General features: G+C 46.5%; 1 protein-coding gene across 4 annotated transcripts; it reads right to left on the reverse strand.

Moving 5' to 3' along the window:
* Nucleotides 1–8,973: 8,973 nt before the first annotated feature.
* Nucleotides 8,974–60,747, reverse strand: Znf592 (zinc finger protein 592). Of its 4 annotated transcripts, none has more exons than XM_059272362.1 (11): nucleotides 60,649–60,721; nucleotides 44,234–44,357; nucleotides 41,695–41,785; nucleotides 26,531–28,778; nucleotides 21,222–21,400; nucleotides 13,737–13,913; nucleotides 13,296–13,455; nucleotides 12,924–13,211; nucleotides 12,597–12,709; nucleotides 11,679–11,814; nucleotides 8,974–9,689 (listed from the first exon to the last, which is right to left on the reverse strand). In XM_059272362.1, exons 4-11 carry the CDS (start codon nucleotides 28,757–28,759, stop codon nucleotides 9,159–9,161), a joined length of 3,813 nt encoding a protein of 1,270 aa, XP_059128345.1. In that variant the 5' UTR covers nucleotides 28,760–28,778; nucleotides 41,695–41,785; nucleotides 44,234–44,357; nucleotides 60,649–60,721; the 3' UTR covers nucleotides 8,974–9,158. The 4 variants fall into 4 exon arrangements, with proteins under 4 accessions (XP_059128345.1, XP_059128344.1, XP_059128347.1 ...); XM_059272361.1 differs by lacking the exon at nucleotides 60,649–60,721 and adding an exon at nucleotides 58,516–58,728; XM_059272364.1 differs by lacking the exon at nucleotides 44,234–44,357 and having other exon boundaries at nucleotides 60,649–60,747.
* Between the last annotated feature and the right edge of the window lie 9,985 nt (nucleotides 60,748–70,732).

Genomic DNA, 70,732 nt, shown 5'->3' on the forward strand with positions numbered 1-70,732 from the left:
CAGAATACATGGCCACAGTGATAAGGGAGGAAACTGAGCAGGGTCCAATCAGGGTGGGCAAGACGGGACCTCAGCACTAGCTAGAACATCCATCCTGGAGGCACCCAGCCCCTGCATATACAACTCCAGGCTGTGAAAAACACCCCTCCTATGTGCATCCCACCTCGTTTTTCCCTGATTCTAAATTAAACTCCATTCTAAGACAGCTCCACTCTGAGACCACAGAAACCTAACTTCTCTTGTGATATAAAACCCACGTAAAGATGCAGACACACAACCTGTGGGATATCTTTTCATTGTCCTTGTTTTGTTCTTGAGACAGGGTCTCACTATGTGGTGGCTTTGGATGACATGGAACTTGCAATGTAGACCAGGCTGGCCTTAAACTCAGAGATCTGCTGCCTACCTCTGCTTCCAGAATGCTGGGGTTAAAAGGTGTGCACCACCACACCTGACTTTCTTTTTAAATGCGTGTGGGGCATGCATGTACACTTGGCCTTGTGGGACATGTAGAGACCAGAGGTCGATGTCTTTCCATGATTACTTTTTGAGGTAAGGTCTCTTAGCGAACTGGAAGCTCACTGTGCTAGACTGGCTGGCCAGTGAGTCCTCAGGACCCTCTTGTTACCATTCCCCTCATTCCAGCATTGAGATCACAGGCACGTGCTGCAACACTAGCTTTTCTGTTTTCCTTTGTTTTTTGTTTGTTTCTGAGACAGGGCCTCTCTACACAGCTCTGGCTGTCCTGGAACTCCCTCTGTAGACCAGACTGGCCTTGAACCCAGAGATCCACCTGCCTCTGCTTCCTGAGTGCTGGGACTAAGGCGTGCACCACCACCGCCATCCCCCACCCCTCCACCCCCCACCCCCACCACCCCCGGCATCACTCAGCTTTTTTATGAACTCAGGTCCTCAGGCGTGCATGAGCACTTTAACCAGCCAGCCATCTCTCCGGCCTGGTGTCTCCTTACTTGATGACACATCCACTCCCTCCAACAGTTCCGTGCTCGAAATGGCTCAGAGAGCTTCCAGTCACAAGCTCTTCCTCTCTCGACACGCCCACCTGGCTACTGTGCCACGAAGCACCAGTTTATGTGAGCCTCTCAGAGCAATGTAGAGCAAAGCCATCAGTAACCTCCCTCTAGCCTGGGGACTTCCTAGACCTTATTTTGTGGTTTGGGCACCCATGTAGACTCATACCGAGGTGACCTTTTCCACAAGCTATGGCACACGACTGTGTCACAGGTTAGGAGTTCCTAGCTTCCCCTCCAAGCTCTGCAGACTGGTGGCCTGTCTCAATATTAGCACTTCAACTTAATCTGTGAGTTTCCATACTCCTGTATTTACCCCTCTTCATCCTCCCTATTCTAAAGTCAAGTCCCAGCTCTGAGTTCAACAGATCTCTGCTGGTCTTTGTACCCATGAGATCCTATTATCTCATACTGTAGGCTCTCCTTCCTTCTGGCCCGTGTGTGTGTGTGTGTGTGTGTGTGTGTGTGTGTGTGTGTGTGTGTGGCCACCCCAGGTAAGCCAGACAAGTACTCCAGCGCTGAGCTACATCCCTGCCCTCTTTCTTACTTTTTGTTTTTGTTTTTTTTTTTTGTTTTTTGTTTTTTGTTGTTTTTTTTTGTTTTTTTGAGACAGGGTCTCACTAAGCTGCAAAGGCTACATTTGAACTCATTCTTTTTTTTTTTTTGGTTTTTCGAGACAGGGTTTCTCTGTGTAGCTTTGTGTCTTTCCTGGAACTCGCTTGGTAGCTCAGGCTGGCCTCGAACTCACAGAGATCCACCTGCCTCTGCCTCCCGAGTGCTGGGATTAAAGGCGTGCGCCACCACTGCCCGGCTGAACTCATTCTTGACCTGGGAGGCCTTGAAGTTTCAATCCTCCTGCCTCAGCCTCTAAGCATCTGGGATTGCAGGCCTGTGCCACTGGGCCATGTCACAGTACTCTTGAATGCTTGTCTGATCTCCCTCCAAAAGCTTAGGTAGCACACAGCTCAGGCAGCTGAGCCTCTGGGATGAGCTAGCCAGTCTGGCATGTCCCTATCCTGGGACTGGAGATGTGGCCACAGCTGTGCTGGACTAAGTGGGAACCAGTTAAAGGATTACAGGCAACAAGAAGGCTCTCTGATTCTAGTTTGATTGCAAGGGGAATTTGGGTCCCCAAAGTAGAGCTACCTAGCTAGGTATTCTCTCCATCCTACATACTCTGAATACACGCCAGACTGCTACACGTCCAGGCACTTTCCTGAGGAAAGGGTAACTGGGGTCACAGGTTAGTTAGTTAGTTAGACCGACCCAGAAAAAGCCAACTCATCTCACCGGAGTCTAGAAAGCTTCCCAACGTTGGCCTCTCCTTCTAGGGCAAACCGGCCCTTTCTTCCCTCCCTCACTCCCATACTGAGACTTGAACCCTGGCCTTGAGAATGCCGGGCAAGTGCTCTACACTGAGTTCTACCCCAGCCTGTTTCTCATTTTGAGACAGGGCCTTCTCACTCTTCTCTGTCACCCAGTGTGGCCTAGAGCTTGGTGATCCTTCCCTCCATGCCCCAAGTGGCCAGGACTTCAGGCTTGTGGTAGCGGGGCTTCCTGTGGCTTACGCTCCCTTTCCTACACATCTGCATCTTCTCATTCTTTTGAATTTTTGAATGCCTCTCCCTAACAACTGTTCTCATTCCTGCCCATGCAAGGAATGCCACCAACAAATTGGGCCACCACCGGCCCCACCCACCTCCCACCACCGGCCCCACCAACGGTAGGGGGTTGAACCCAGAACCTTGGGCACACTAGGCAAATGTTCTACCACCGAGCCACACACCCGGCACTACCACAACTTCTAGCCCAGGCAGGGCTTGAACTTGCAGTCTTCCTCCTCATTACAGGCCAGGGTCATCGGGCCTGGCCCTTCCACTACTTTCCTTCACGGCCATCACCTCCTCAGTTTTTGAGTCTTTTGTATATAGCTATAGCTGGCCTGGAACTCACTCTGTAGACCAGGCTGGCCTCGAACTTGCAGAGGTCCTCCTACCTCTGCCTCCCGAGTGCTGGGATTACAGATGTGGACACCATACCTGACTCTTTTTTCTTTTTTTCTTTTTTTTTTATGAGTCAAAGGTCATTGTAGCCCAGGCTGGCCTCTTTTTGTTTGTTTTTGTTTTTGTTTTTTTCGAGACAGGGTTTCTCTGTGTAGCTTTGTGCCTTTCCTAGAACTCGCTTTGTAGACCAGGCTAGCCTCGAACTCACAGAGATCTGCCTGCCTCTGCCTCCCGAGTGCTGGAATTAAAGGTGTGCGCCACCACGGCCAGGCTCAGGCTGGCCTCTTGAACTCCTGATTTTTCCTTCCCTTGCCTCCCTAGTGTTGTGATTAAGGAGTGTGCCACCTCCCTAGCTTTGGCTCCATTTTAAAATCATATCCAAAAGCCTCTTCAGAGCTAGCCTCAGAAGGAAATGTGAAACCCCCACAGGCAGAGCTTCTTAGACAGTATCAAGCCTCTAATCCCAGCACTAGGGAGGCAGAGGCAGGTGGATCTCTGTCAGGCCTAGGTCAGCCTGGTCTACAGAGTGAGTTCCAGGACAGCCAGGGCTAGATAGAGAGACCCTGTCTCCAAAACCAAACCAACAAGCACATTAACCATGCCCATTTTCAGAGAACAGAGGTAAAGGTCCATGCTTTGACTTTAGTAGATCAGGACCATGGCCATCTATGTGATACCATGTCTACCCTTGAAGTTAGTGATACTACAGTGAAGTCTGGTCACTTAGTCACTCAATATGATGGGGCTCCTCTCAGCTGGAATTGGCATAAATGGTTTTATCATATTTTGTGATCCATTTTCCATATGATCAATAGCATATTGATTTGCAGTATTCTTGCACTAAACACAGTTTAAATTTGAAAATTAAAAAAACAAAACAAAACAAAAACCCACTGGGTGTGGTGGCTTACACCTGTCATTTTGGTACTTGGGAACCTGAGGCAGACCAATCTTCATGAATTTGAGGCCAGCATGTACTACACAGTGAATTTCAGGCTAGTCTGTGCTAGAGATGAAACTGTCTCTATACACACACACACACACACACACACACACACACACACACATTTTTTAAATTTTTTATTTTTTTGAGACAGAGTCCCATGTATTCAGGCTGGCCTTGAACTCACTATGCAGCCCAGGCTGGCCTTGAACTCCCAATCCTCCTGTATCCATCTACCAAGACTGCAGGTGTATACCATCACTCCCAGCGTAATAAAAACATATTTGAAGGCAACTACACTATACAATGAACTAGTTCAAGAACTCATCTGGATGCAGGTCCCTAAAGTGCCTAGATGACAAGATTTGAAGATGCTTGAAAATTATCAATGGACAGAAAGTCCAGTTTGGAAAGAGTTAACAAAAGGCAAACCTAATATAAAATAACTCAGTATGTAAAAGCAAAAACCTGATACAAATTGCAATACAAATAAATGTACTGGGAATGTAGCTCAGTGGTAGAGTGTGTGTGTGTGTGTGTGTGTGTGTGTGTGTGTGTGTATGCATGTATGTGTGTATATGTGTGTGTATATGTGTGTGTTTGTGTGTGTGTGTGTATACAAAAGTAAAATGACAACTATTTGCAGAAAAGGATCTTTTCCATTTTGTGTAGATTTTAGCCAAAAAGTAAATGAATAGGTAAAACACTGTGATAGTCTTCTCTACTTGGGCATAAACATATGTGCAATGAGAAGATAGGTCAAGCCAAGTTCAAGATACCCAAGGACATAAAACAATCTCATTATCTGGCAGATGAGAGAACCCAGGACCAAATGACTGTAAACAGAGACCAGGAACGAGCATTTCTGATTTCTAGTTACTGGCTTTCTCTATTCTCTTACACTGCTCTTGAGATCACCCAAGAAAAATTAGAAAGTCTTTGTGGTGGTGCATGCCTGTAATCTTATTATTCAGGAAGCCGAGGCAGCCAACCTGGCTACAAAGCAAGACTCTGTCTCCATAAAACAAAACAAAAAGGCCTGGGAGGTGGTTCAGTGGCAGAGCACTTGTCTAGTATGCCCAACACCCTAGGACATAACTGCTATGATCATAATTATACCATAAATTCAATCATGAATATGCCAAAGGACTGGAAGGTGATACAAAACTGATAACTGCACTTGCTAAGAGGATGGGATTATAAATGTGTTTTGGGGCTGGAGAGATGGCTCAGCAATTAGGAGCACTGGTTGCTCTTTCAGAGGTCCTGAGTTCAGTTCTCAGCAACCACGTGGTGGCTCACAACCATCTATAATGAGATCTGACGCCCTCTTCTGGTACAAAAGTGTACATGCAGATAGAGCACTCATAAAATAAATAAATCTTTAAAAATAAACAAATACGTGTTTTACATTTTCTCTATTAGTGGACCATCATTTTCCAATTAAAAAAAGCATTTTAAACAGGGACCTGGAAAAAAAGTCATGTATTTGAGAGTCATGGCCCAAGGCATCCTGTGCACCTTCCTAAGCTGCTGTGCGTATTGATGAGGTGGGTGGCTGTCTAGACCTCCTGGAGAAGACAAAGAACATATTCTAGAATCTAGAGGGTCCACTCTTGTTTAGGTCAGCACGAGAGCTCCATGGCTATGTTACTAGTTACTAGTTAAGTTAGATCTATTCATTCACGCACACATCCATTCACTCACCCACACATCTTTTAAAGTACCACTGGAGGCAAGAAACTGTTTGAAGCTTTTAAAAAACTATACTGACCCAGTGTCTAAGTTTTGAACAACCTCTATAACATTATGTAAGTGAAATAAAAAAGCAAGCTTCAGAACATGGTGTACAGAATGCTACTGTTTGTATTAAAAATAGATATATAAATATACATATTTATAAACTCATAAATGCATAGAATTGCTCTGGAAAGATACACAAGATAAAGATAACAATGAGGAACTCTGGTGAGGGCACTGGAGGCGCACCTCCATCAGGAAGTTAACTTTTTATTGTATACTTATTCATTTGTATTGTTGAATGTTTTGTTTGATGTCAAATGTATATGTATCTATTTTTTCCAAACAAAAAAAATTTTAAAAAAAATTACCTGGTGCTGAATGTACAATGTTGAACAGGACAGAAGTTCCTCAGTCTGGGGCAAGGCAAAATGTGGAATTCTGGGGGGGTAGGGGCAGGGGCCACAACACAATCATTAAATTTTTAAAACCCAGACTGTTTACATACGAGGCAAATTCTTTACAACAATTAGTCCATGGTAATTCGGCGTATCATTTTACAAAGACAAAGCAGTTAAAGTGTAAGTACTAGTCACTTGTCAAGCCTCAGTGTATTCATTCGATGGTGGTTTCTAGAGTAGAGAATCTTATCTAACTTGATGAGGAGAGCACCCACTTCAGCAGTGAAATGCCTGTTACAGCAAGCGTTCTCAGAAGACAGACAATAGTGCATTGAAAATGGTCATGCGCAATCGGGAGATGCTGGCTCCAGGGAACGTGTGTTCCCCGGAGAGTTAGGTAACCTCTTCTATGGTGCTCCAGAAACGATGGGTCTTCAGATAGCAAAGTAAACCCCAGTGAGAATGAACGATGCAGGGACACCGCATGTGAAACGCAGGTCCCTCCTTGGGGAGACAAGGCACTGGTGGACTCCGTGAAGGATCTGACACTGTGGGGCACCCTGCCTTTTTAGAAAGTAGGGTGAGCTTTGGACGGCTCCATGCCACCGACAGGCTGGCAGCAGCCAGAGCAGCCCTGTCACTAAGGGAGCATAGTGGTTGACAAGCCTGACTCAGCACCATCATCACAGGTGGCCCAACATATCTGTCATTCGACCTCTCTAAAGCTGTTGTCCTCTCTGTAAAACAGAAGGATAACCAGGGTCCTTGTGAGGATTGAATGAACATCTCTGTTAAGAGTTAACAAGATGCTGGCCATGAGCGGGACTGGAAATGCTATCTTCATCTTCACTGAATAATGAATAGGCATGCAGGCTAACTCTTAACCGATACCCCGCATCCAAATGTGAGCAGCAGATGAGATATGCTCGTCTCCAGGTCCAGAGTGCAGAATCCCCATGCTATACTGGAAACGAGAAAGTGCTTGCACACTCACGGCCTCATGAGAGCTTGGAAGGAGCTGGATTCCTAGCTCCACTCTGACAGGGTGGAGCCTGTGAGGAGGGAGGGCTGTTAGGAGCTGGTCACGGGCAGGAAGAACTCAGGCCATGGCTCAGGCTTCCCAAAGCAATTTCTATTCTCCCACTCCAAGAGCTGGGGTTGGCATGCGGACAGGTGCTCCACCCTTAGTCTCTCCCCCTGGGTTCCAGCTCCCGCGGTTCCTGAGTAGGAAGAAATGCAGACCTACAGCTCAGAGCCCTCTATTCACCTCCTTAAGAACCTGTTCTCATGAATGATCTGGGGTACGGACACTCCCTGAAATGGGGATTAGCATAAGGTGAAAGATTGATAGGATCTGAAGAGAAACCAGATTTATGTAATGGAATTGGGAAAGGGACGGTGGCTGGCTTCCCCTCACTGCCAGCTGGAGAAGCAGGGAGGTAGAGGCCTCCCAGGAAGAATGCTCATTCAAATGGTATGGACAGGGAGCCTCTGGATCTCAGGCAAGCACTAACTCTCCCCACCATTAGCCATTCACTACAAATCTGGCATTAGATAGAGCAAGAAAAAAATGTCTTCAATTGTGAAAAGGCCATGCATATTCATCCAACTTGATTCTTACTAGCTATTCATACCTCCTTTGAAAGATCCAGTCTAAGAACTCAGCCAGCGGCCCTTCTCTAGGTTGCACAGGAAGGATCCTGCTGGTCTAGCTGCAGGCCATCTGAGTCAGGGAACACTTCCCACAACCTGTCCCTTGTGCTTGGGCAGGCCCCGCCTCTCATCTAACCCTAACCCTACCACTTGTCTGGGTTTGCTGTGGCAATGGCAACTGTCTCCAAGTGCGTTCGGAAGTCACGGAATCCCTCCTTTCCACCCTCCCCAGGAATCTCTTGGGTTGAAAGCCCTTCCACGGAAAGATGCCCGGAGAATATCAATAGGCTTTAAGGCCAATGCTAGTAGGCCAGAGTCCTGGGAGGTGGCTCTTAACCAGTACTGACACCCTCCCTCTGCTCCTTTAGAAGTCTCAGAGAACCAAGATAGGACGCCTGGTTTCCCAACCACAAGCTCCAGAGCCTAGAGCTCCATGGGCAGCAGAAACACTGTCTTCCTTCAGATGGGACAGTCAGGGAACTCTGGGAAGAGCCTCAGGTGGAGCAGGGAAGTGCTAGCTCACATGAAGATGAATACCAAGAGCCTACCTGCATGGTAAGAAGATTGTTTTTTATTGAAATATAGTCTGAGCAACAAGAATGTAGCCGAGAGGAGGAGGAGGGCTGGCCTGTCCGAGGCAGCAGCCTCTCTAATGGCACAGGGTTAAGAATACAAATATCCCACCTGTCAGGGACTTCAGGACAGCAGCAGGAGGACCCACCCACAACCCCCAAAGAGGGCCTGGCTCTCGGCACCTGCCTGCCTTGGCCATACTTCACGCTTCCCTCGGTTCCAAACAGGAGGGTACTGCCATTGCTCCCACCCACAGAGACATGACCAGCCAGTGTGACAGGTGAGGTCCTCAGGATGTTTCTGGGGAAAAGAATCAGAGAAGACAGGAAGGAAAGGGTGATCAAGGAACCTCACCAAGCCAGGCTGGGCAGAGTTCCAGAGGAACGGCCAGCCCCCTTCATTCTCCTCCTTCTTGGGCTCTGAAGGCAGGAAGGAGAGCTGGTGCCTACAGGAAAACAGAGCTCTGAGGAGTCCCCGCTGATCACAGCAGGTAGGGAGCCCAGAGCTGCACTGAGGAGCCGCAGGCTGAGTGGACAGCACTGGGGTTGGACTAGCCTGGGGCTGGAAAGACACGGATGAGAATTGGGGTACCAAGAAGCAGCATAAAGCCATAAATAACAGGAGCAAACTCAGAGCTGTGAGGGATTCTGGATGATGCCCATTTTCTGGGGCTGGGGTCACCCAGACTCTCCAGCTCAGGACAGACACTGCTCCAGAGCACAGCGGCCACACACACTGGGGCAGAGCTTTCTAGTTCACAGTCTGCACAGCGGTGGAGGGTGCCAGGCCTGACTGATGGCTACAAAGCCTCTGGTCACACCTGAGGAGATAGTGCATGGCTGTTCTGGTCCTGAGAGGCCTGTGGTTGATTTTGGGGGCCTTGGGTACTGTCTTCCTCCAGGGATAGGCCTAGTGACCTCCTTGGCTTTAGGTCAGCCACCGAAGGCTCACTGGCACATTCTTCCAGTCCATTCTCTCTAGTTTCCATGGCCACCTCCTCTCCAGAGCATGCCTCTGGGTCCGCGGCTTCCACCTTCACTTCCACAGTCTCCTCCTCCTCCTCCTCTTCCTCCTCCTGGTCTCTCACTTTGTGGACTATGAAGAGGTGGCGGTTGAGGGAACTGGCAGACGTGTAGCACAACCCACAGAGGAGACACTGGGCTGTGGAGCTGTCCACCTGGTGCTGAGGTATGTGGTTCTGGAACTCCGGCTCTGAGTCCGTGGCAAAGCTGCACTTCGCACACTGAAACAGGGGCTTGTGCCTTTTGGTAGAGGCAGCAGTCACGCCATTGCTAGCGCCTGGAGCATCTGCCATTCTGCTGACTGGTCTTTTCAGATGGTTCACCTGAGAGAAAAGACATGAGCAGAGATGAGGCCAAGCCCTCAGACGTACTTCCTGCTCATCGGGGAGAGCACACGTGTACCATGGAACTCATTCGGAGGCCAGAAGACAACTTGTGGGAGTAGTTTTTCATATTCACAGCATACAGGAGGACATCCCACATCAGTGGGTTCTAGGGATAGCTCAAGATTTTTGGTTTTTTAATTTTAATTAGATTCATTCATTTTCTTTCCCATGTGAGTGTCTTGCCTGCATGTACGTATGTGCACCACATGCCTGAGAAGGTCAGAAAAAGGGATTCAGGCTCCCCAGAACTGCAATGTTGGGTAATTGTGAACCACCACATGGGTGCTCGGAATTGAACTTGGGTCCACTGCCGGAGTAACTAAAAAGCATTCTCAGCCGGGCGGTGGTGGCGCACGCCTTTAATCCCAGCACTCGGGAGGCAGAGCCAGGCGGATCTCTGTGAGTTCGAGGCCAGCCTGGGCTACCAAGTGAGTTCCAGGAAAGGCGCAAAGCTACACAGAGAAACCCTGTCTCGAAAAATCAAAAAAAAAAAAAAAAAAAAAAAAAGCATTCTCAGCTGCGGCACCATCTCTCCAACCCAAGTTCTTTATTTTTAGTGTTATGTATAGATGTGGCCTAACAGGAAGGTACAGGGTCCTGCTACCCCACTCCTCAGGCCCGCTCTTCAAAGAATGTATTACTGGCTATGCTTACTATTTGTCAACTGGACACAAGCCAGGTCATCTGGGAAGAGGAACCTCAGTTAGAAATGCCCCCTTCAAATTGGCCTACGGTAGGGCATTTTCTTGATTAATGATTGACGTGGACGGTCCCAGCCCACAGTGGTGGTGTCACCCCTGTGCAGGTGGTTCTGGAGTGTAAAGAAAGCAGGCTTAGCAAGCCATAGAGAGCAGGCCAGTAAGCAGTGTTCCTCTATGGTCTCTGCTTCTGTTCCTGCCTCCAGGATAGACAATAAACTATAGGCTGCAATAAAGTCCTTCCTCTCCAAATTGTTTTTGGTCATGGTCTTCATCATAGCAATAGAGAGCAAACTAAGAATCCTGGGTTTTACAGCTCCTCTAAGAAACATCTCATGAATGTTTAAAAAAAAAAAAAAAGCTGTAAAACGATCGCATGCTATGCTCACTTCTTTAACTCTGCAATTTGGTACCTAGTAACATCTCCTAGAGCTTGTCTCCATGTGAGCAAACAGACAAGCTTCATCTTCCTAGTGGCAGCACACTAACCCCTTGTGGGCTGACCGTTTCCTCCAGCAGATACCCAAGTTCCACCCCGTCACTGCGGCAGACATCACTGAGCACACTGCTGTACGCCTAAGGCCCAACACTCTCTACCCAAAGGTCCTAGAAGCAGAGCTGCTGTGTCCAAGGGCATGTGCATGTTCTCATGTGTTGGTGTTGACCAAAAAGAAAGAAATGGCTACTCGATCTTCTTTGTGTGCTAGCATCACTCCCTGAAGGGACAGTTTCAAGACAGCCCATGAGCTCCGGGTAGCTCTCCAACTTACCGAGTCCTCTTCAGAGCCCCTGGCTCTGTGCATGATGTGGGAAGACCTGCAGTGGAGGCCCATCAGGCTCTCTAGAAGCTCTCCAGAAATGGGAAAGGAGCACGCAACAGGGTGAGGGAAGACAGCAAGGGGCTGGCGGAGGGGTTCTGGACCTGACTCCCCCCAGCTAGAGCAGCAGGGAAGGAAGGACCCTTCCCTGACAAGGCAGGCCGCCTGTCCGTCTCACAGCACTTGCAGGAAGCCGAAGTAAGCTTGGCAGGCTTTCCCACGGATCTTTGTTGCTGTCTCCTACTTAGGTTCAGTGCCCTAATGGGACACATGGAAATAGTGACTACATTCAGGTGTCACTCTGCTTGCTCCAGGACCACAACTACTAATAGGCCCCTGAAGGCCCTCTGATGCCTTTCCAGTCCCAGGCCTCACGAGGAGCCCGTTCAAGGCAGTGATCCCACACTTACCTGAGGAGAATGTCCACCTGGATGTCTGGCTTTGGACGTCTGGCTCAAATCAGGGTTTCTGATACCATGCATAAGGCTGATGTGGCTCTCCAGGAGGGAGGGCTGAGGAAAGCTGGGGCTATCCTCAGTGCAGTACCTGCAAGAGCACAGTTGAGGAGGTGGGTGAAACCCCAGGTTTCCCCTGTGTTCCTCACAAATATGCGAAGGGAAGCTATGTGAGCAGGTAGACCTGTTAATCAAACCAGTGAGATGGCTAAGGGAGCAGACACCAGCACTCAGAAGGCTGATACACTTGACACTAAGCCTTCATCCCAATGCCATCCAGAGGGCCTAGTGCTAGGCCAGGGGTCAGTCAGAAAGGCCAGAACACATCTGTCACATCACCATCTCTACTCTCAAATATTAGGCCCCACTGAGAAAATTCAAGGCTAAAGAGTGAGAAAGGAAAGGGTCAAGAACTGCCAGGCCCTGGAAGCTGGTTCCTGACTATTATGGGATGTTTTGATCACGGGGACATTGCGAGACTAATAAAGTTAACCTTGAATCAGGGGGCAGAGTCAACTGACTAGTTGATGGGAATTAGTCATAGAGATTTTGGAGGACCCAGGATATGATAGATAGGCACAGGAAGGGATAAGGAAGGACTTAAAAAGATTTGTGGGCCTTTTTGATCTGGGAATTGTGGAGACAGGGTCCACTGGTTGTTCCTCTGCTGCTTTCTTTTTTACCCTAATATCTGATTCCTGAGTTTTTATTAATAATAGAACAATTTAGATAACCGCTCCACCTGACTTGCCAGATTCCTAATTTAGCTGGTGTTTTCCTGCTGGCACCCCATCTCACAGACAGAAGAGCCCCAGTGGCGCCCCAGGCAGAGCCTTCTGAATTTCAGGACTTCCTCTCCCCTTCCAGACTCACCCACAAGTGTAGACCTTCTTGACTGTGTCATGGTTGTTGCGTATGTGTTTGCGCAGGCTGCTGGGGGTATGGAAGGACTGTTCACACTGCCGGCAGGGGTACCGCTTCAGTGTCTGCGGGAAGAGGAAACAAGTCCCAAAGCATCAGAATCCGAAGTTCTGGGTCCTCTTTCTAAGTTGCAGTGATATGGCCAGAAAGGAGGATAGCCCCAAGACCTTAAGACCTATAGTACAAACCCTGCCCAAAGTACCAGGAACCTGCAGAGGCTAGCCACAGAGGAGCATCCTTGCCTCACAGTGCCGCACTGTGACACGTGGCTGCACTCACCCGACCGTGGCTCTTTTTCATGTGGGACACGTAGCTCTCTCGATCAGGAACCCATTCCTGGCACTCCTGGCAGGTCCAGCCAGTGCTCCTCATCCGGGGCCTGGCTTCAGCCCTGCGCTGGGCTTCCGGCCGGCCCCAACGGCCTGACGTCAGGGAGCTGCCTCTAGCAGCTACACTTGTGGCTGGGGGCTCAGTGGGAGCCCGAGAAGCAGGGCGGCTAGAGGATGTGTCCGCTGAAGACTGGAGGCTGGACAGCTCATCCACGTTCCGGGGAACCCCGTGGGTACTCTGGGGATGGAAAGATGCACAGAGTCACACCCCTGGCCCACGGCACATCACTTCTTCCGAAGCTTCTCTCCTAGGGCACCTCACCTTGACGTGCTGCATTAATTCTGGCTTCTGCAGAAACAGGAGCGGGCACTCAGGGCACTTGAAGACACCCGCCTGTGTCTTGCTGACATTCTGGTAAAAATGCTGTTGAATGTGCCTCTTCTTATTGAAGACCATTTCACAGGAGCACTTATAAATTAGCCTGACAAAACAAGCCCCGGAGGTGTGAGGTAACCAGGGCTCTTCTGGCAGGATCAAACAGCCCCTCGCCCTTGTCTCTGCTCTCTCTGAACCAGGGTGAAGTTTGGGGACACACTAGCCTGAGCCAGTGCGCATCTTTTCCTGCCTTGGGATGTCCTCAGGAGACTCCACATAATCTCTCCATAGAGCCTTAGTCCCCTAGCCCATCCTTACACCTCCCGTACAGCATCCAGACCACCCTCTCTGCCCCACAGGACCTGCAGGTCCTGCAGCTGCACTCACTGGGAGGGTCTGTGGGGCTGGGTGGGGTGCTGGGCGGTGCTGTGGTCCATTGTACTACTGGCAGTCTTGAAGGCCATGGGGCAGAATGCACACTTGTGAAAAACCTGGCAGTGTCGCTCCTGGATGTGGCTTTTCAGCAAGGCCAAAGTCAGGTGGATGACACCACAGTGGATGCACCTGGACAGCAAAGGTGGAAGAGGGTTAGACCCAGGGTAATGCGCCAAGAGGATGGAAGGCAAGAAAAAGGCCACCTCAGGGCCCGTCTCCCTCATGCCAGCCCACAGGCTGCAGCCTCTGCACATACATCCTAATACTGTACTTGCTGCTTGCTATCTGCACAAATGCAACAACTCCTTGTGCCCAAGGTCATGTCGGGCAGAGAAGGAAGGACAATCCTAAGTCCTCTCCAAACTGGCCATCCTGCAAAGTGGAGACTTCCTGAGAGAAGCTGATAGGAGTGGAGAAGAAGGAGAACAGTTCAGTACTGACTCAAGTTCAGTTCCAGGCCAGCACGATGGTTAGGCATGCACAGGTTCTTACTGCCAGACTTGACGGCCCGAGTTCAATCCTCAGAATCCAAGAGGCAGGAGGAAACTACCAACTCCCATAAGTTGTCCACAGACCTACACACACACACACACACACACACACACACACACACACACACACAGTAAAATCAACTTCCAGCATACACAAGTACTTCCAACTCATAACCACACTTTAAAAATGAAAGACAATTTTATAATTATATGCTGTGAAACATGTGAAGTTTTAAAATAAGTGTATAATATTTAACTTTGTCCATTATCAGCAATAAGAAAACAATAAATAGTATAACTGTGCTTTTTTATAACATCCTTGGCCACATTCCAAAATCATCTGAAAAAGGATAGATTAAGTTTTAAAAACATCTAAGATTAAGTTTTAAAAACATCTGTGGGAAGGAGGGCAGAAAGAATATGAGGCAGCCAGAGCTGGCTCAGCAGCCTGAAGCACGGGCCGCTCTTCCAGAGGACTGGGTTTGATTCCTAGTACCACATGGTGGCTCACAACCATCTGTGACTCTAGTTCCAGGGGATCTGACACCCTCTCCGGGTCTCTGTATATACCAGGTATGCATATGGTTCATAGACATACATGCAGGCAAACACTCATAATAAATAAAGTTAATTTAAAAATAGTAAACCAAATTTAAAAAGAGAATCTAAGAGACAAAAGATAGGAAAAGGGGCTGTGGAATGCCATCTTCTGAACAAGACACAGCCACTGCCATCAGGAACTCATAGCATCAGGCATTGGTAGCTGGGTCTGCATAAGAATGGGCTCCTCAGGCCAGCAATGGTGGCGCACACCTTTTATCCTAGCACATGGGAGGCAGAGGCAATAGGATCTCTGAGTTTGAGGCCAGCCCGGTCTACAGAGTGAGTTCTAGGTCAGCTATTGAAAAATTCAGGGAGGGGGTTTGGTGATTCCACCACGATCAATGGACAGCTCTACTTCAATGCTCACAAAGATGACCCTGGTTAAACTAAATAGGTCATAGAATGAAACTAAGTCATGTGACTCTGGAAAAGAGACTGGTAGGGATGGAGTTTTAGAGGCTGATAGAAAAAAGGAGGAATTAATCAAAATACATTATATACACATATGAAATTGTCAAAAGAAAATAAAATTAATCAAAACTAACTTCCTAAAACATATAAATTATACATATATTTTACAGAAAATGCATACAAATTATATAACACACACACACACACAATGTACAAGCTTTTTAGCATTGTCCTAAAACAGAAAAACAGAAAGAATACAAAATACAAATATTGTAAAACTCTGTAGTAGCATTCAGTAAAATGGAACAGTTATCCTTTTAGAAATTAGTGAATAGCATTAACACTGCGAGAATGGGGAGAAATATCTGCAATTCATACATCTAACAAGGGACTGAGTAACAAATGTTGGCAAAGACAAAAGGATAAAAACTTCATACCCTGCTGGTAGGAATTTTAAAATGGTACAGCAGCTGTGGAATACAGTCTGCCAGTACCTCAAAAAGCTCACCACAAAATTTGGATTTGGTATTCCTAGTTACTCCTATGCGTTCAATCAAAAGAAAGAAGCAAGAGGTGTGAGGCTCACTCCTGCAATCCTGGCACACAGGAAGCCAAGGCAGGCAGATTGCCATGAATCTGAAGCCAGCGTGGGTCACATTGTGAGCTACAGTCCAATTTGAGCTACATAGGGAAACCCTGTTTCAAAATTAACAGAAACTGCTGGCATAGTGGTGCACGCCTTTAGTCCCAATACTTGGGAGGCAGAGGCAGGCAGATCTCTGTGAGTTCTAGGCCGGCCTGGTCTACAGAGTAAGTTCCAGGACAGCCAGAGCTACATAGAGAGACCCTGCCTTGAAAACAAACAAACAAATCAATAACTAACAAAAGGGTTTGAGAAATGGCTCAGCGGTCAAGAGCACTTGCTGCTTTTCCAGAGATCTCAAGTCCAATCAGTTCCTAGCACTCACATCAGTACCCAAGGCAGCTCCCAACCACTGTAACTCTAGCCCCAAGGAATTTGATGTTCTCTTCTGGAATCTGCACATAGCTGGCATACATAGATAGACACATATACAGAAACATATGTAAAAATAAATCTTTTTGTAAAAAGATTATAGTTGAGGAACTTAAGTATCTCCCCCATACACACACACTTTTTTCCCCTCAAGACAGGGTTTCTCTGTGTACCCTGGCTGTCCTGTAACTCACTGTGTAGACCAGGCTGGCTGTGAGTTCTGGCTCAAACTCACAGAGACCCACCTGCCTCTGCCTCCCGAGGGCTGGGATTAAAAGTGTGTGCCACTACCACCCTGTAGTGGGTAGCCATTTCAGCATTGATCTGGAAGTTCCAACCCCCATTGAGGCTTCAGTAACTGTCACGCCTACAAGGCAGAGCCGAGAGAGGACCCTGAAGACCCAAGATCCAGATGCACTGCCTCTCTTGGTTCCTGGACCCTGGACGCTGGAGGTAGACTGAGCAGAGTTCTCCAGAGAACACCGCCGGACTGCAACCTACCTATCCCTTCACTTGTAAGTTGCCCCACAAAATAAACCTCCCTTTTAACTATGTGGAGTGGCCTTAATAATTTCACCAATACCACCTGGCCTTAAATAACCCTTTATTGGCATGTGTCTTCTGAGTTCAACCCTAGTCCCTTCAACATTTTAATGTCACTCTTCTCAGAACAATGTTTTATATGGCATTCATTATAAAAAGTCTTGATAACTTAATTGCTTTTAACACATTCTCTTTTTTTTTTATTATTTTTTAAAGATTTGCCTGTTTATTATGTATGCCTGCACACCAGAAGAGGGCACCAGATCTCATTACAGATAGTTGTAAGTCACCATGTGGTTGCTGGGAATTGAACTCAGGACTTCCAGAAGAGCAGCCAGTGCTCTAAACCGCTGAGCCATCTCTCCAGCCCTATCTTTTTATTCTTAAAGAAGTAAAATAAATATTTAATTAAAATGAAAAGTTTACCAGGTGTGATGGTGCATGCCTGGATCTTAGTGCTAAGAACCTAGAGGCAGGAGGAATGCGCAGTTTGAAGCAGTGACCAATCTGTGTAACTGGGAATTTCTAGAACTAAAGAGTCAAAAGACAGAGACGGAGAAGCATCTCTGTGGCAGAGCACTTGCCTAGCACTTGAAGCCCTGGGTCCAATCCCTAGAATTTAGGAGAGAAAGATTAGAATATAAGTCTCTTGGTGCTGGGTATGGTTGCACATGCCTTTAGTCCCAGCACTTAGGAGTCAGAGGCAGATGGAGGCAGATCTCTATGAATTCAAGGTCAGCTTGGTCTACATAGTTCCAGCCAGGGCCATACAATGAGACCCTGTCTCAAAACCACAACAACAAAACAAGAGGAAAGAAAAAGACACACCCTCTAAATATTTTGGTGTTGAATGAATTGCTATTAGATTAGATTTGCTCTTAGAATTAGCTGTATAAACTTAAGTCAGTTTAAAAGGTATTGGGAGCTTTTATTTTGTTTTGCTTTAGAAAAAGGATTTTATAAGCCAGGTGTTAGTAGAGCACGCCTTTAATCTCAGCTTTTGGGAGGCAGAGGCAGGCGGATCTCTGTGAGTTCGAGGCCAGCCTGGTCTACAGAGTAAGTTCCAGGATGAAAAAACTAAATAGATAGATAGATAGATAGATAGATAGATAGATAGATAGATAGATAGACAGACAGACAGATATAGACAGAGATAGGTAAAGGGATTTTATTTTTAATTCTGGGTGTGGGTCTGTGTATGGGTTTATGCATGTGAGTTCAATGTCTATAGAGGCCAAAAGAGGCAGTCAGATCTCCTGGAGCTCAAGTTATAGGTGGCTGTGAGCTGTTCAGTATGGATGCTGGGAACTAAGCCCAGATCCTCTGCAAGAGCAGCATATGCTCTTACCTGCTCAGCCATCTCTCACAGAGGGCCAAGACTCAGTCCCCAGTACCCACATAGTAGGAGCAAACTGATACCTGCAAGTTGTTCACTGATCTCCACAAGCACACTGGCATGTACTCTCACAAACAAAGAATGAATATTATTTTTTATCTAAAATTCTAATGAGCCAGACCACACACTTGATGCAAACCTTTCTGCAGCTCTTCACTATCCTGGCTAAAGTCCACAAGTTTGACAATGAACATAAGATGCTGCCTGGCTTGGCCCTGCCACCTCCCCAGCTCATTTCTTACCATTCCCTCAGGTCATATTCACAAACCTTTCCACACAACCACTCATTACCCTGGTAATCCCTTTTGTGTTTGCTAGTCTCCCTCTCTACCTTGCCATAAACCCTCTCCCTCACCCTTCTGCTTGAAAGCCTCCTAATGTTCCTGTGGTGTTTGAATGAGAATGGCTCATGTTTGAATGCTTGGTCTCCAGTTAGTAGAACTGTTTGGGAAGGATTAGGAGGTGTGGCCTTGTTGGAGTGGGTGTGGCCTTGTTAGATAGGGGTGGGCTTTGAGGTTTTAAAAGCCCATGCCAGGTCCAGTCTCTTTTTTGGCTGGCAATTTGCAGATCAGCTGTGAGCTCTCACTACTGCCTGCCTGCCACCACACTCCTACCATGATGGCTCACCCCTGAAACTGTAAGCCAGCCTCCATCAAATGTGTCTTCTGTAGGTTACCTTGTCCTACTGTTTCTTTATCACAGCAGTACAACAGTAACCTGGACACTCCCATTTCAGAGACTCTCCTGATTGTTCCACTCTGAGTTATAATTGTGTGTGTGTGTGTGTGTGTGTGTGATAGAGATATATATATATATATATATATATATATATATATATATATAGAGAGAGAGAGAGAGAGAGAGAGAGAGAGAGAGAGAGAGAGAGAATTTTGAAACAGTCTCATAATGTAGCCCAGGCTAACCTTGAATCCCCCTTTTAAGACCCTTTTAAGGTTTTTTTTTTTTTTTTTTTTTTTGCTTATGTGCATGGATGTGCATCTATGTGTATGCCTCATGTATGCATGCCCACAGAAGCCAAAAGGTGGCACTGAATCCCTGTAGCTGAAGTTATAGGCAGTTGTGATGTGAATACAGGGAACAGAATTCAGCAGTAAGTGCTCTTAACCACTGAGCCATCTCTGAGATCTGAGATTATAAGCATGTGCCTCCAATGCTCCAGTAAATACATATACTTTTAAAAACCAAACTGACAATCTGAGCATGACAGTGCCACTTATAGCCCCAGCATTTGGGAGGCTAAGGCAAGGTGGCTGTGAATCTGAAGCTAGCCTGAGTAACATACAGAGGTCTAGGCCAACATGGACTACATACAGAGACCTTGTCTCCAAAAAAGGAGAAAATGCCACGTGCGGTTGCACATGTACATAGTATACATGTTACGTGTGTGTGTGTGTGTGTGTGTGTGTGTGTGTGTGTATGCATGTGAGTATAAGTATGTGCACACATACTCAGGAAGCAAAGGAAAGAGGGATACAATTGTAGGTCAGCCAGACCTACAGAATAAGAAAGGCAAAAGGAAATAAAGAAAAAAACAAAAACAAGGAGGGAGTTGGACAAATTGACAAAGAACTAAACATACTCTTCCCCTTCAAGGCTATTTTTTCTAATATTTAATTTGATTTTTGTGTTTTGAGGGTTTTTTTAACTTAATTTTTATATATGTAGGTGGTATGTGTATACATACTCACCTGTGTGGGCAGACACATATATACAGTTGTGTGTAGTAGGTGGTATGCGTATACATTCTCACCTGTGTGGGCAGACACATATATACAGTTGTGTGTAGTAGTTGGTATGCGTATACATTCTCACCGGTGTGGGCAGACACATATATACAGTTGTGTGTAGTGACCTGAGGTTGATATTGGTATCTTCCTCTACCATTCTTCACTTTATTGAGGCAGGGTCTTTCCCTGAATCCAGAATATGCCAATTCCGCTGCTCTAGCTAGGATGCTTGCCCTGGGGACCCACTGCCTCTACCTCCCAAATTCCAGAATTACAAGGATGTGCCACCCCACTTGGTTTAATATTTAACTTTTAAAAAACTCATTTTCTCTCCTCCTTCCTTTACTCTATAAAATAAAATGTCTATCCACCCACCACCCAACATTGCTTTTGTTTGTTTTTAGAAGCAGGGTCTCAGATAGCCCAGGCTAGCCTTGAACTCCTGATCTTCCTGTCTCCACCTCATAAGTACTGGGATAACAGGCATGTGCTATCATGCCCAGTCTTTTTATATTGTGTTAGGGATCAAATCCAGGCCTTCCTATTTGGCATTGTGATGTGTGTCATGTGTGCTGTGTGCATCGTATGAAAGTGTTCATGTAGCACTGTGTGGGCATGAGAAAGCATGACTGGGGAGGTTGGAGAACACTCAGGTGTCAGTCCCTGTCTCCTACCTTGAGACAGGGTCTCTGTTGCTCACTCTTGTGTATACCACGCTATCTCGTTGCAAGTTTCCAGACTTTCTCCCATCTCTACCCATTTCACCATAAAAGCATTGATTGGAACTGCAAACACATGCTACTATGCCCTGTTTTACAGAGGTTCTAGGAATTTGAACTCAGGTTGTCACACTCGGGTGGCAAATGCTTTATCCAGTAAGCCATCTTCTCATTCTCCTATTGGGCTCTTAAAAAAAAACAACAATAACTGTATTTACTTATTTTAATTTACTGTGTGTGTGTGTGTGTGTGTGTGTGTGTGTGTGTGTGTGTGTGATGGCATAGGTGTAGCGGTCAGAGGGCAACCCACAGGAGGTGTTTCTCTCCTTCTGTCACGTTGGTAAAGTGTATCAAACGTGGGTCATTAGACTCACAGTAACACTGAACCATCTCACCAGCACCGCCCCCCAAACACATACACACACACACTGGGTTCTCAAAACCAAACTTCAGCCTGGAAAAAGGATTTGCCGTCGGGCAATGCCAGGGCAGTGAGCTGGGGAGCACCCACCTGTAGCCCACTTTTCGGGCATAGTGCAGGCAATTCTCTTTCACATGAGTCTGGAAGTAGGCAGAGCGACAGAGGACACCACACTCTGGGCAGCAGTAGGGGGACTTGTGTGCGTGAATCCGCTGGTGTGCACAGAAACTGCACTGGTTTGGCAGCAGCATCTGGCACACCTGGCACGTCTAGGAAAACAACAGAAAGCAAATGTCACGGGTGGGGTGGAGTGGGAAGCGGGCTGTCACCCACACGGGTGGGGATGGAGTGGGAGACGTGCTGTCACCCACACGGGTGGGGTGGAGTGGGAAGCGGGCTGTCACCCACACGGGTGGGGTGGAGTGGGAAGTGGACTGTCACCCACACGGGTGGGGTGGAGTGGGAAGCGGGCTGTCACCCACACGGGTGGGGTGGAGTGGGAGACGTGCTGTCACCCACACGGGTGGGGTGGAGTGGGAGACGTGCTGTCACCCACACGGGTGGGGTGGAGTGGGAAGCGGACTGTCACCCACACGGGTGGGGTGGAGTGGGAAGCGGGCTGTCACCCACACGGGTGGGGTGGAGTGGGAAGCGGGCTGTCACCCACACGGGTGGGGTGGAGTGGGAAGCGGACTGTCACCCACACGGGTGGGGTGGAGTGGGAAGTGGACTGTCACCCACACGGGTGGGGTGGAGTGGGAAGCGGGCTGTCACCCACACGGGTGGGGTGGGGTGGGAAGCGGGCTGTCACCCACACGGGTGGGGTGGAGTGGGAAGTGGACTGTCACCCACACGGGTGGGGTGGAGTGGGAAGTGGACTGTCACACACACGGGTGGGGTGGAGTGGGAGACGTGCTGTCACCCACACGGGTGGGGTGGAGTGGGAAGCGGGCTGTCACCCACGGACAATCACCCACGGACACCAGCCAGGCAGTTAATGCCCAGAACCCCAGAACTTGGGAGGCTGAGGTGGAAGGACTGCTACAAATTCCAGCACAGCTGAGGTTACATGCTGAGTGATACCGTTCCAACAGAACCAAAATCAAAACAATAACAAGGAAAGAAAGAAAACAGACCAGTGTAACATGGGCTTCGTGTGTGGCCAGGGATACAGCTCAGAGGGAGAAAGCTGGCCTTGCATGCCTGAGGTCCTACACTATCAATACAAACAAACAAACAAGGCAAACATGGCGGCACACATCTGTGACCTTAGCACTTGGCTGGAGAGTCATAAGTTCGAGGCCAGCCTGGGTTACTTAGGGTAACCCAGATGTTTGTTAAAAAGCTAGAAATGGTGGGACATATCTGTATTCCTAGCGCTTGGGAGGTAGAAACAGGAAGATCAGGAATTCAGGGCCAGCCTTGGCTATAGAGTGAATTAGGGGCTAGCCTGAGAGAGCTACATGAGACATTGCTTCAAAATAGATAGATAAATAACAAAAATAAAAAGCCTACTGTGAGACTTTTTAATGTAATTAGGAAAGCTTGACTGTAGGTTTGTGCTGAGTAATATTTAAAAACATTATTAATTTTACTAGGTGTGACAACAGCATAGTTAAACAAAAACTTAAGAATAAGAAGATACACTCAACCAGGCACAGTGGCGCACGCCTTTAATTCCAGCACTCAGGAGGCAGAGGCAGGTGGATCTCTAAGTTCAAGGCCAGCCTGGTCTATTTTAGAGTTCCAGGACAGCCAGAGCTATGCAGAGAGGCTCTGTCTCAAAAACACAAGGAGGATGAGAAGAAAATAACAATGATGATATAGGCCCTCTCTGCTGACATTCTGTCCTAATTAAAAGGCTGGAACACAAGGGAAAGGATGAAACGCGCTCCACCCATCCCCCAGCCCTTAGTCAATACAGAGGGAGGCGGCGTTGCTTCAGGTGCAGACTTCCAGGAGGAGGACAGAGATCCAAGCATGCTGTTCCTGCTTTGGTAAGGAGCTGCACCCCACCTCATCTGAATAGCCTTTGCCCTGGCTATGTGGCCTGATACTGGTACTGTCATGGGAACCCAAGCCCAGGGGCCATCAAGGTGAACTCCTGATCTCAAATCTTCCTACATGGAAGCCACATTTAGCAATAGGAGATACAATGAAGGATTCAAGCTAGGCTAGCTAAGAGAAGCCTAACAGCCTTCCAGCGCAGTCTCTTCAAACATGTTTGGATTGTGCTTTTATGTAGCTCCCACCACAACAGAGTGACCCAGGGAGAATGCAGTATGAGATTGGTGCCAGCCCTGATTCTATGCTCTGATTTCTACCTACACAAGACTTTAGAATTTGGGTAAAAAAGCAATGTGGAAAACATCATAGACTTAGGCACAAGACCTTCACGACCAAAGACCTTCAAGAACCAAACTCAGAAATAAGAATCCTGGCCCAGCTTAAATACGCTAGGACAAACAAGAACACAAAAGCCCCTAGAGAGGATGCTGACCACACTCCATCTGACTTATCACAAGAAAAATGGCACAGAGAAGGTGAGGATGAGCGGCTACACATGACTGTGGTGGTTTGAGCAGGAACAGCCCTCATGGGCTCACAGATTTGAATGCTTGATCATCAGGGAGTGGCACTACTTGAGAGGGACTGGGAGGTGTGGCCTTGTTGGAGTAGATGCTGCCTTACTGAAGGAAGTGTGTCACTGGGGGTGGGCTTTGGGGTTTTCAAAAGCCCAGGCCAGGCCCAGTGGCTCTCTCTCTTCCTGCTACCTGCTGATCTGGATATAGAACTCTCAGCTACTTCTCCAACACCATGTCTGCCTGGGTGCCACCATGCTCCTACCATGACAATGGACTAAACCTCTGAAACTATAAGCAAGCCTCAGTTAAATGCTTTCTTTTATAAGAGTTGCCAGTGGATGATGGTGGCGCACGCCTTTAATCCCAGCACTCGGGAGGCAGAGGCAGGCAGATCTCTGTGAGTTCGAGGCCAGCCTGGACTACAGACCGAGATCCAGGACAGGCTCCAAAACAACATAGAGAAACCCTGTCTCAGGGGAAAAAACAAAAAAGTTGCTGTTGCCGTAGTCATGGTGTCTCTTTACGGCAACAGGACACTGACTGAGATGGTGACCCTATGGTACTCCCTGGCCACTTCAGACACCAAGTCTTCTGCAGAAGCTCAACTCCTGCCACTACCCAGCACATGGCCAACCACACCTTACCATCTCTGCATAGCTCTGACCTCTGTTCCCCACAGCCAGAACCCCTTCAGACACCCTCTCCGGACCTTACAGGCCAATTTAACTGACACAACCACGTAACACTGTGCCCCTGCCTCCCATCTCTATGAATTAGACCCTCTGATGTCAGTTATCCAACTAGGGTCTTAACCGTGTTTTAATCTCAATAGTCTGTCAGACAGAGCTGAGGCTTAGGTGCAGACTACTGCCTACTACTATCACCTGGCCTTAAAAAAAAAAAAAAGGTTTATTTATTTCATTTTTATAAGTATGAGTATTCTGCCTGCATGTACATATATGTGTGTGTACAATGTGCACTCATGGTGCCTCCAGAGGTCAGAGGAGTGTATCAAATTCCCAGAAATTGAAGTTATGGGTGTTTGTGGGCCAACATGTAGGTGCCAGGTAACAAACCTGGGTCCTCTACAAGAGCAACCAATGCTCTTAATCACTGAGCCATCTCTCTAGCCAGTGATTATAGTTTTTATTATGCAATAAAAAGCAAACTAATACACCCCGGCTAACGGAAGCATAGTAAAGAGGTTTATCATGAAAGGGGTCCTAAGGATGGAAGAGCTGGCTCCATGGTAAGAGTACCTGCTGTACAAGCCTAGGTAGGGCCTGAGTTAGACAGTATCCATGTAAAAATGCTGTGTATACAGGCCTGAGTTAGACAGTATCCATGTAAAAATGCTGTGTATACAGGTCTGAGTTAGACAGTATCCATGTAAAAATGCTGTGTATACGGGCCTGAGTTAGACAGTATCCATGTAAAAATGCTGTGTATACGGGCCTGAGTTAGACAGTATCCATGTAAAAATGCTGTGTATATGGGTCTGAGTTAGACAGTATCCATGTAAAAATGCTGTGTATACAGGCTTGAGTTAGACAGTATCCATGTAAAAATGCTGTGCAAGCCTACAGGCCTGAGTTAGACAGTATCCATGTAAACATGCTGTGTATAGCTGTGCATGAATGTGACCCCAGTGTTGAGGGGTAGAAACAGGCAGATCCTAGAAGCTTGCTGGCCAGCTAACCTAAGCAAAATGGTGAGTTTCCAATTAAAAAAGACCCTGTCTCAAGGAAATAAGAAAAACCTTATGTTCTTTGTAGTCTACATGCACGCACATGTTTGCACATGTACATATAGACAGACACACAGACACACACACAGATACACAGACACATAAAGACACACACACATACACAGATACACATATACAGTCCAATCTGGAGGCCTTTCTTTTTTTTAAAGATAGTCTTACTACATAGCCCTCTTGCCTCCAGCCCAACATGCTGGGATTACAACTATGTACAAACACAACTTAAAGCTGTCTTCTTGATAGAATCTGCTTCCAATACCAAGGTCACTAAAGGGTACAGCACCAAGTGCCTTTCAAAACAAACCACATACCTCACCAACTCTAAGCAGGAATCAGAACAAGCAGAAAAGCTGAACTCCTTTCTAGAGCTGGGAGAACATGGCTGAAAGATGGAGACTCTGCATGAGGCCTCCGTGCCTACCCACTCGCCTTCTTTCACCTCAGCCTTGCCTCTGTCCTGTCTCCAAAGAGGCTCTGCTCAACAGCTGTCTACTGGGGATGGAATGACTTAAAGACATAGTTCTTAGAAAACAGACTAAGGGATACGGCAGTAATTCACCTATCCCCAACCCCAGGTTGTTTGGACACACGCCAAAACCATGCTGCCACGGTTTCTGCTAGAGGCCAGAAAGAGACCACGCACACCAAGCCCTCAGAGGCCTGAATTTGGACCAAACAACTGCCAGTCTGAGTGGGAGTGGAACATGGGACATATCCATAAAGATACTGTTTTGTTTTTATTTGTTGAGACAGAGTCTTGCTATAACCCAGACTGGCCTCAAACTGATCTTCCTGCCTTAGCCTTAGTGCTGGAATTATAAACATATACCACCACCCCTAGCTAAACTTGCTAGGTTTTCAGGCTTTCCTCACAGATTGGATAGGGTATCTTTCCAAATAAAAACCAAGCACTATATAATCAGGTGAGACACTAACTATGAAGCCAGACGGCCTCCTCTAAGACTCACATTAACGGGCTTTCTCCAGTTCCCATCATGAACCTGTATGGGCCTGAGGCCCAACACCCGACACAGTGACGGTCTACTTACCAGTCCCTCCGTTTCCTCTGTTGTCCTCTGGAAATGTGCAGCTAGGACCATATAGTCTCGCATCTGCTTGTGACACTCAGGACATTTGGTTCCATACCGGATGAGCCTCACTGGGTCTGGGTAAAGTGGCAAGGCTGGCATTGCAGGGCTGGCATTGCCTGAAGTGGGGTTGGGTTTAGGGGAGGAAGAAGCGGCTGGGGTTGCTGGTGCCGTGGAGTTCACAGGAGCTGTGACAAACATCTGGTCCGCAGAGATGGGCTTCACAAGCAGCTGAGAACACTGCATGACAAGCCCTTTGCTCTTGTGGTCACGGGCGTGCCGAAGCAGGCTGCACTTGTTGTAGAAGAGCAGTGTCTTGGAGCAGAGTGTGCACAGCACCTCAATGTGCACACTCCGCCGGCTGTAGTGCTGGCTCAGGCTCTTCTCTAAGGCAAACGCGTCTCCACACTCCAGGCAGCAGTACCCACTGGCCGGCACATGGATTCTGCTGTCTACAGGTGGGCTGAGATTTGGCGCATAGAGGGGCACAGGGTTAGAGCTGTGGAGGACCTTGTTGAAGACCTCCACGATTAGAGGGGCGGCCTTTTTCACCTGATGGACCAGGGGAACTGTCATTTGTGTGACCTGAGGCTGGCTCCGTCTCTGTGCTGAGGACTTGGCAGTCACAGACGCGGCAACACTGTGGGGGACCAGGTTCAAGTTGGCCAAGTGCACAGCTTTGGGCAACAGACTGGCAGGGGCCAGGGTTGATGCCTGAAGTGCTGTGCTCTGTTGCTTCTTACTCGTCTGTGAGTTCAGGGCAGCTCCTTTTGGGACCCGGGGCCCAGAGATGCGGCAGGGAGATGACGAGTCACTGGCCTTTATCATGCTCTCATCCCCTTTTCTGTCACCCTGGGGGCTCCCTGAATTTATGCCTGCCTCAGAAAAGTGCTCTTCCACAGGCAGGGCTGTGCCCTCATCCCCTGGCATCTCACTTGGGGCTTCAGCAATGGTGCTCCCTACAGGTGACTCAACAGGGGACTTACTTGGATCATCGGGGTCTGGCAAGATCCTTGTAACAGTCCGTTTGATTTCCCCTGATGATGTCTTAATTGTTTTGATTCTGACTTTGGGAATTGCTGGTGGGGAGCTGGCAGCCACAGAAGGGGACCCTTTGCTGCTACTGTCACTGCAGATGCTCCGAGGGCTGTCTGATGGCTTGATACTTTTTCTAGTGGCCTCCAGAGGGCTCCGGGGACTCTTTGGTGACTTGGGCATTTTGGGGCTACCTTTAGAACCCTCTTTAGTGGGCCCTGAGGAATCCTTTGTGTGACCAGGCTGATCCTCCTTGGTGACACTGGCCACCCTTTTGGCCTGTAGGGCCACCAAGGCTGCAACACAAGAGGACAGTTTGGAGTGGGCTGGCTTCAGACGCTGCCTAGGGGGCACAGAGGAGCAAGCACTGAGCTCTGGAGCAAGCTTTTTGGGCTCTCCAACACTGTTGCTAGAGTGACTATTGAATTCCAAAGATTCCCCAAAGAACCGACTGGAATCCAGATCTTTGTGAGGCTCCGACACCTTCTGCCCACCCCGTTCCTGCTCCTGGGGGCTCTCTAAAGGCAAAGGCTCTGGTTTGGGCTCTTTCTTACAGAAGTGATCAAACATGTGTAGCTCTGGGACTGGGAACTTACCCAGAGCTTCCAAGACTGGGCCCCCCACAGCCCCACACCCAGGAGGAGGTGGGAAATAACTATCAGAGTGCTTGGACTTCACCCCAAACCCGTTATCTTTGACAGGATCCTCAGGTTCTGGGCTAGAGATGGGGCTGAACTGGTTGAAGGTGGGTAATGGCTCCGACTTGGAAGGCTCTAGCTTGCCGGTAAAACTCCTAATACTGTCTCCATTTATGAAAGTAGAATCAAACTTCCCACAATGGTGGGAGTCTGGAGGCAGGTCTGAACCCCGAAATCCGTTGTGTAGGAGACTGGGAGCAATGTGGTCTTTGTCCGCTTCAAAGGACTCCTGGCGGCTGGTGTTCTTGACAATGACACTCACGGCCGGTACATCTGGGGCGGACCCTGAGTGAGACAAGGACACGCTCTCATCCATACACATGCCTGAGGACTTCAGAGGACTCTCATTCTCCTCACTGGGGGTCTGGATGGCCTCCTTGGCATCAAGACTTGTGGGATCTGGGATGTCAAAGGCAGCCAGAAGGTCATCAAAATCTGGAGTTTTCATGTCCCCCATGGCTGGATGCTGACAAGAGCTATAAGAGAAACAAAGAAGAGAATCAATGACCACCAGGGCTTCTCTGAACTGTCCTACATCATCTGTACTGAATATTCATCACACTAATACATACATGCAACTGGCCTGCCCCTGCAGAACCCCACCTTTTATAGTAGGAAGTCACATACCTGAGTTTCAGCCTAAGAGGTTTCTAGCCTGCTGAAATGTAGGGGAGGCTAAAAAGAGAAGCTTATATGTAGTAACAAGCTTACCTGTGAAGTCTTAACCCCCACTACTTGGACATTTCTGGCTGGCCCCAGGACCACGTGACCAGAAGAGAGGGCAGATACCCTCCTATCCAATTGACCCCATCACCTCTATTCTCACTACCTATATTTCATTGGTATGTTCACCCCTGGGTGGCTCCCACAATTCACACACACGAATATCAGGAACAAATGGTACCTAGAGTCCTCTGCACCCACTGCCCAGAGTCTGAGGATCTTTGCAGCATGTGTGTGTACGCATATTCATATATGCTGCCCCCCTACTCTCTCCATGCTTTCTTCTCCTTCTGATTTTTGAGAGAGAGTCCCTCTATATTATCCCTGGCTGTCCTGGAACTCAATATGTAGACCAGGCTTTCCTCTAACTCCCAGAGATCCACCTGCCTCTGCCTCCTAAATGCTGGAATCAAAGGTGTTCGCCACTATGCCCAGCTGCTCCTGCTTCTCCTATTAAAATCTCTTTTTAACATTTTTAATGCTCACACGTACATGTGTGCACACTGTGTGAGCCCAGTACCTGTGTAGGTAAGATGGGGGACACAGCACCCCACTGTGGAAGGCTAGGGGTTACTATGCTAGGTGCTGGGATCACCTGGGATCCTCGGCAAGAATAAGTGCTCTTAACTGCTGAGCCACCTCCCTAGCCCTCTTAATAAAGAAAGACAATGAATAAAAATAGAAAATATCATGCAAGCAAAGAGATATCAATGTCTGTAGTCTTAGAGTTAATTTTAAGGCTGAGGGGATGGATCCCTCCATCTGGGTGCTAGCATCCACAGAAGGACTTTGTCAGTCTAATTCCAGTACCAAATAAAGTGTGTGGTGGGGTGTGAACCAGGTGGGTGGAGAACACTTATAATCCTAGCACTTCAGAGGTGGAAGCCGGAGGATCCTAAGTTCAAGGTCAATCCTTTCTTACATAGAAGACTCAGGGCCTAGACTAAACACCTAAGAATGGGGAATGATTAAATATTTGACTATTGTATAGTCAACAAAAACATGGTCAATAATCTAAACAACAACAAAGAAAATTACTTGTTAGCTTAAAAAAGACTAATACCAAAGTATTATCACATTATGATAACAATATACAATATAACAATTTATATTGGAGCTATGATTGAAAAGAAAAAGAAAACGGTTTAGGGTGATGAGATTACTAGCAAGTTATGCAGATGCAGGATGAAAGTGTTTCTCTTACCACTCCTTGATACCAATAGGCTTGCAAGTTTGGTTTCTCACATCACAACCACCAACACCCCAAACCCTCAACAAAGCATAGCTCCCTGCCTAGCAGTTCTCCTAGAAATGAGAAAAGCATGCTTCCTCCCATTGGAAAGATAGACAGTTATGGTGGATAATGACGAGGTAAAATACCAATTATTTAAACACGGGTCGGCAGACTTGTTTCACTGGAACGAGATTAAGGTTTTAAACAGAACAGATACTTGTCTCATGGACTAGGTGTTGGAGTCCATAAACAACAGGCAGACACCAGCATCCCGATACTAAGTGAACAGATGTGCAGGGCAGCATAACAATGAGGAGATGCCTTCAGGGCTCTTTTCCAGAAGCTCCCTCCCTGTTTCCTCTTGCCTTCCAATGCCTAGGGGGAAGAAAGCTGAAGAAAAGTAGACCAGATTGGCCCTGAAAGGGGGAGCAGTGGTTGACAGTGAATGATGTGCTGGAGCTCAGTGTCCTCCACCAGAAAAGGACAGAGGCTTGATGAGGAGTTATTAGACCAGAATGTGTAATGTTCTCCATTCAGAACATTAAGGGGTTTGCTGAGAATGGTCAGACATGAAATATCTCTGCTAAAACGTCAGAGCTAGTCACAGAGTGGTGGTGCTCTTGGGAAGGCTGAGGCTAAAGTACTGAGAGAAGGGTAGCCTGGGCTACATCTCAAAAAGTAATGAAACAAAGACAGATATGGTGGCATATACCTGCAATCCCAGCACTCTGGGAGGTAGAGGCAGGATGATCAGGAGTTCAAGGCCAACAACAATTATGTCTGGGGTCAGCCTGAAAGCTATATGAGAACTTGCTTTAAATTTTTTTTTCTTTCTTTCTTTTTTCTTTCTTTAAGATTTATTTATCAGAAGAGGGCACAAGATCTCATTACAGATGGCTGTGAGCCACCATGTGGTTGCTGGGAATTGAACTCAGGACCTCTGGAAGAGCAGCCAGTGCTCTTAACCACTGAGCCATCTCTCCAGCCCCTAAATTTTTTTTCTGAGCTGGGAGGTGTTGGCACATGCCTTTAATCTCAGCACTCAGAGACAGAGGCTCTGTAAGTTCAAGGCCAGCCTGGTCTACAGGGCAAGTTCCAGGACAGCCAGGGATATTCAGAGGAACCCTGTCTGGGAAAAAAAAAAAAATTGTTTTTCTTTAAATAAAAAAGTAATACTCCCAAGTGTTACAGAGTTGTGGTAAAAAATTTATAAATAATAATTTATATAATAAATAAATAATAAATTATAAATTGTTAAAGCAATTTAACATGCATAAGTAAAGCCAATAGAGCCTGGAGAGATGGCTCAATAATTAAGAGCACTTACTGCTCTTGTAGATGACTTAGGGTCGGTTCCTAGCAACCACATAGTAACCCACAACCATCAGTAACTCCACTTCTAGGGAATCATATGCTTCCTGGCTTCCCGTACACTGCAATCACATAATGTACATACATTCATTCAGGCACATACATATACACATAAAATTAAATAAAAATTTTTGAAAGAAAAGCCCAATAATCTCTACAGAAAAAGAGATATAAATGGCAAAGATAATTATTAGAGAATTTTTGAGAGAGGGTCACTGTAGTTCAAGCTGGCCTTGAACTCATGGTAATTCTCTTGTCTTAACTCCCAAGAGTGTGGTTACAGATGTTATCACCATATCAGGGTAGAAGTCTAAGGGCAATTAATGCTAGTTAGAAAAGAACAATGGAATAACTCATAAAATAAAAGGTATGATACAGATGAGTGACTTTGGCATACCTTGGTGTGGGCAATGTGCTGAGGAAGCAAGCTACGCTGGGAAGCTCTAGCACCCTTGCCTGGAGAGATCACAAACACCAGCCTACGCCAACGGCTCAGGAAGAATAGCTCGTGGCAGAGGACTGCCCTAAGTATCTGGACAGGCCAGATCCAGACCTAGTGTGTTCACCGAATGGCTCAGGGTGCACTGGCAATGGAGAACGATGAGGACCACTGGCTTTCAGTGAGCCCGACTGAGAACCAATTTTTCCCAAGGAAGAAACAATGGGAGAATAAAACAAACCAGAACTGGGCAAGGTTGAGGGAGAACAGGCTCCAGACCAGTCCAGACTATGCAATGGACCCTATTTCAAATAACAAAAGCAAACAACTGGAAGGCTGGCAGAGTGAGGGTAAGTTTTCACTTCAGGGAAGATCTATGGAAGAAAAAAGTGAGTATAAACTCCCGCTGTTTTTATAGGCTCTACTAGTTTGTCTGGGAAATTCTACCAAATACTTTAGTAAGGAATAAGGAACATCTTAATTTTGAATGGGGTCTCACCAAGTCCAACTGACCAATTAGAATTCTGTGAGGGGTAAAAATAATATATAATTTTAAATGCCTATGGCAAAATTAGTAGGCAGAATTTCTTGACTTTAAATATCAAAATCCAGGGCTGGAAAGATGGCTCTGAGGTTAAGAGCACTGGCTGCTCTTCCAGAGATAGGTCTTGAGTTCAACTCCCAGCAACTACATGGTGGCTCACAACCATCTATAATAAGATCTGGTGCCCTCTTCTGGAGTGCAGGAACACATACAGGCATTTATTTATAATTAATAAATAAATCTTTTTTAAAAAACTATCACAACATAAAAAAAAGAATTTAAATATCAAAATCACACTAAAAACCAAATCCACTAAGCTGGGCAGTGGTGGGCACAACTTTAATCCTAGCACTCGGGAGGCAAAGGCAGAGGGATCTCTGAGTTCAAGGCCAGCCTGGTCAACAGAGTGAGTTCCAGGACAGCCAGGGCTATAAAGAGAAACCCTGTCTCAGGAAAAAAAAAAAAAAAAGCAACTGAACACCATAGAATTTGAGTGACTGTACACCGTAGGTCTAGTTGTGCACGTGGACGTGGTTGTTATTATTTCTAGATAACCACAAAAATAGATAGATAGATAGATGATTGATAGATAGATGGATGGATAGATAGATAGATAGATAGATAGGTAGATAGAAGGTGTTAACCCGCTGACGAGTCCTAGGCTCAAGTTTCATGCTTTTATAAGTTACCTAGAATGCTGGATCTCAACTCATGAGACTATCTGTTCTACTTTGGATCTTGGCTATCTCCCAAAAAGCGGTGCACTGAAAGCTGGTGAGCAGCCATGGCTACACGGGAAAGATGGCGGGGGCACTGAAAGCTGGTGAGCAGCCACGACTACACGGGAAAGATGGCGGGGGCACTTAGAAGGCAGGCGGCTCACTGGCGGCAGGCCTCTGAAGGGGACACGGAGAGCCAGCCCCTTCCTTCTCTCTCTGTTTCACAGCTGCCGTAAGATCCTACAGTTGCTCTACCCCAAGTTTCCTCATTCAGGCCCAAAGTAACAAGGCAAATCGATTATGGACTGACACCTCAGAAACGATGAGCCTAGAGAACAATAAAAACAAAACCAAACCCACAACATTATTGTTTTTTGAAACAGAGTCTCACATTATACACTAGAATAATGAATTTAAACCAAGCTGTTCATAAAGAAGGAGGTCTGATATGCTAACTAGTTTCATGACAACCCGACACAAACTAGAGCACAGAGAAGGGAACCTCAACTGAGAAAGTGTCCCCACTAGAATGGTGTATGAAAAGCTTGTGGCTCATTTTCTTGACTCATGATTGATGTAATAGGGTACAGCTCACTGTGGGTAGTGTCACCCCTGGGCTGATGGTCCTGGGTACCATAAGAGAGCAGACTGAAGGAGCTGGAGAAATGGCTCAGCAGTTACTAGCATTGACTGCTCTTCCAGAAGACCTGGGTTCAACTCCCAGCATCCACATGGCAGCTCACAACTGTCTGTAACTCCAGTTCCCTGGGATTTCACATCTTCACACCAATGCACATAAAATAAAGTTAAAATAAATTAAAACAAAAAAAAAAAAAAAAAAAAACACCACTGCTCCCAAGACCTGCAGGAGCTTCCACCTAGACTCTGGAAGGGACATTGGTCATTGAGACACTGCTTCCATGGATGGTATTCAAAGGAAGTTAGCAAAATCACCAACTAGATCAAAGGAAACGTAGGGGGAGGGGATGCATATTTCTGGACCCAGAACCAAGTCCCAGACTAGGAACGGTAGAGCTAAAATAATAAGGAGTTATGAGCCCTAAGGACTGGCTTTCTCCCCACTGTGTGGCCAGACTTTGATTCAAATGAAAGATTAAACTAGCCTTAAGGACTTCTGAGTCCTTGAACAGACAAGGCTACCACAGCTGGGCAAATTCATGCACAGCTAATAAATTTCTACTAAGTATGGACTCTGAAGGTGGATAACAGATCCTTCCATACACATCACAACTCTCCTGGACATAATCGAGGCTTGCTTATAGGACAAGTGGCCCAAAAAAATCACACATATTCTAGTGAATGGCTAATGTTTCACTCCATGAGACACTTGATGTTCAAACAATTAAAAACAGAAAAACAGCCCAAGGAGCCTCCGCCTTAGAAAAGCAGATAAGAAACAGCTGTTCTGTGGCAGGCACAGGCATTACACAGGATGTAAGACCAGAAGAGGACCTCCAAAATGATGGTGTCTGGTAACTTCCAAGTGCCACTGTAGACTGCTGTGGTCTGCCTATAAAGCATAAAATAAACAGGGCCAGCAAGACAGCAGAGCAGGTAAAGGCACCAACTGCCAAACCTGAAAACTGTTCAAGCCCCGAAACCCACATGGTGGAATGTTGTGGAATATTCCTTTACACCGTGCGAAGATGTGTCACTGTGATTTAATAAAGAGCTGAATGGCCATTACCTAGGCAGGAAGAGGTTAGGCAGGACTTGTGGAGACAGAATGGAGTCAGAGAGGAATAAAGGCAGAGTATGGGATAAAGGGACCAAGGCACATAAAAGAACATAGATTAAAAAAATGTGGGTTAACTTAAGTTATAAGAACTAGTTAGGGACAAGCCTAAGCTATAGGCCGAGCTTTGATAGTTATACGTCTCTGTGTCACTTTTTGTGAGCTGGTGGCCCAAAGAAAAATCCACCTATAGTGGAAGGTGAGAAACAACTCCTATACATTGTTCCCTACCTTCCACACAAGTACCATGGCATGTGTGCACATACACACACAAAGAAATAAAACGTAATACATGTAAAACAGTAGTAGCAGTAGTAGCAGCAGCAGTAGTAGTAGTAACAACAATCTGCAAATGACTAAAACAGGCACAGCAATTCTGACTCAATAGGTCTGGGTCAAAGCTTCCTGGTTGTTTCTAGAACACTGTTCTACTCCAACCTCTTGATTTTACACATGGAAAACTAGGGTTCAGCAAAGGGAGTTTATCAACAGGTTACAAAAGCTTATGCTTACGGAGACCCTGCTCTGGAACTCACACTAGCCACTGAAGCACGGGATCCCTACGGAAGTCACCCTAGCTTCCTGGTTTTCCTTACTCTCCCAATATTACAGTTGTTTTCAATAAAATCTTTGCTTTCCTGCCTTTCCAAACCTTTGGTAAGAACTCACTAAATTATTAACTGCACTTCTAGACTTGGCACTCTCCTTAGATGTCTAACAGACACCTCACATCTACTAGACCTAATAGCAACTTCTGATTTCCTTACACTCATCCTTCCTCAGTAAATGACACTGCCATTATTCCAGGTGCTGAGGTCAAATTTTTTTCTGCCCTTCATACCTTCCACCTAACCCACATGCAAATACCATGACTATACTTTTTTTTTTAATTTTTTTTTTAAGATTTATTTATTTATTATGTATAGTGTTCTGTCTGCATGTATGCCTGCAGGGCAGAACTCATTACAGATGGTTGTAAGCCACCATGTGGTTGCTGAGAATTGAACCTAGGACCTTTGGAAGAACAGCCAGTGCTCTTAACCACTGAGCCATCTGTCCAGCCCATGACTATACTTTTAAGATACATCCAAATCCAGCCATTTCTCACTACGAGCAACAGCATCACCTCTCCTGGATTCCCACCATGGTCTGGATTCTGCCCCGGCCTATAACAGACATGGTGAACATAACAGCCAAATGCTGCTTTGAAAATGTAAGTCAGGCAATGCCCGCCTCTCGTGCCTCTCCAACATCATCCTGTCTCCTCCTGAACAAGCTCCAGTCTCTCCTGCAGCCTATACAGCCTGCTGCATCTCACTGGCATGCCTCCTCCACAAGATTCTGTCCTATCAAGTCTGTCATGGCACCCATCGATCTCCTTACCATTCCTCAAGCATTCTGGCAATGCTCCTGCCTCAGAACCTGTATGTTCCCTGCTTTCTCTGATCTACAAGTCCTTGCCCACTTGGTACATACCTATAATCCCATAATTTAGGAGGCTGAGTTGGAGGTCAGCCTGGGCTACACAGAGAAACAAGATGAAAAGAAAGGTTCTTGTTCTAGGTCCCTGTGGGCTCACCTCCTCATGTCCTACAAATCTTTACTCTATATGGGTGCTCTCCACAACCATCCCTAGCCCTAATCTCCAGCCCTTTATTCTGCCTTGCTTTTTTTTTTTTCCATAGCACTTACGATCACTAAACATATACTACCATCCATTTCCTTATTTGTTTACAAGTCTCACTGTGTTTACTGGAAGGTGATCCACCATTAGAATCTCCCAAGATCATTTGTTCAGAGCTGAGATTATTCAAGGATAGTCACCAATTCCCAAGTAAATTTATTACCAGTCAAGTATTAGGCAAATGAGCAACATGTTGTGTATAGTTTCTAAGACTTGGAATCCCGGGCTAGAGACTAAACCCAGGTCACTATGCATACTGAACATACCCTTTACCACTTGCCTACAGCCTAGCCTCTGAAACTTTCATAAAGAAAGGCCTTAAGGGGTGGCAGGCCTTGTGAGTAGGAAAGGATCTATCTATCTGAAGTAGCCCTTGTCTATGATTCCTGGATCCCTACAGAAACTGATTGATTAAATCTAAATATTTTATCAGTGAAAAAGCATCTATTGGCCAAGGTCCCAGGATAAGGACATCTGTCTGAGCATGAGATCAGTGAGAAACCAGTGGAGATGAAAGGCTAGCTCTAAGATCTAGGAGCTAGGACCCAGGAGGAAGGCACAGGTTGATCCTAAGTCATAAAGGGATATAACTTTATGAACACACTAAATTCCACTAAATTATGTATTGTAAAGGTACTGAATGGTATGTGAGTTTTCCCACAATAAAACTGCTGTGTTACAAGAAAATGGAGTAGCGGATGGAGAGATGGCTCAGTGGTTAAGAGCACTAGCTGCTCTTCCAGAGGAACCAGGTTTGATTCCCATTTGACCCAGGCTAACACCTGTTTGTAACTATAATTGCAGGAGATATAATGCTTTTTTCTGGCCTCTGAGGGCACCAGGCACACATGGTATACAGATGTACAGACAAAAACACCCATACACATAAAATAAAAATAATCAAAATTAAAAAGAAAACAGAATAGAAGCAGAGTGGGTAGGAATTATACAGACTATAAAGCCCACTGAGCAGTAGAAACTAGACTAGGCAACAAAGTCAAAGAGCTGGGGTGTGGATAAAATCTGATACTTTGTAGTCTGCACTTATTTTACCTTGCCTTACTTGCAAACAGATCTCAGCACTACCTGGGCACTCCACTTGTGAGAATACAACACAAACACTTGAGAGAAAAGGAGACAGTAATCCTTGCTCACACACCATCTTAAAGAATCCCTCCCACTGAACCTTGTAAAAGCATCGTGTTTTGGTAGTAAGGATGCCTCAAAATTAAGCAAGAGTTTAATAATGTCAGACGTGATAGAAACCAAATCTCCATTCCTGAGAGGAGAAAGGAGCCATTCCACAGGACCACTGGTCCTATCTCTGGCATCACCGTCTGGCGGTTCTGAAGCTGCCCCTTACTCATCTCATCTACCAAAGCCAACAACAGTCGAAAAGACTCATAAGCTAAAATGTTACAGAAACACGAGGACATACTGCTAGCCTTGGAGATCTCTGTGGTTGCCACAGGAGTAGGTAATAGAGAAAGAAGGGGCTTCTGTTAGCCGCCCCGACACATGCACAGAGGTTCCTCAGCTTACAATGGGATTTGCTGCAGAAAAGTCATTCATTTTAAATTAAAAATGTAAATAAAAATGTAAGCCTAGGGGTTGGTAAGACAATGCCATGGGTGAAGAATGCCAAGTCTGATAACCTGCGTTTGATCCTCCAGACCTACATGGTGAAAAGAACCCACTCCCCAAAATTGTCCTCTTCTTCACACACACACACACACACACCATGACAAGTGCACACATACTAAGTACTAAATAAATGTTTTATTTTTAAATGTAATCCTGATGTGGAAGTGCATGTCTATAACCCCATCATTTGGGGGTAGAAGCAGTAAATACTCAGGAGTTTAAGCCCAGCTTGGGCTACATGAGACACTGTTTCAAAAACAAACACAATTTAAGATACCTACTCTACTTATCTGGTTTGAATGTTTCCTTCACAATTCACACTGAAATTTAATAACCATAGTGACAGCATTAAGGGGTAGAACTTGATTTTTCTTCCTTTGGGGTTCAGAAGGTGACACAATGTCTCATACAGCCAAAGATGACCTTACTCCTGATCCTCCTACTTCTTCCTCCTAAGGGCTGGAAACACACGTAGTCTGGGGTGGGGCTCTTGAGAGGAGACTAGGCTATAAGGATTCTGCTCTCATGAATGGATAAAGGAAGGAGTGGTTCTTAGTAAAAATGGTGGGTTTCTGTCTCACATACATGCCCACTACTTCATCTTATACAGCACAAAGGCCCTCACCGGAGATGTGGCCTTCTGACCTCAGACTGCCCAGCCTCTACTGTTTATACATGACTCAGTCTATGGTATTCCTCTTACAGCAGCAGAAAACAGACGAAGAGACCCACTAAGCATCATAGATTGGCCACATAATACACTACCATATGGGTGGTTCATCCATGTGATCTCATGGCTAGCTGACCAGGAACTGTGGCTCAATGCCACTGCCCAGCAACAGCCAGAGGACGATGAGAATCCAAATTAGAAGTGTCTCTCCTGAATGCCTATCACTTCACACTACTGTCTAATCAAACCAGAAAATGAGGAACTCAATGTACTCTTCCCTTCCCATCCACCTCTGTTCCCTACTCCATGTACAGTCAACCATATATCTTTCTTCCTTTTTCCCTCCCTCAGTCACCTTTCTTCTCTCCAGAGATCTGGGTGGCCTCTCACCATAACTGCCCAGCCCTAAGGGCAGTCAGCCTCTACTCTAACCTTAATCTGCAGGAAAGTGATCCCAGCCAAGGCAGACTCTCCCTAACAACTCATCACAGCTCCAGACACAACATCCAACCAGCTGTATTTACCAGTGTGCCCACTGTAATGTTCCTGTTGATCTAAGAAAGTAGTTCTCAACCTACGGGTCTCGATCCCTTTCATAGGGGTCAATTATCAGATACCCTGCATATCAGATATTTATATTACAATCCATAACAGTAGCAAAATTACAGTTATGAAGCAGTAATGAAAATAATTTTAGAGCTGGAGGTCACCACAACATGAGGAACTTTACTCAAGAATAAAGGGTCACAACATTAAGAAGGTTGAGAACCACTGATCTAAGGGAATATCGGGGAATATGTCCAATGGCACATCACCTTTTTATCATCAGACAAAATGGAATAGTAAGGGTCCTTTTGTTAGTGGATGTATAGGCATGAATCCTTTGGTCCCAGCTACTCAGAAAGCTGAGGCAGGAGGATTACTCGAGCCCAGGAGTTTGAAGCTAGCCTGAGTAAAATAGTGAAATCCTATCTTTAAAAAAATAAAAAAAGCCCCTGTCTTCCTTTTGTTTGTTTGTTTGTTTGTTTGTTTTGTTTGTTTTGTTTTTCTGGTTTTTCGAGACAGAGTTTCTCTCTGCAGCCCTAGCTGCCCTGTAACTCACTTTGTAGACCAGGCTGGCCTTGAACTCACAGAGATTCACCTGCCTCTGCCTCCTGAGTGCTAGGCTTAGAGGGGCATACCACCCACACTCAGATGCCCTTATCTTTCTTATTTTTTAAAGATATATAGTGAAACACTTACAAATATAATGATATGCTACATGGGATTTGCCTCAAAATAACCAAGAACAGGAGAAGGAGAACAGGAGGGCACATAAATGAAACAACTGGCTACAAACTGCTGAGTGAAGATTTTAATCAAATTATTTTCTACAACATTTATGTTTCAGGAAAATAGTCCCTTGCCCAGTGGACTCCATGGGTCAAACTAGATAAGCCTGTAAGTTACACCCATCAGGATAGGTAATAATAATATGAACAAACAGAAAATAACAACTCTTGGTAAGAATGTGTGAAACTGGAAGCCTTGTGCATTGCTAGAAGGAATATAAAATGGTATTACAGCTGGGCGGTGGTGGCGTACATCTTTAATCCCAGCGTTTGGGAGGTAAAGGCAGGTTCTCTGAGTTCGAGGCCAGCCTGGTCTACAGAGGGAGTTCCACTACACTACAGTTCCAGGGTTACACAGAGAAAACCCTGTCTCAAAAAACCAAATAGGTAGGTAGGTAGGTAGGTAGGTAGGTAGATAGATACATAGATAGATATTGCCACTATGGAAAATTCCTCAAAAAATTTTAAAAAGAACACCAAATGACCCAGAAGTCCATTTCTAGGTGTATGGGCCAAGCATGGGAATGCAGACCTTTAATGTCAGTATTCAGGAGGCTGACGCAGGAAAATCAAGTTCAAGGCTTGAGCTACAGAGCAAAACCCTGCCTCAAAATAAACACATACACAACACACACACTACAAGGCCTCAAAATGTCTACATACTCATTTATAACAGCCACATTTACAATACCCAAAGGTGGGGCAACCCAAGCATTTATCAATGAATGAACATATTAACAAAATATAAAATATATAAAAATGGAATGTTACTCAGTCTGAAAAAGGATGGAGGTTAGGGATATAGCTCAGTGGTAGAATGCTTGCCTAGCATGGATAGTCTTGCATTCTATTCATATGACTGAAGGAAGGAAGGAAGGAAGGAAGGAAGGAAGGGAGGAAGGAAGGAAGGAATGGGGGAGAGACAAGGAACTCTGGACACACTACACTATGGACAAACCTTGAAGACAGTAGTGATGTAAGCCAGATGTTCCATTTCCATGCCATCCCTAAAGCAGGCAAACCCACAGACAGACAGAAGAATGAAGGTGGCCAGGAGTGTGGGGACACAGACGGGTATTAATGGACAGAACTGGGTGATGGATGGGGCGACAGCTGCACAACTGCAAATGTACTTACTGCCACCGCCGCCGCTGCACATTTCAAAGGAGGAGACCTGTTGTATTTTACCACCAAAATGAAACCCAACAAACATAAAAGCTCTCTTGTAGCCAAACTCAGCTCTTCAAGGCCAGCTCAGGTCAACCTAGACATCATACCTTAGTGAGGTTCTCAAAACAAGGGTGTGGTGAACGCTGCTGGGGGAGTAGAAAAACTACCTAGGCACATGGTCTAGAGTCCAATCACCACCTATGGAAAGAAGAAAAACAAAATGCTTTTAAATGGGTTTAAAGATAAATGTTAAAGTAAGGAAAGAATTGAAGAAAACTAGAAACAACCAACCATCCCAGTATAAGTACACCCCTGAGTAAAGCCTCTCAATTCAAAGCTAGTCCCACAAAGGCGAAACTTCCAGCCCCAGGCCTACCCCCACCTCTACACAGCATGGTGGACAGAGCATAAGCTCTGCCTAGATAAAATCCTGACAGCTCACTAGCCATGTAACCTTGAGAGAGCACCTACACCTGGGTTTCTGTTTCCCGTATGTAACATGGAGCTACCACACAGTGAAAGCAGTATTCATGATGTTCTGCCAACCCTGGTGGCAGGCAGGCCTCCCCTCACACCTTCCAGATCACCAACAGGAAGAAGTGCATGCAGAGCGGACAGGAGCAAGCAGTCAGGCAGCTTTGCCCACAGCTCCCCAGCCAGTGTTCAGGATGCAGCCCACGGAGGCTGAGGAAGCTCGCCAGGACAGGAGTGGACCACAGGGGAAACCACAGGTAGGAGGGGCTGAGGAGCAAGCACTAACAACTGATGGGAGCCAAAGAAGGGACGGGAACAGCTGGCAGAGCTTTTCTTTATTAGGTGGTTTTTCCAGACTGGGTTTCTCTGTGTAACAATCATGGCTATCATGGAACTCATTCTGTAGGCCAGGCTGGCCTCGAACTCACAGAGGTCCACCTGCCTCTGCCTCCCAAGCGCTAGGATTAAAGGCGTGCGCTACCACGGCTTACTTAGGTGGTTTTTAACTATAGCTGGACCTGAGGGATTACCTTGGGTACTTTGGAAACTGTTAATGCTTGGCCACTACCCCAAGATTTAGATTTATTTGGCCAGTGTTCTGAAACACTAGTCAACAGTCTATCAGTACTCACAAATGACAGGATTGGAGAAGAGTGTGATAGTACACCTATAATCCCAGCATTCAGAAGGCCGAGGCAGGAAAGTTGAAGGTCAGCCTGGGCTACATAGCCAGCTAGACCCTGTGTTTAAAAACAGGAAGGTGATAGAAAGTTGGCTCAGTGGTTACGAGCACTGGCTGCTCTTCCAGAGGACCCAGGTTTGGTTCCCAGCACCAGCATGGTGGCTTACAACTGCCTATAACTACAGTTTCAGATCTGACATCCTCTTCTGACCTCCGCAGGGAGCAGGCATACACATGGTACACACATATACATATAGGCAACACTCATACACGTAAAATAAAATGTAAAAGCCTAAATAAATAATAGCGGTAGTGGTGCACATATTTATGACAGTGCTTGGGAAGCAGAAGGAGACAGATCTCTGTGGCCAGTTTGGTCTACAGAGCAAGTTCCAAGACATCCAGGGCTACACACAGAGAAAACTTGTCTCAAAAATAAATAAATTATAATAAAAAGGAAAATAATCATATATGATGAGGCACACTTGTCATCTGAGCACTTGAGGCAGAGAAAGGAGGATCAGGAGTTCAAGGCCAACCTGGACCATAATGAAACTCTTTAAGAAAAGAACAATTTCTTTCTAATAGGGAAAAAAATAACGAAATTTTTTTTTAGTTGGGGGAAATGTCCTATCATTGGCCTGGTGATACATGGGAGATGGATGTTGAAACTCACTAAATAGCCCGCCTTTTCTACGCTCTCATGTCCCAAGTGCTATTCCAATAAAGCTGATGACCCCAAACCTTGGAGTTGAACGTTTTAAACTAAAGGAAAACCGTTCCTAGAGAAAATTAAGGAAAAAGGAAGAACTAGAACAGTGCAGGAGGAAGCACTTCTTTCCTTCCTACGCACGCCAAGCCACAAGCAGACTCTCCCCAAGGAGAGCGGACGGGCTGGGCTGGGAAGCGTTACATCTCCCTGAGGCTGTCACCAGGGGAAGGTCGGGGTGCTTGCTGTCTGTCCTTCGTCTGTCACCTTCTGTGAGCTGCCCTGTCTTAGTTGTCTAGGATCAAAAAGCTTATTTTAGAAGTTATTTGCATACTTTCATGGTCAGCTTGGGGGGCACCTAACTTAAACTTCTTTACGGTTCAGACTGTTAGGCAGGCATGGTGGTGTACTCCTTTAGTTCTAGCACTGGGAGGCAGAGACAGGCCATAGATCTTGGAGCTGGAGGCCAGCCTGGTCTAGAAAGCAAGTTCCAGGAAAGCCAGGGCCACACAGAGAAACCCTGTCTTGGAGGAAAATGTTTCAAATGTTAAAGGTGTCTGTATGTTTTCTTCTATGCATGTACCTTGAGACCTTTTTTGTTTGTTTGTTTTTCGAGACAGGTTTTCTCTGTGTAGTTTTTGGTGCCTATCCTGGATCTCACTCTGTAGCCCAGGCTGGCCTGGAACTCAGAGATCCTCCTGCCTCTGCCTCTAAGTGCTGGGTACAGGCCCGCGCCACCACCGCCCGCCAGACTGCATATGTCTGTATACCATATGCGCACCCGGTGTCCTTAGAAGCCAAAAGAACAAATTGGATCCCCTGGGACTGAGTTACAAGCTGCCATGTGGGTGCTAGGAATTGAACTCTGGTCCTCTGGAAGAGCAGCCAGTACTCCAGACTGAGACCTATTTTTGAAAAAAAAAAAAGAAAAGAACTCGATTGTGATAATCATTAGGACAGCTTGTGTGAAACTTACTTGCCACCAAAGAACAATCTGCAACTAGCTGTGTGTCTTTCGGGTACCCTGTTAGCTCTCCTGAAGGGTTAAGAGCTTGAATTACTACCAAACTTAATCATATTTTCTTTCTTTCTTCCTTTTTGTTTTTTGTTTGTTTGTTTGTTTGTTTGTTTTTCAAGACAGGTATATTTTCTTATTAAAGGGTTTTGTTGCTCTTGGTTTTTTCTTTTATTTTTAATAAAACACATCTGTCTAGAAGGGAAAGGAGGAGAGGTTTCATTTCTTTAATTTCTTTTTCTGTTTTCTTCTTAGATGACCTGGAAGTCACTATATAGTCACTCACAGACATCCTCCTGCCTCTGCCTCTCAAGTGCTAGGACTAAAGGCATGTGCCACTATGCCTGGCAATCTCTAACTTCTAATTAAGTTCCTTCTGCCCTTTCTCACTCCAATCACACATTTCCCAGCCCGACTTCATCTTTATCTTAATCTTGACAGGTCAGCTCTTATTTTAGATTCTAAATAGAGATACAGATGTGTTAATGGAAATGTTGAAGGGCACCAGGTACCCCAATTCTGCAGAAAAGATCAGAGATTAAATTGTCTGAACTTTTTCCTTTTCATGTTTGGATCCTAACATTTCAAAACAAATGAGGCCAAGTGTTGGCAGCCCATGCTTGGAATCCCAGCACTCCAGGGGTGGAAGCAAGACGATCAAGAGTTCAAAGCTAGCTTGGGCTCCATGAGATGCTCTCTCAAACAAACAAAACAGAAACTAACGGAAACTGTACCATCAAAAAGAGGACAAAAACCAGAGGCTGAGAGCTAAAGATGTAAGGGCAGGTATTAGACCTATCGTCCAGTGTGAGTAAGTTCTGAATGTACCTGGTTATTCACTCCAGGATAACCTCGGTGCCTACCAGCCATGGGGCTCTGGCCTATTAACCAAAGAGTCTAGGGTGTCCAATAAACAGTCTGGCTGTAGAGAGGGCTAACAGACCCCAGACTTTACTAACCCAGTTTACTGTTTCTTCCAAGCCACTGAAATCACAGACTTTGGGCTTGATGTAAGAAATTTACCATTTACAACACATTACGCTCACATCACAAGAAACTCAACAGTAGGTGAGCCATGACTAGTACTCAAAGTGCTCAGGCTTCTGCCTCCTTCCAAAGACCAAGATGCCCTTGTACTAAAAGCTCCGAAGCTTCTAATCAGTTTTCCCATTTCCCAGTATGCTCATCTTCCAGGATCCTACTGGACATGGTACAAATTTCCCTTCAGTTTAGTACTGAGACATTCACTGTAGCTCTTGTCATAATTATGACACACCTTAGTGTGTTGTAAGACCAGGATTAGAAAACATTGTTCTAGAATATCTTTCCAGATTAGAGGGTTTTTTTTCAACATCAGAAACACAAAAGCCTGCCAGAGCCAAAGAGATTCCAGGAACTCATTAAATTTAAGCCACTCTACAAATAAAGAAATAGGCCCAGAGAGGTGAGGCAATCAGATCAGAAAAGAGATACAAATTGAAATTTTGTTACCTGCAAGGTTCCCAGCATCCCTGGCAAGATCACTAGACCATGCCCTAAGGTCTTCCCATCACAGGGGGTAACCACTGTCTCCTTCCAGTGCTGGAGAAAGAGCTTATTTAACCCTGAATCAGCGATTCTCACCCTGGATGGACACTGGAGACACCTGGGGAGGAAGTAGGGCTGATCCCAATACCTGACCCCAGCTTAGCCCACTGGTGTCAGGCTCTGGCTGGGCCTCTGCACTCAGACCTTCCCTGTCTCCTTAAGCACTCTGGCCTACAGGGGTTTCCATTTGCATTTCTCCTCGCTGATCACTCTTCCCTCAAACACTTGCACAACCAGTTCTCACCAGTAGATCTCTACTAAGATCTTTTTATCAGTGAGAGTTCTTTATATTTTACTTTGAGACAGTTTTTCTTTAATAGCCCAAGCTCGTCTCCATTCCTCCTGCCTCAGTCTAAGTTCTAGGCTTGACTTCTCTCATCCATCCATCCATCCATCCATCCATCCAATTTTATTACGTGTGTGTGTGTGTGTGAGAGAGAGAGAGAGAGAGAGAGAGAGAGGGAGAGAGAGAGAGAGAGAGAAAGTGGAGATCTGAGGGGAACTCGCAGGAGTCAGCTCTCTCCCTCTACCATGTGGGATGGAACTCAAGTCATCAGCTTCTCCGCAAGCTCCTTTACCCACTGAGCCATCTCACCAGCCCCAACTTCTCCATTTAAAATAAGAAGCCTAGGGACTGCAGAGATGGCTCAGTGATTAAGAGCACTGGCTGCTCTTCCAGAGGACCTGAGTTCAATTCCCAGCACCCACATGGCAGCTCACACCTGTCTGTAAACTCCAGTTCCAAGAGATCCAATCCCCTCCTCCGGCCACTGCAGGCATCAGGCTTTATATGGTGCATAAACATATACACAGGCAAAATATCCTACACATAAAATAATAAAAATCTTAGAAATAAAGAAAGCCAGAGCTGGAGATGTAGCTCAGTAATATGGACTTTGCCTAGTATTTTGGAGACCCAGGCTCAATATCCAGTGTCAAAGAAAGAAATCTGTCCCCCAGGTCACCTACCCACCACACCTACTTTTATTTTTCTTGTATACTTCTCATCATCTCTCATATTTAGTACTTTCCTGTTTATTGACTCTAAGTCCCCAAATTCCTAGGTAATGAGCTCTATGAAGGGAGATTTTAATCATGTTCTCTGCTATGTCCCCAGTGCTCGGTGCCTGGTACACAAGCCTACCTGTACATAACGTGCCACACACATTGGCCAGCACCCAGGAGCCTGAGGCAGGGGGATTCCAAGTTTGAGGGCAGCCTGAAATACAGAGACCCTATCTTAAAAAAAAAAAAAAAAAAGACCAGCAAACTGACTAGAAGCCTAACAAAAAAGAAACCATACAGAAATAAATAATTTCTAGTCAATTTAATCACTTGTGAGTCAGATAATCTGTCCTGAGAAACAAAATCAGAGACAGAAAATGAGGTGATGGAACAAAGGGATTTCAGGCAGCACCCTAGGTGTGCTACCTACAGAGCCATACATAAAGGATCGCTCCACCCTGAAGCAAAGTACTCTCAGCAGACCAGGAAGGACAGCCAGGCTCCTCTCTGGGTAACAGTCAGAGATGTGACCCATAAGAACACAACCCTACTCACCACCACCACCAGCCACTGAGAGTCTGTGCTTCCTACTTCCTCTTTACACTTCATCTGCTTCAGAAACCTGTTTGAAACCACCGACATGTTCAAGGTTAGTGCACTGAAACCCGGCAGATGTCATCCGCCGTCACCAGGTCTCACTGACACCATTTGTTCCCTTCCATGTCTGCTGACCCTCTGTCCTGCTGCCTCATTCCTGACCACTCCGGTCTTTCCCTACAGCATCAGTTGGTGTGACTCCTCTCCAACACTATCTCATCCCATGACCTACTACGTTCAAATAAAACAAACCTAACACAGTTTCTTACTGCCTACCACCTCAGGTTTAAGCACGGCCAGGCTCTCCAGAAGCCTTAAAACGTAGGCCTAGATCAGGTCTTCTGATCTGATATTGCAGCAGCTGCTCCTTCCCCTCTTCAGAACACACTAGAAGAGACAAGACCCACCCTCCACTTCTATCAAGAGCGTTCGTTCTCATTCTCCTCCAAAGGATCTCTTCCTTCTTTTCATCTTCCAGCTCTATGGCACTCACACCCCATCTGCACAGTATGTACACTACACACATGTGCACACACACATTTATCCACTCCATATTAGTTATACAGTGTGTAGTTCATGACTGTAATTCCAGCACCCAGGAAACAGAGGCAAGAGGGCTGTCATGAACTTGAGGAAGGAGATACTGGTTCATAACAGGGAATCAGAAAGCCTTTCTCAACTGGGGTTCCAACTCCCAAATCAGAATTTAGAGGGAATATATTCTCAGTTCTGAAACAAGTGAAAGAGCAGTCCACATGAATAAAGAAAAGAGGTTTTAGGCAAATGAGAAAAACCAAAGTCTGAAGCAGGAGCGGTGGGGGAGATGGGAGAAGGCAGTTGACGAAAGGCCACTGCAAAGACTTAGACTTTTAAGACTGACTTTATTTTTAATTATGTGTATGTGTGTATGTCTGTGTGTGGGTATGTGCACAAGTGTGCAGGTACCTGAGGAAGCAAAAACAGGTGCCATATCCCCAGGACCTGGAGTTATGTGTTTGTGAGCCATTCACCATGGGTGCTGGTTCTTTGCAAGAGTAATATGCACTCTTAACTACTGAGCCATCCCTCCAGTCCCCAGGACTTCGATTTTTAATTTAGAAAAGAACTTGGGCTGGAGAGATGGCTCAGGGGTTAAGAGTGCTGACTCTTCTTCCAGAGGACCCGAGTTCAATTCCCAGCACCCACATGGCAGCTCATACCTGTCTGTAATTCCAGTTTCAAGGGACTCTGACACCCATGGCAAAAACACAAATGCACATAAAAATAAAATAAAATATATTTAAAAAAAAAAAAAAAAAAGAACTTGGGGCAAGGGGTGATGAATTTTATATTTTAAGAGAGATCTGGCCAGGCAGTGGTGGTGGTACACACCTTTAATCCCAGCACTCGGGAGGCAGAGGCAGGTGGATCTCTGTGAGTTCGAGGCCAACCTTGGGCTACAGAGTGAGTTCCCGGAAAGGTACAAAGCTACACAGAGACAGAGAAACCCTGTCTCAAAAAAGCAAAAAAAAAAAAAAAAAAAAAAAAAGAAAGAAAGAAAGAAAAGAAAAGAAGGCTGGAGAGATGGCTCAGTGGTTAAGAGGACTGCTTGCTCTTCCAGAGGTCCTGAGTTCAATTCCCAGCAACCACATGGTGGCTCACAACCATCTGTAATAGATCTGATGCCCTCTACTGGCATGCAGGCATACATGCAGACAGAACACTGTATATATAATAAAGAAATAAATCTTTAAAAAGAAAGAAAGAAGGGCCGGGTGGTGGTGGCGCACGCCTTTAATCAATTACCAGCACTCGGGAGGCAGAGCCAGGCGGATCTCTGTGAGTTCGAGGCCAGCCTGGGCTACCAAGTGAGTCCCAGGAAAGGTGCAAAGCTACACAGAGAAACCCTGTCTCGAAAAACCAAAAAAAAAAAAAAAAAAAAAAAAAGAAAAGAAAGAAAGAAGGAGGGAAAATAATATAATTCCACCTCTATTTGAAAGCCCTCATATTCAACTCAGTGTCAGACACACTTTACCCTACGACCCAACCAACAGAGGACCAGATAAGCCTGGTACTGGGGGGGGGGGGGGGGGGGGAAGGTAGCTCAAAAGCTAGGGACTCTGATAGCCATGGAAGTTTCTAGCAAAGTCTGGTAGCCTTATTTCCTATATTAGGCACCTACTATGTGTCAAACCTTGCTTCAAAACAGGCTGATCCTGTCCATGTGAGGAAACCTATAATCCTACCACTTGAAAGGTAGAGGCAGAACCTAGAATTCCAGGCCAATCTCAGCTCCATAACAAGTTCAAGGCTAACCTGCACTACATGAGACCCTATCTCAATCACCAAAATCAAAGTTTCTTTAGGGGCCAGAAGATGGCTCACTAGATGAGAGCACTGGCTGCTCTTCTGGAGGATCTGGGTTTGATTCCGAAAACCCACAGAGCAGCTCACAACCATCTCTAACTCCAGTCCCAAGGCAGATGAGGGGGTACACATCTAACACCCTCTTCTGGCCTCCACAGGCACTTCACAGACACATGTGCAGGCAAAACACCCATAAATTAATTAAGAAGGGGGAAATGTCTTTAAAAGGTTTCTTTTGTTACCCTCAATTCTCTCCTGCCATGCAGGAGTGTGTCACTTCGGAGTCCTTGTCCTAAGTGCCTGCCTAGGCTTTCCCCCAGTCAAACTAATTCCTGATAATTAACTTACCGTTTGTTGATAAACTACAAAGAGTATAAGCCCTCCCAGGAGGTGTAAATAAATGTTAAAATCCTCTCTAGGTTAGGAATGAAAAGATAATAGCATATAGGCATGGAATGCAATGAATCGGGACACTTCTTTTGTGGACAGGGTTCCCTCTGGAAGAGTACAGGGTCAGTGGTGACAGGGGAATGAGTATGTGGCCAGTGACAGTGCAATGTTCTAAAGTCCAAAAGGCCCTGAATTAAATCCTCAGCAGCAACAAACAATTACAGTGGGATGGAGTAGGGAAACAAGTGATGGAAAATGAAATCACACAACTGCCACTATCTCCTTCCAAATGCTGTCACTCTATTTTGGGTGCCAAGGACGTTCCTGAGAGGTAACCCCAGCCACCTCAAATGAGTAGCACATAACCACCACCCACGAAAGAAAAGCCCCCTTAAGATACTTCTGGCCAGCCAGGCATGGTGGGGCATGCCTTTAATCACAGCACTTGGGAGGCGGAGGCGGAGGCAGGCAGATCTCTGAATTTGAGGCCAGCCTGGTCTACAAAGAGAAGATTCAGGGCAGCCAGAGCTACACAGAGAAACCCTGTCTTGAAAAAACAAAAAACAAAAAAAGACACTTCTGGTCTAGAAACAAATTGTTCTGTAATTGCTTGCAGTGGGAGGGAGAGCTCCTAAAGGCAAAGTTCATCTCACATGATTCTTTTATGTCCTACAAAGTACAGTGCTCTGGGCTGGGCCAATGGTAAGCCTTACATACTTGGCTGTACATTGCCTAGCAATGATGTATAGGTGCACAAAAAGCTATGCAGGATTTTAAATACAAGTAAAGCATTCTTTGTTCCAGGTGTGGTGGCTTACCCTGATACCAGGATCAGGGATGCTGAGGCACGAGGACTGCAAATTCAAAGACTGCCAATTCAAGGACTGCCAAGGTTGCACAGCAAATTTCAAGCCAACCCGGGGCTACATAGTGAGACTTTGTCTCCTACTAATGAAGAAGAAGCTGGGCACATGATGCATGCATATAATACCAGCACATGGGAGGTAGAGGCAAGAGAATCAGATGTTCCAGACTGGTATACACTACATGGAGATTTGAGCCCAGCCCAGGCAATATGAGGCCCTGTCTCAAAAAACAAAAAAACGGGGTTGGGGATTTAAGCTCAGTGGTAGAGGCCCTGGGTTTGGTTCTCAGCTCTGGAAAAAAACAAAAAAATAAACTAACAAGCAAACAAACAAACAAACAAAACTAACAGGGCATGCTTATGCAGACCTTTAATCCAAGTACTTGAAGGCAGAGGCAGGTGGATCTGGATCTCTGTGAGTTCCAGGTCAGAGTCTGAGGCCAGCCAGGGATACATAGACTGACTATCTCAAAAAACAAAATATGCAAACACACATCACAACAGGTCAATGCAGAGAGCCCTCCCAGAAGAATCTAAACAGCAGCTCGCCGCCCACTCCTAGGCTTCTCTCTCCTCTGGAATGACAAAGCTGAGACTTAGCTTTGGTCTCAGACCTTGGGACAGCATGGGTTGTAGTTACAATTGACCCATCTCTTCACAGTTCAGTGCTACAGTCTCACTTTGCCCTTTGCCTTGCACAAGTGAACATCGTTGCCTTGATAAACTGAATTGGCAGAAAGGAGAATGTTGTAAACTGCAGCAAATGAGGATGTAAACAGGAAGCAACAGTCAATTCCAATGGCTCCCACTAAGGTAGTGTGGATAAAATATCCCTGTGTCTAAAGACTGCAAAGAGGAAGAAACAGTCCCTACCTCACCCTCAAAAGTGTCAAGCCTCCAGAAAGAGAGATACCCTAGGAATGCACCTTAAACTTACACATGGATCTAACTCCTTTCCTTTGCTTGAGCTCTAAACTGTACCCTCAAGACTTTTGGCATCTTCCCTGTGGATGTGTGGAAGACTGCCTGAACCATACTAAAACCAGGCCACACCAGAAACAAACTGATTTCTTTAGAAGCCGGGTAGTCCTGGCACATACCTTTTAATCCTAATACTTGAGAAGCAGAGGCAGGTGGATCTCTTCCAGGCCAGCCTAGTCTACAGAGCAAGTTCCAGGGCAGCCACAACTATACTGAGAAACCCTGTCTCCAAAAACAACACACACACACACACACACACACACACACACACACACACACTCACACGCATGCACGCACAAGCAATCAAACTGGGTAACTGGGTGTGATGGTGCCTGTCTAATTCTAGCACATAGGAGGAGAGGGTTTGGGATTTCAGAGTTCCAGGTTGACCTGTAATCCCAGGACTCAGAGAGCTTAAACAGAATGATTTTTGAGTTGAAGCTACACTAGACTACAAGATCCTCCCTCCCCACCCCACCCCAAAAAAAGAAACCCAAGTCAGGCTCACACTCTACTCACTATCCCAGGCTCTCTGGATTCAAGGACTATCCTGATCAGAGTTGCTAGCCTGATGACCCTGAACAAGGCAAGCTATCTCAAAGCACCTAAAAGCACCTTCCCTTCAGCATGGCCCAGTCAATTCCAACATCGTACTTCTTTTATAAGGATACAGCTGTAGTCAGTTTCAGTTTTTGCTACATGGCCCTCAGTGTTTGTCTCCAAAATGAAAGTAGACTTTCATTCATTCATTCATTCATTCATTTATTTATTTATTTATTTATTTATTTTTGTGAAGATAGGACATTAAAACTTTTATAAGATTCAAATCTTATAAAAGGAAGAAAATACAAAGAATACAGTTTAAAAACTAGGGCTGGAGAGATGGCTCAGTGGTTAAGGGTACCAGCTGCTCTTCCAGAGGTCCTGAGTTCAATTCCCATTGTCCACATGGTGACTCACAACCCATCTATAATGGGATCCAACGCCCTCCTCTGACAAGCAGAGGAACATGCAGACAGAACACTCATACATAAATAAATAAATCTTTAAAAATGATTCACCTAAAAAAACGTTTAAACTGTATACACATATACATACATTCCTATGAGGCACTTACAAAAAGGTTTTAACTACATCCACTCCACTCAGAGGCAAGCTCTCATAGAGAGGGAGAGCTGTCATGCTGAGTTAGCCCTGTACAGCTCTTGCCTTCTCCACATGAGTCTGTATTTTTTGTGAAAGATCCTTAGAGCTACCTCTGGACTACTAAAAAAATTTCAGTTAAAAAAAATAAAAACCAGGTATGGTAGAACACGCCTTTAATCCCAGCACATGGGAGGCAAAGACAGGCGGATCTCTTTTCTGCATTTGAGGCCAGCCTGCACTACATAGTGAGTTCTGGACAGCCAGGGCTATGTAGAGACCCTCTGTCTCAAAAAGTTAAAATAAAATACAATGAACATTTTAGAGTTTCAGGATCTTTAGGGGGCCCCAATAACTCTGGAACTTTCCAAATCAGCTATAAGCTAAAGCCATGTAGGCTTCACACACATACTGACTTGAGATCAGGAGTAGCTAGCTGGCTCCTGGCCAGGAACACACATATTCCTCTTCACTCAACCTTGTGAGTCTTTTGACAACCACGAACAGACATCACATCCTGTCTTGTCTACTGGAGCGTGTTAATAATGAAGGGCCACCATTACCTCTTGACATAACACCTTCAATTTCCAAAAGGCTGATAGTAAAGGACTTAACTGAAGTCACACACTAAACAGGATAATCCAAACATCAATTGGCAACACCAAACTTGAAATGAGGTCATTTACTTTTCTGGGAGGCATAAAATTATGCATTGGATAAATTATATCAAAATATGCTTCCCTGCTATCAAAATAAAAGCAACTTGGCTGAAAAAAAAAACCTTTCTTAAATGTAATTATCTACTGGATATCATATTCTACACTCCTAGAGCAAGCAATAGACTAGATGCCCACCAACAGAAAGATTTAGGTTTTAGGTATATGAAACTATTCTACCTCATGGACAACATTTTTCAGAATTCTTTACCAATCAGAATGTTCCTATTTTTATAAGAGAAAGTTAAACCAACATACATACAAAAATAGGGATAGAAATAAAGATCTAATACAAATATCAAAAGGGCTGAGAGATGGAACTCAGTGAGAGAACACTTGCTTACCATGCACAAAGGACCTGGGTTCAATCCCCAGTATAGCAAAACAACAAATCGAATATCAAATATTAAGCTGGGTGTGGTCAAGCCTGTAATCCTAGCACTTGGGAGACAGGAAGATCAGTTTAAGGCTAGCCTTGGCTACATGAAACCCTGTATTAAGAAACAACAACAGCCGGGCGGTGGTGGCGCACGCCTTTAATCCCAGCACTCGGGAGGCAGAGCCAGGCGGATCTCTGTGAGTTCGAGGCCAGCCTGGGCTATACAAGAAACCCTGTCTCAAAAGAGCAAAACAAAAAAGAAACAATTTTAATTAAATATTAGTGATAGTTCTGAATATAGGACTTATCAGCAAGCTTTATTTCCTCTGTATTCCTATCTGCATCTAATTTTTCTTCATGAATATATATATACATATATATAATTATTTTAGAGATTATTTGACAAGGATTTCATTTTAATTACATGTGTATATTCGTGTATCTAAGTATAGGTATGTGTACATGAGTTCAGGTGCCCACAAAGGCCAGAAGAGAGTGTCAGATCAGTTGAAGCTGGAATTACAGGTGTGCTGAACCTCCTGGTATGGATATGGAAACTGAACTCAGGTCCTCTATAAGAACAGTAAAGTGCATATTGGATGGTGGTGGTGTTGGATGGTGGTGGTGTACGCCTTTAATCCCAGCACTTGGGAGGCAGAAGCAGATCTCTGTCAGTTCAAGGCCTGCCTGGTCTACAGAGCGAGTTCCAGGACAGCCAAAGCTACACAAAGAAACCCTACCTCAGAGAGAGAGAGAGAGAGAGAGAGAGAGAGAGAGAGAGAGAGAGAGAGAGAGAGAGAGAGAGAGAGAGAGAAACCCTGTCTCAAAAAAAAAAGGGGGGGAGGAACAGTAAGGGCTCTTAACTACTGAGCCATCCCTGCAGCCCCAAGTTTTAGAGTTCTAAAAGGAAAAAAATCCATCTACAGTCTGGGTTACTCCCTGAACAATTCCAACGCATATACCCACACTACTTCTTAGCCCAAGACTACACACACAACACAGACTCTGCATGTACTTTCTCTGCTAACTTAGTTCTAAAAAACCTCTCCCATCAAGTTTCCTTTTTTTCTAAAATTTATTTAATTTTTGGTTTTGGGGTAAGAAAAGGTCTCATGTCAGCCAGGCTAGCCTCAAACTCAGTATAACCCTGAACTTGTCAATTTTTTTTAAAGTTATTCTTCCTCTTTCTTTCTTTTTTTTTTTTTTTTTTTGTTTTTTTGTGTTTTTTTTTTGTTTTTCGAGACAGTGTTTCTCTGTGTAGCTTTGCGCCTTTCCTGGAACTCACTTTGGAGACCAGGCTGGCCTCGAACTCACAGAGATCCGCCTGCCTCTGCCTCCCGAGTGCTGGGATTAAAGGCGTGCGCCACCACCGCCCGGCTTCTTCCTCTTTCTTAAGTTTCACAAGCACAGGATCCCACCCAAATAACACAGCACTGCTCACTCTATCAATAATTATTATCAACTATATAGAGTAGTGCTGAAGAAAGACTCATGCATGTTCATGTCCATGAAGCCTGAGAAAACATGGAAATTGAGGGAGTTTGTAAGTTCCCCTAGCACCAGCCAGAAAGGGGAAGAGTGGTGGGGACAATGGCCAGAGGGTAGAAACATCTGCCATTCTACAGTCCCATTTGTATGGTCAGTTAATAGTGTAGGTTTATTCTTCAGTCCCCTCTGAGTTTACTGAATGAGTTAATCTCCCTGAATCAGCTGAAAACCTCACTAAACTCAAGTTTTGATCTCCAAGTCTAGGAATTGACACTGAAGCTCAGGGTCCCCACAGAGACGAAGCTGCCTCCGAGTGACATTGCTCTCCAGCTGCAACGTGGAATGCATGAGTTGTATCTAATACTCTCTGGCACTTTGCCATGGCTTACAGACTAAAATACAAACTTCTTGACCTGTGTCTCACATAGCCCTGTCTTCCAGCCTCATCTCCAGACAATGAGCTCTCTAACAGTTACATGCTTTCATATTCAGGGCACTATACAGACTGTCCTTCAGTCTTACTAGCCTGCAAAACTCCTATGTAACAGGAATCTTAGATCGTCTTATTAATAAAAACAAACCCGGAGCCAGGTGTTGGGGTGAACGCTGAAAGATCAGAGAAATAGAACAAGCCACATTCAACCTCACCTTGCCAATTCCTCAGCTGATCTTGTTTCCTCAGACTGAAAGCCTCTGAGTCCTCATCCGAATGGATCTCAGCTGAACTGCTGCTAAAAGCTAAAAAAGGCTCTAGATCCTGGTCCTCACACCTTATATACCTTTCTGCTTCCTGCCATCACTTCCTGGGATTAAAGGCGTGTGTCACCATGCCTGGCTGTTTCCAGTGTGGCTTTGAACTCACAGAGATCCAGACAGATCTCTGCCTCCAGAATGCTAGGATTAAAGACGTGTGCTACCACTGCCTAAACCGATGTTTAATATAGTGGCTGTTCTGTTCTCTGACCCCCAGATAAGATTACTCGAGTGCACAATATATCATCCCCTAAAGCTCAGTTCAGAAGTCACCTCCTCCCTGAAGCCTTCTCTTTCACCCCCAGGCATTTCTAGGACCTCACATATCCCAGCTGACTCCAAAACTACATCACTGATCTTCTTCCTTTCTTCTACCTTCCAAGTGCTAGGATTACAGGACTGGGCCACCATAACTTGCCCCCAATAGCTCATTAGCCACCACTATATTAGAGAATTTAAATAGCTATTATAATCCATTTGTTAAAATAATTGACTTTTCCTAGATACTCTACTAAAAAGAAAATGGTATCTAACAGTTCTCACTTTGTAAGTTCTAGCACAGTATCAAAGCATGAAATGAGATATGAATGTTGAATGATTGATCATATGGAAACAGCACTGGCACTAAGTTAAGAGGAAAGAAGAGGGAAAGGAGATAGTTACACAAAATTCAAGAACTGAATATCACCAGGCAGTGGAGGTGGTGGTGGAGGTGGTGGTGGCAGCACACGCCTTTCACCCCAGCACTTAGGAGGCAAGAGGCAGGGAGGATCTCTGAGCTGGAAGTCAGCCTGGTCTACAGAGAGAGCTGCAGGACAACCAGGGCTACAGAGAAACCCTGTCTTGAAACAAACAAAAGACCTGAATTATCTATTTAATCTTATTCAAAATAGTCACAATATCGCTGAGAAGCAGCAGGGTTTTCTTTTAGTTATGGAAACTAACATTACTGAACAAGTGCTAAACTTTATATAGCTCAGCTGTCTGAAACTTTATGACGTAGACATTTGTACAGAAGATGAGGAAACTGAGGCAGGAGCAAGTTAAATAGAACACGTGTCTGAAGTAAGATTAAAGTCCTGTCGTCTGACTCCAAAACCAGCGGCCGGGTTTCAGTCCAGCTGCGTTACACTCATCACTGAACACACCACCTCCCCTCTGGGTTTGTTTCTCTGTCAAACGGACATGAGAATCATGTCTCCTAGGGTGTAGAGTAGTCCAGTAATGTAGACAAAAATCATTCCAAGGCTTCTCCCACCTAGCACACACTCGGAAATGCTACTTCGTTTTCCCTTCCTAAAAGCTGGGTAAAGAACTTAGAGGAAAAGAAAAAATGAACGCACAGAGGCAAGGCGGTCCCACACACTTGAGATCTTTTAAACAGAGAAATCCTTGCCTTATCTCAAAGTCAGAACAGAACCCCGGCCAGAGGCCTTATAAAATGCAAATACTCCTAATTACCCTACGCTAAGATCCAGCCTAAAGAGGGTGAGCGTCCTACAACACCCCACCCCACCCCACCCCACCCCCACCCCCACCCCCCACCCCCGGCCCCGGGTGAGCAGACAAGCCCAGCTCTCCACAGACTTTTATCCCCCTCTCCCCTTTCTTTCTTCCTCTAGCCCATGAACCTCTTTCACTTCCTCCAGTTGCCAAGCTGAGTGCTGTTCCACACATGGTTAGTTAACTCTTAAGCCTTCTTTGGGTCGTGACCTATGGTGCTTTCTCCGGGAAGCCTTCCCTGAGCCCCTAACTCAAATCATTCTCTTTCCCCATCCTCTCTGTCCCTTGAACTCACCAGAGCTTATAACTTTTAGATCACCATTTCCTTCAGAGTTTTGTTCCAAAGACTTGTCTGGGGCCAGGTGGAGCTCAAAGGCAGAGTCTATGCTTAGCAAGTGAGGCCCTAGGGTTGATTTCCCCCTCTGCAAAAACAGACTCAACACACACACACACACACACACACACACACACACACACACACACACACACGAGAGAGAGAGAGAGAGAGAGAGAGAGAGAGAGAGAGAGAGAGAGAGAGAGGAGAGAGAGAGAGAGAAAGAGAGAGAGAGAGAGAGAGAATGAGAGAGAGGAGAGACAGAGACAGAGAGAGTCCTTCCTACCCACCTTCTGAGGGCCCCTGCCATTGTGATGTTAATTAAATTCTCTCTGAGCCCAGGAGTGCTGGTGTTTAGGTGTCCCAGCATTCAAGAGGCTGAGGCAGGAAGATCTAGACAAGCCAGTCAGGAAGACATAGTTAAACTGTATATACAAAGAGTAAAACAAAAGCCACCCACCCCTTTCCCTCAGATTCTCCTTCCCTCTCTTCTTTCTGCCCTTAATATTAAGTAGACAGCACATGTTTATTAGACACTACTTACGGTCTTCCCACGTACTGGAATGAAGCTCTACAAGGGCAGTTATTTTTCATAGCTTTGTTCACCACAGCGAAAGCATACATTTATTGACAAACACTTTCTTTATTACTAGACTTTGTCTCACGGCTAAGATTCCAACACTAAAATAATGGTGTCTTTCTGGTTGACACAGCATCTCCAAAACCGACTTCAGTCATGGCCCATACTACAAGTGCTCAGAAAAATTTTTTGCAGTTAGGCATGGTTGCCTGAAGTCCCATCTACTGGGGAGGTTAAGACCTGAGCCTGATGGCCAACCTGGCTAAAAGGGGAGATGGGGGAGGGGTAATTGCTAAATGAACCAAAGCCACCGTCATTGAAACAGCAAAAATGGTCAAAAAAAAAAAAAAAAAAAAAAAGCTTCAGCACCAGGCTTCCCCGGCTCTTTCACCGTGTAAATGTACCTGTCAGCTTAGCAAACAGAAATCCCACTGAGCACACCCATCAGGCCAAACACACTGTGTTTCAGGCAGTGTACACCTGACACAACCCCCCCCCCCCAGCCCCTACACCAACACAGACCTGGGGGTAAGTGGGCAAGCCCCGGTCCCAAACCCTTTTTACCCACCCAAGTCCCACTCTCCTCCCAATGAAGGAACTATCTAGGCTCGTCCTGGATACAAAACATGCTCCCTGGGTGGGCCTGGGGGTTAATTCCAACCCTGGACTTTTAATGTCACCTCTGGCCTGCTCATAAAAACAGTTAAAAAGCCCTAACCACCTCCAATGATCCCGCCGTTCTCAAGAGCAGGCATACCTAAGGTCACACGGACCCCTCCCCCTCACAAAAGCCGAGCCAAGGCCAGGAGGCCATCTGTCCAGCAGACGCTCCCCTGTCCTCCCCCCCGGGTCACACGGAGCCTTTCGCCCTAGACCCTAGGCTGGCAAGAAGAGTCCCCCGCGGAGAGAGAAATCCAACCCCGATCAACAGGCCCGGTCACCTCCCCCTGCGGCCCCAACTCTGGAGGAGGAAGCCCTGCCTGCCCCGGGAGAGAGCTCCCCGGGGGTCACCACTTGGGCGTAGCGGAGCGGGTGACGGAGGGGCGCCGAGGAGGGCCGCCGCTCCGAGCGTCTGCCCCGGGACGGCGCCCGGTCCTCGCGCGGCGGGGACCGTGGAGCTGACAGGGCGTCCCAGCTGGCCGCAGTGCACCGTTATCCCAGCCCGGGCCGGGGGCTCGGCGGGCCGGCGGGCGGGCGGCCGCCTGTCGCGCGCGGGACGACAGCGGCGTGCCCGGGCCGCCCCTTGAGCGGCGGGCGGCGGCGGCGGCGGCGGCGGCGGCGGCGGAAGGGGCCGGCGACCCGGGCCGGGGGCGGGGTGGGGTGGCGGCCGGGGCCCGCCTGGCGGCGGTCGGGGGAAGTGGCTGCCGCCTCGGGCGGCGGGCACGGTCCGCCAGGCTGCAGGGCCGGGCCGCGCGCGGCGCGGGCTCCGAGCCCGCTCTCCTCAGACTCCCCTGCCCGAGCTGGAGCGGCTGGGGCGGCGGCCTCGCCCTGTCCGGGCGGCGGGGGGCGCTTACCTGGCGGCGGCGGCGGCAGCGGCAGGCCCCGGGCTCGGCCGCGCGCGTCCCCAGCGCCGGCTGCGGGAGCCACAACATGGCGACGGCGGTGGCGGGCGGGGCTGCGGCTCCGGGGGCGGAGCGGGGGCGGGAGCCGGGCTGGCGGCGGGACCTGGCTGAGGCCGCGGGTGGGGAGGGCGGGCGGGCGGAAGGCGACTCGGGCCTGGGCACCGGCCAGGGCGGTGCGGCTGAGGAGCTGCCCCGGCCCGGCCCGGCCCGGCCCGGCCTCGCGCCTTCCGCCTCCCGTCTCAGGCGAGTGCGACCCTGGCGACGCCGCCGCCGCCGCGAGGAGGGGAGGGGCGGGGCGGGGACGGCGCTTCCCCTGGGCTCGACCCGGGGACTCCGACCTGGGCTGGCTCCCGCCGCCCTCCGCGCGCGCGGCCCGACACCCCGGGCTGCAGCGGCCCGCGCCCGCGGCCTCTCCCGGCCGCCCGGGCCTGGGGAGCTCGGACGCGCCTCTGAGGCCTCGGTGCGGCCCAGGCCGCCCGCTAGAGGGACGAGTCGGGCCTGGGCGGCTGCGGGCCGGACGGACGACGAGCGCCTCTGGAGCCCGGACGACGTCGTCTTCACTTAGACCTGGCCGAGCCGGGCCTAGTCGCGGCTGTTAAGTGAAAGGAAGCAGGGGTGGCGTGGGCCTGGGCACTCAGGGGCGCCCTAAATGGCTGGTCATCGCAGGATCTCGGGACATGCTCGCAGGCTTTGGAGGCGTGGGGGCGCTCAGACATGTTGCCTCTGGGAGAACCAAGGGACGCGCGGGGAGCGGAGTCGGGGGGCTGCTGACCTCTCGGGGTGGACTGGCCCTTCGTGGGCTTACCGGGGAAGCAAAGACTGCAGGGCAAGAACAGGGAGAGGCGGGCAGAAGATGACGAGGGTGACCCGCAGGACTTCCCGAGGACCCGAAGTCCCTGAGTCTGCAGCGTTAAGGCAACGGGGAGGTCGGAGTGGCCTGCAGTTAAGCAGGGAGAAATTCCTTCTGAAGAAACCAGCAAAGAGGTGGCACTTTGCAAAAGGACTGGAGCCGACATTCAGCCGGGGTCTGAATCAGCTGTGTGCCAGGCCCTGACTTGAGCCGACACTTGGATGAGGAGTATGTTTAGTGATAAAGCAGCTAAGAGAAATGACTCCAGAAGTTTGGCAGGGAGATGGAGAGAAAACTAGGCCTCTCTCTTAAGGAGTAAAAGAAAGGTTTGTTTTCGGTTTTTCCAATTTGAGAGAGAGAGATCTCAAAGAAGCCAATGGGAGATAGAGTAATTTCTAGTGCATACCCCAGAAAAGATGGGAAGTGGGGAGGAGGAAGGCCAAGAAAAGGGTGTTTCATCCGATGAGGTTAAAGGATGAATAAAGACAGAAATACTTCACCCATGTGGTAGTGCATGTGTGTAACCCCAGCTCTTGGGAGAATGAGGCAAGAGGATCTTCAGGCCAAGGCCACCTGGCATTACTCATTGACTGACTTAAAAGCCAAAAAAAGAAAAAGAAAAGGGAAGGATTTTATATGTTTATTTGAGACAGGGTTTCTCTGTATAGCCCTGGCTGGCCTGGGACTCTGTAGACCAGGCTAGCCCCAAACTCACAGATCTGCCTGCCTCTGCCTTCTGAGGACTGGGATTAAAGGCATTCCCCACCATGCCCATCGGGGCTTTTTTTTTTTTTTTTTTTTTTTTTTTTTTTTTTTTTTTTTTTTAAATTGGGGAATCCTGCATGTTTCCACACATCAGCAAGCAGGATGACCCTAAAGGCATCCACAGACAGGTAGATTCTCTGTCTTTTAAACTTTAGCTACAGTTGGTTCAAACTTCCATGCCATAGTGGTATGAATGCCTGTAATCCAGCATTCTACTCCTGAGGTAGGAGGCAGGATAATCAGGAATTTAAGCTTTATCTTGGCTATGTATCCACTTTGAAACCAACTTGAGCTATGTGAGGGCTTGCTTCCCCCCATAAAAGCAAGACTAAAACCTCTACCACTGCATGTAGGAAATAGCATAACCAGCAGAGTTGACACCGTCTCTAAAAGCTTGTGAGGCACTTGATCTTGTTTTCTCTAAATGTCTTTGGTCCAACCCCTTTATTTTGTGTGCATTCCTGTATCTGTCTGTGTGTGGTCACCTGTGTCACAGGTCAGAGGACAACTTGGAAGAGTCAATTCTCTGCTTCAACTCTGTGAGTCCCAGCATCCCTGTCCACTGAGCCATCTCACCAGCCCTAGTCCTAAACTTTGTTTAAAAGCTGATAAAACAGCAACAAAACCCTTTCAGGAAATTTGTTTCCATTCCCTGGTTATCACTTCATTTATCCCACCACCACCACCCCAATAATGCACTATACCTGTGGACAAATGGTAAATAAATTAGAGTCTGTAGTCATTAAACCATGTTGAGGGGCTGGAGAGATGGCTCAGTGCTTAAGAATATATACACTGCTCTTGCGGAGGACCTGTGTGAGTCCCAGCACTCACATCAAGCAGCTTGCCTCTGGCCTCTTTGGGCACTGGTATTCATGCACACACACACACACACACACACACACACACACACACACACACGCACGCACACACACGCACACACACACACGCACACACACACACAGAGTTAGAAATAACCTTAACAATGAGTAGAGGAGAGGGGTGGCTCAGCAATTAGGAGCACTGACTGATGTTCCAGCGGACCTGGGTTCGATTCCCAGGCTGTCTGGTGTCTGATCACGCCAGGATAAAGAAAGATATAAATAAATGAATGAGTGAATGAGTAAAAATCATGCCGAGGCGCCAATGAGGAGACTTAGGTAAAAGTGACACTGCACAAGTGTGAGGACCTGAGTTCGATCTCCCTGGAGTCCACAGAATCCAGGCACTAGTATGGATATTTGTAATCCTAGTACCCCTGTGGGTAGGTGAGAGCCAGAGGAAACCAAAGCCTGGAAGCCCAGGGGCCAACTAGCCTGGCCAACACAGCAGAAAAACTCCAAGAGATCCCATCTCAAGTGAGGGAGATGAGGAGCAATCCCTGAGATCATCCTCTGACCCCCACAGGCATGACATGGTACAAACTTGCCCACACTGTCGCAGACATCTATGCCTACATGCAGAATTGCACATGCATGCCAACTGCGTGTTCATGGATTTGTGAGGCTTCAAAGAATTTGGAATTAGAAAAGGCAATCAGAATTAGCTCCTTTAGGTGTGTATAGGACTCTAACCATCAAAATGGCCGAGGTGAGGAGACTATCCCAGGGGAAGGAGCTAGCTCACAGACCAAGAATGCCCACCAAGAGGACTGTTTGTCCATAGCCCAGGACTCCTGTGGAAGAGTAGAAGAGCCTGTCTGGGAGGTCAGGAGCATCGGAGCACAAGTGAGGCAGGCTGAACTCCAGACTTCTCAGACCCGGATGGAGCACTGGAGCTTGAACTGCGCGGGCAATACTGTGTGAAGTGGATTTCCCCATTATTTCTCACTCAGTAGGGTTGAAGGCTTTGGCCTTTGGTCCTCATAATTGGACATTTGGTTGACTCAGAACAATGAGGCAGGAAGAACAGTGTATTCCAGCTGTTTATACAGTGAAAAGTGGGCATTGCTTCCCTGTTATTACAATTTTTTTCACTAGACAATAGTTTGTGTAGAGAGAAAATTATCAGAGAGGGGGAAAAAAAGGAAAAAGAAATAAGCACCTTAACTAGGGTTGTTGACTGTTTGATTTTTTTTGTTAAGTTTTAAGATTTTGTTTTCTGTTAATGTGTTGGTGGGAATTTATGCCATGTATGGGTGTCCTCAGAGGCCAGGCCAGAAGAAAACGTGTGGACACGTGGGCTACTAAAAGACCCTGAAGCTGAGAGTTATAGGTGGTTGGGAGCTGCCTAATGTGGATCCTGGGAAGCAAAGTGAAAACTGAACTTGGTTCTTCTGGAAGAGCAGCAAGTGCTCTTAACTGCTGATTCATCTTCCCACCCGTTTGACTTTTGAGACAGGCTCTGTCTCTGCTCTGGCTAGTCTAGAACTTAAGTTTGTAGCCTAGCCTGGCTTTGAACTCCTGATCCTCTTTCCTTACCTCCCAAAGCTAGGATTACAGGCATGTACCACTACACCCGATTTATGAAGTGTATTGGAGACCAAACTCACGGGTGTTAGATAAGTGTTGTACTAATTGAGCTATAATCCTGGCCCCTTGATTTTTGTTTTTGAGACAAGCTGGCATTGAACTTCCATCTCCTGCCTCAGCCTCCTGGTCCTTCCCTCTACCTCCCTTCCTTCCTTCTGTAGTATTGGCAACTGAACCTAGAGTCTCCAAAGCTTCATGCTTGCTAGGCACCCCCAAGAGCAGGTGAGTCTCTATGAACTCAAAGCCAGCCTGGTCTACAAGTTCCAGGACAGCCAGTGCTATACAGAGAAACCCTATCTAGAAAAACAAAAACAAACAAAAAAAGCTGGGTGCGGTGATACACACAAGATCCCCCAAACCTCAAACTTACTTGAAATAGTTTAGGATTGGTATGACCATCATAGACGGCAAAGAAGTCAAGTGTTATATAGCCCTGTAATCCCAGAGTTTGGGAATTGGAAGCAGAAGAATCTCCACAAGTTTGAGAAAGTTTCAGGCCAGCCAGAACTACAGTGAGATCCTCTCACAAAAAACAGATCCTAATCAGCACTCAGGAAGCTGAGGCAGGCAGATGAGTTGGAGGCCAGCCTGGTCTGCAGAGCGAGTACTAGGACAGCCAGGGCTGTCTCCCAACAAAACAAAACAAAAAACCCAGATTCTGATGCATACTCACTTCAAATAATTAGATTACTTAGTACATTAGCAAAATATACTATAAAGATGTACTTTCCAGTACTTATTCGTGATGTAATTGGTACATTAAGAGAAAGTGGTGGCCAAGTAAATTAAGCATAACCTTTTAAAAGCAATTCAAAGAGCCTTCATAAACATGCAGTCCCTTTTGCCTCACCAGTAGCACTCCTAGAAACTTCTCTTTAGGAAACAATCCTCCCTCAAAAGATAACTACAAACACAACAATGTTTACTATAATCTTAATTGTGATAAATTATAAACACAGTAAATGGTTAAGTAACTGATGTGTGAAACATTGTATAACAACACTATGCAGACAAGAGTATGACTTGGAAACATTTGATTACATATTAAATGATGAAAGATACAATTCTCTAGTGTTTACTTAAGAACTACTGAAGTACATATTATAAAAGCTGTTTCTCTTAAAAAGATAAAATTCGCATTTTCTGCTTTTGTATCAGCCAAGAGCAGAGCAGCAGGAAACAGATGGACCACTCAGAATGTGTAACTGAAGAGAAACAATGTACAAAGATAGGGAAACTGACAAGGAGTTGTGACCCACCCTGGGTCTGCAGGGAAGCTGCTATCAATCATCAGCCTGAAGGGCTAGAGATGTGACAATTACCCGTGCTGTTAGCTCTAACAGAGGAAGGACCGACAAGATCTAAGAGACACACAGCCATGCTCGCTTGCTTTCAACTCTCCTACAGTACCTCACACTGGTTGAACCCAAAAAGACACCTAAGGAGAATTGAGCCCAGGTGAACTGGTTTTCAAGGTCAGCCTCTAGAGATAAAGAGCGGAGGGGAGGAGAGTGAGGACTGGGCCAAAGGTCAAAGGCAGGCTGCATAATGTAATCACGTGCAAACCGGGACTGCAAATGTAGCTCAGCGCAAGAGCACTGGTCTAGCATGTACGAGGTTCTGGGTTCGACCACATAGGAAAAAGAAAAGAAAAACCAAAAAGATTTAGAAAACAAACAAACAAACCTTAGCATGTAGCCAAGGACCTCAAAGGAACTTGGAAAAGCAAGTTTGAAAGCTTTCTAGAGTTTGAAAGCACAGAAAGCCAGGAAGCAGATAGGATAGATAAAAGGGGCAAGAAAGACTAATTCATGCTGAGGCCAGGGTGATGGCCCCAAATGAGGCCATTCCATTGTTTTGTTGTAATAGTGCACGGGAGTCTAGGAAGGGAGGTCAGGAAGGATATTAATGAGAGATGTATATGAAAGGATTAGAGAGAGAGCTCACTTTGTGCCAAGTGCGAGGACCTGAGTTTATTCCCCAGCATTCGCACAGGAGGCTGGGTATAAGGCCAAGTGTGGTACGCATGCCTTGAATCCTACCACGCAGAAGGCAGAGACAAGCAGGTCTCCGTGAATTTAAAGCCAGCCTGGTCTACGAGCGAGTTCCAGGACAGCCAGGGCTACACAGAGAAACTTTGTCTCGAAAAACAAAAATAAAAATGCTGGGTGTGGTGATAGACACTTGTAGTGAAGGTGCTGAAGAGGTCTAGATGGCCAGATTCCTGGGGCTCAGTGAGTACCAGGTTCCATTGACATGGTGGACAGCACCTGAGGAACCACACAAAAGGATGACTTCCGTCCTCCCTATGCACGCTCACACACATGCAAACCCCACCCACACATACACATACACACACACAGATTTGTAAAACATTTTTAAATATGTATATACGTTTAAATGGAGTTAAATAGTCTATAGTCCACCACTATAGACTATTAACATAGATTTCTCTTTCCTAGCAAAACTTCATGCAGTCAACAGATAATTATGTGGTACCTATCCTGTACCAGGAACTGCGGGGCCCTGGGGATTGAAGCGGAAACAAAATTAGCCTCCTTGCTCTGTGGAGTTTACATCCTGGTGGGGGTGGGCAGACCATGCTTAAGTGGTGATAAGAGGACTGGGGAAGGCGGACTAGACTTCTGTCCACTCTCCTACCTATGATAGACCTCTTGATTTGAACCACATCACTCATTATGTGCCAAACCCTCTGGGCAAACTAAGCCCTTGGTGTCTCTCACTTAGACTAAGATCATAATGTCCTTAATTGATCTTCCTGTGTTCCACATCCTCCAACTGTGCTGTGAGGATCTCTGAAACAAAGAATTTCAGCATCCTGCTTAAAAATCTCTAATGCTTCCTCATCTACAATGTTGAGTAACAGCTAACCTGCTCATTGCCACCCATCTGTTTGTTTATTTTTGGGTCTCTTTTGAGACAGGGTTTCTTTGTGCAGCCTTGGCTGTCCTGAAACTCACTCCGAAGACCAGGCTGGCCTTAAACTCACAGAGACCCGCCTGCTTCTCCCTCTCCAGTGCTGGGATCAAAGGCGTGCGTGCGCCGCGGCCGCCTGGTTCAGCACCCCTCTCTTATCTCGTGGTTCCATCCTTTGCTTCCGCCTTCCTCGTTCTCCTTTACACCCCGATAACCTTTGTAGTTTATTGAACATGCCATGTCACCTCTAATTCCTGCCCCATTCCACAGACTGTGTTTCTACTCTTTTTCTTTTTGTAGTATTTGGGCTTGAACCCAGGGTTTGCACATGCTAGACAAGGGCTCTACCACTAGCCCCTTTGTTTTTATCTTTTTGTTTGGTTGGTTGGTTTTTGTTTTTTGGTTTTTTGAGACAGGGTTTCTCTGTAAAACAGTCCTGGCTGCCCTGGAACTCACTCTGTAGACTAGGCTGGCCTTGAACTCACAGAGATCCACCTGCCCCTCCCTCCTGAGATTAAAGGCATGTGTCACCACCTCCTGGCTTTTGTTTTTATCTCCTTTTAGAGATTTTTTTTAAAATGTGTTTGGGTATTTTGCCTGCACACATAATATACATGCATGTCTGGTGCCATGGATCCCCTGGAACTGGAGTTACAGTTTGTGAGCTGCCATGTGGGTGCTGGGAATTGAACCAGGTCCTCTAGGGGAGCACCCAGTACTCCTAACTGCTGAGCCATCTCTCCAGCCCCATTTTCATCTTATTTTTAATGTAGATATGTGTTTCTCATATGTGTTCAGGTGGGGTGTGTGTGTGTGTGTGTGTGTGTGTGTGTGTGTGTACATATGGAGGGAGGGTAGAGGACATCCTTGGATGCTGTTTAGTTTCTGTCCACCTTGTGTTTTGGAATGAGGTCTCTCCATTGACCTGAAGCTCACAGGCAAGAGGCTGGCTGACCAGTGAACCCCACGGACCGTCTTGTCTCTGCCTCTCCAGTGAGGGATTACAAACATGAGCTGCCACTCCCTGCATTTTTACATGGGCTCTGGGCATCAGATTCAGGCACTTTGCTGACAGTTATCGCTCCAGCCTGAGTTTTTATTGGAACAGGTTTTTTCACATTTTATTTTGTGTCCATTGCGGGGGGTGGGGGGGGGGGGTGGGGGGGGTTGGGGGGGTGCATCTGTGCCATGGTGCCACATGTGGAGATCAGAAGACAACTAGTGGAATTTAGTTCTCTCCTTCTACCATGTGAGGCCCAGATTGTCAGGCTTGGTGGCAGACACCTTTACCAACTGAGCTATCTACCGCTACTACCCTCAATCTTTTGAGTCAGGGCCTCCCTTAGTTTCCCTGGCTGGCCTTGAACTCATTCTGTAGCACTTGAACTCATAATCGCCCTGCCTCAGACACCCAAATCACTATGATTACAGGCCTGTGCCACGAGGCCTGGCTTTCTTTCCACTTTTTTCTTCCCACACCCTCTGTTCTCACTAAGTCTGACAGTCCTCTGTTCATTCATCCACAACGGTCGGTGTGATCACTGGCCTTTCCAGAGATAAGGGTATCTCCCAGCTCCTGCCTGGATATTTTATGGTACCAGTGAATGTACTTATCACACTATGTAATCTTATTTTTTAAACTTCAGGCAAGATGTTATTAAATATAATACATAGATCAAGACAGCATATTTCCTGGTCCATATGTTTCCTCTTTCCTTTTGAATCGGCATGTTTGGGAATGGAACCGGGGGGGGGGGGGGGGGGGCCTTATTCATAACTACACACATCCTGGCTACATCCCTGGTTCTGGGTAGCCTTCTTCTGTTACTCAGAGCCCAGCCTAAACACTAGAATTGACAACTTACACATATCCTTTCACCTAGCACTCTTCATTCCTGGGATTGTAACTCAGCAGTAAAGTGTTTTCTCACCACTTACAAGGCCCCAGGTTCAATCCCCAACACTGGAGGTGTGGGCTTATGTTTACCGTTTTTCTTGTTCTTTTTTGGTGTTTTGTTTTGTCTTTTCAAGACAATTTCTCTGTATGTGGCCCTAGCTGTCCTGGAACTCACTTTGTAGACCAGGCTAGCCTTGAACTCAAAAGAGATCTTCTGCCTGCCTCTGCCTCCAAAGTGTGTGTGTATGTGCTTATGTGTGTGCACTTGTGTGTAAAGGCTAGAATAATCCCTTCTTCAGGAATGGTCTACCTTGTATCTCAGCCTTATCTGGAGCTCACTAAATATATAAGTCTCCTGGGGCTGGAGAGATGGCCCAGTGGTTAGGAAAGCTTGTTGCTTTTCCAGAGAACCTGAGCTTGTGTCTCAGCACCCATCTCCAGCTACTTACACCTGCCTGTAACCCCAGATGGCCTCCAAAAGCACCCATACACACGTGTCATACGCTTACACAGACAGACAGATGTACGTGAGTAAACATAAAACTTTTTTTCTTCAAGTATGCGAGGCTTCTTGGCCCATGAGCTCTTAGCAACCCACCCGTCTCTCTCTCCAGCACTGGAAATTACAGGTGGATTTCATTGTGCCTGGCTTTTTTGCCTCAATTCTGGGGATTGGACTCAGGTCCTCACGCTTGGAAGGCCGGCTAAGCCATCTTCCCAGACCTCCCTCAAAAAAAATCCATATTCTTAGAAATTAAAAATGGTTTATGAAAAATAAAGCTGAATGTGGTAATACCGATTGTTTCAATACATAGGAGGCAGAGGCTGGAGGATCACTGGAAATTTGAGACTAGTCTTGTCTATACAGGGAGTTCCAGGTCAGCCTGGGATACAGAAACAGATTCTGTCTGGAAAAAAAAAAAAAAAAAAGAACAGTTATAAAATCAACCCAGGTGTGCCATTGCCTGCCTGAATCACACTTGGTAGGCTGAGGCAAAAGGATTATCACTAGTTTAGTACTAGCCTGGACTACATAATGAGTTCCAGGACATCCAGGGCTACAGAAAAAGACCCTATATGAAATAAATAAATGAACAGAATTACAAGCTAGATGTA

Source organism: Peromyscus eremicus, chromosome 1 (genome assembly GCF_949786415.1).
Source record: "Peromyscus eremicus chromosome 1, PerEre_H2_v1, whole genome shotgun sequence".
Classification (NCBI taxonomy): domain Eukaryota; kingdom Metazoa; phylum Chordata; class Mammalia; order Rodentia; family Cricetidae; genus Peromyscus; species Peromyscus eremicus.

Bases quoted from the DNA above. Each gene is read 5' to 3' on its own strand.
- Znf592 (XM_059272364.1), bottom strand. From the start codon at position 28,759: ATGGGGGACATGAAAACTCCAGATTTTGATGACCTTCTGGCTGCCTTT. The intron at 21,401-26,530 runs GTAAGTAGACCG...TTGTTTTCCTAG, and splicing joins CAGAGGAAACGGAGGGACTG to ACGTGCCAGGTGTGCCAGAT. The intron at 13,456-13,736 runs GTGAGTGCAGCT...TTGTTTTGTCAG, and splicing joins CAGCCCCACAGACCCTCCCA to GCTAATTTATAAGTGCTCCT.